This window comes from Ictalurus punctatus, chromosome 2 (genome assembly GCF_001660625.3).
Source record: "Ictalurus punctatus breed USDA103 chromosome 2, Coco_2.0, whole genome shotgun sequence".
In the NCBI taxonomy this organism is placed as follows: domain Eukaryota; kingdom Metazoa; phylum Chordata; class Actinopteri; order Siluriformes; family Ictaluridae; genus Ictalurus; species Ictalurus punctatus.
Window position 1 is genome coordinate 9,543,685 of NC_030417.2, and position 72,089 is coordinate 9,615,773.

At 39.9% G+C, this 72,089-nt stretch overlaps 3 protein-coding genes across 4 annotated transcripts; 2 read left to right on the top strand and 1 right to left on the bottom strand.

Annotated features, from left to right (window-relative positions):
• Nucleotides 1–10,802: 10,802 nt before the first annotated feature.
• kcnf1a (potassium voltage-gated channel, subfamily F, member 1a) lies at nt 10,803–12,816 on the bottom strand. The gene has a single exon (XM_017451964.3). The coding sequence runs from the start codon at nt 12,537–12,539 to the stop codon at nt 11,088–11,090; it is 1,452 nt and encodes a 483-aa protein (XP_017307453.1). The 5' UTR covers nt 12,540–12,816; the 3' UTR covers nt 10,803–11,087.
• Nucleotides 12,817–16,300: 3,484 nt separating this feature from the next.
• On the top strand, nt 16,301–22,721 carry erh (ERH mRNA splicing and mitosis factor). Its single transcript, XM_017451951.3, has 4 exons — nt 16,301–16,418; nt 17,090–17,177; nt 17,298–17,418; nt 22,238–22,721. Exons 1-4 carry the CDS (start codon nt 16,416–16,418, stop codon nt 22,338–22,340), a joined length of 315 nt encoding a protein of 104 aa, XP_017307440.1. The 5' UTR covers nt 16,301–16,415; the 3' UTR covers nt 22,341–22,721.
• A 286-nt stretch (nt 22,722–23,007) lies between these two features.
• On the top strand, nt 23,008–43,584 carry smek1 (SMEK homolog 1, suppressor of mek1 (Dictyostelium)). 2 transcript variants are annotated; one of them, XM_017451931.3, is made up of 15 exons: nt 23,008–24,024; nt 24,107–24,162; nt 25,400–25,498; nt 26,013–26,630; nt 31,889–31,966; nt 32,073–32,189; nt 32,495–32,611; nt 33,641–33,772; nt 35,272–35,374; nt 35,627–35,785; nt 37,858–38,027; nt 38,594–38,736; nt 39,005–39,195; nt 39,712–39,923; nt 42,392–43,584. In XM_017451931.3, the coding sequence occupies exons 1-15, from the start codon at nt 23,883–23,885 to the stop codon at nt 42,509–42,511; spliced, it is 2,457 nt and encodes an 818-aa protein (XP_017307420.1). In that variant the 5' UTR covers nt 23,008–23,882; the 3' UTR covers nt 42,512–43,584. The 2 variants fall into 2 exon arrangements, with proteins under 2 accessions (XP_017307420.1, XP_017307428.1); XM_017451939.3 differs by having other exon boundaries at nt 39,008–39,195.
• Nucleotides 43,585–72,089: the final 28,505 nt, after the last annotated feature.

Here is a 72,089-nt window from a genome sequence, read left to right on the forward strand (position 1 = left end):
ACTAGAAACATAAACATTCTCCGTTATTTGTCCCAGTTTCCAAATTAGATTTAGTAACCAGATTTAGATTTTTTTTTTCATCTGAAAACTCTAAACCTCCCCAAGTGTGCCAGATGAGTGGATCCTAATACTTACCTCATGATGGTGATAGTTCTTTTTTATTATTGTTTGGTACACCTAATTTATTGACATTGAATAAGTGTTTATATCTGAACAGTCGCTGGTTTATAATTTTAATATGCAAGTAGTCTTTCTTTCTATCTAATGCTATGTTAGCTGACTATCAGACAGTTGTAACTAGCCATCTAACATAATTATGAGAAAAGTAAATAAAAAATAAGTACCAAAGTTAGTGAAATAATTATATAATAAGGTCATGGTGTTTTATTTTTTACTTTGAAACTGAAGATATAGCAACATCAAAACCCTGGTTGGTGAAATTCGACAGGGGTGGGAGGGGCCCTCAAGAACTTTGAAACTATTTGAGCACTCATTTAAATTATGGGAAAGGATTCAGTGCTGAACAAGGATTGAGAAGAATAATCCTATACTGATGTTGTTTTTAGTTCTTTAAGAAGAACAGTGTAATTACCAGTATAGTATTCAGATTAATAGAATGTAAGCAATGTCCTGTTTCTTTTAATAAGTGAACAGGCCAGGTTTTTTGTGTGGATGAATAGTCTACTGCTGAGGATGGACACCAGACAGAAGAGACACCAGCAGAGCTCCTGGAACCCCTCTTCCTTGAATCACTTGATCAAGATTTCCCCAATCAGTGAATGGCGAGCCACCCAAACAATTGCATGCAGAAGATTTGAACATCTCCCTCAGGATACCCGCCTATGTGGCAGCACTGACACAACTTATGGGTAGGATTTGAAACAGAAACCTTTTGTAAGAAAACCAGAAAACTGTAAATCCATTTATTTCATTTAATTCTATGTCCATTTTATTGTGACTTTGTATTTTACTTTAATCAATAGTTCATAAGTAAAGCCAGCTACTTAACTGTACTTCTCTTGTTCACTGGTCTCAATCCATTTAGTTAATTATCAATACACCTCCCTCTGAATCTAGTACTAGTCCTATATGCTACAAGTGATTTTATATGCTGTAGGTATAATGCAATATACTGTATATGTAGTGTAAAACAGAAGGCATATAACAGTTGGATTTAAGAGAGCAGAGTGGATAAAGAGGCGGGCATCTCGGCCTCTTCTCAGACAAGCTGCATGCAGACAAGCAGGAGAGAGAGTAGCAATCTTCTTTTTATAAATACTTCCTGGCTTCGTTCCCCTCTCTCCCTGGTTGGTAAAGGTCGTTTTTGATTAGTATTTAACCACAGGCTTAGTCAGGCTCTTTAAGGAGGAAAAAGTAGAGAAAAATGAGCGAAAATAATATATTCTCAACTGTAATGGGCAAAGTGTGCTTGTTTCAACAGCACTTCTCAGAATTTTTTTAATACCAAGCTCTGCAGTCTGCAACCTTTGCCATTTTCTGCCCCTCTCTCTCTTTCTCGCTCTCGTGCGGTCTCTCTGGAAACTGGCAGAAGGTAGACGGCTTTCATAAATGCCGTCATTATCCGCCAACTCACTCTTTTAAATAAGAGCGGGTCGCCATTGTCTCGGCGCGCGTTCACGTGTGCGTGCGTTTCAGCTCGTTCATTAGGCTTTAATGTTGCAGTCAGTGCGGAGGCGCGCCTCCTGATTGACACCTATTGGTGAGAAATTAATTTCTGCTCACAACTGACAGCTAAAGCACATTTCGCTTGACAAAGAGACCTGTTTGAAATAGCCTAATTCTTGCACAGCAACTTGCATAGTGTTCATTTATGTCGAGCTGAGCTTAAGAGGTGTGCAAGCTGTGTGTCAGTGGGAAACTAAAAAGTGCAAAAGTGCACAGAGCATCAAGTCTCACTCGCAGAACTTTTATCAAAGGCTCTACAGGGTGTCCGAAAAGTCTCCATACATATGGGGAAATTAACACACACACATAATATATAGGAAGAATGTATTGAAATCCTTCTCATGGCTGATTCGAGAAACTACTGTAAGGTTGCGATGGTATGGAAGTATCCATCCATCCATCCTCTACCGCTTACTCCTTTTCAAGGTCACGGGGAAACCTGGAGTCTATCCCAGGGAGCATGGGGCACAAGGCGGGGTACGCCCTGGACAGGGTGCCAGTCCATCGCAGGGCACAATCACATACACATTCACACACCCATTCATACACTACGGACACTTTGGACATGCCAATCAGCCTACCATGCATGTATTTGGACTGGGGGAGGAAACCGGAGTACCCGGAGGAAACCCCAGCAGCACAGGGAGAACATGCAAACTCCGCACACACATGGCCCCGGCAGGACCATGGACCCCGGACCACGAACCCTGGATCCTGGAGGTATGAGTCGAACGTGCTAACCACTAAGCCACTGTGCGCCCCGGTATGGAAGTTTAGTGCCAAATATCCTCAAGGCAAAATGGCATTTTGAATTACATAAATTGAATAAAAACATATCACAATAACAGTACTTGAGTTTTTCTGCCCAGCAATTTGACACAAATTGAAAAAAAAACACAGCAATATCACTTCTTGAATTAGTTTTCTCTGCAGTTAATTGGGTTTGTATATTTTGATTGAAAACAAAATTCCAGCATTCAATATTCAACGCACACATATTCACCTTCGTAAAATACGGTTCCAAAATATTCAGTTGTTCAAATACCATCTTCATTATTCGTCAGGTAGTATTTCAACACATTGTTTTTCAACCTCACAAATTCAGGCTGCTAAAATTCAGGTCTTAAAATTCAAGTCTTCACATCCGGGTCTCACAAGAAGAGCAATCGTTTGCCGATACTATTACTAATACTTTCATCGCGGTAGCAAAATTAACTAGGAATAAAACCACTACAGAGAGAAACACTCAAACATTACATAGCAGTGAAGATTTCATGAAATTTTTCATTGATAAGGTTGAAAATATTAGACGTGCAATACAGGCCATTAAATTAAAACCGGACAGTACAGTAACAAACCAATTAGATGATAATGTAGCAATATCAGATCAATGTTTAGAGTGTTTTGCTCCGCTTAGAGAGACCGAACTAGCTACATTAATCTCTTCAGCCAATTCATCAACTTGCATACTAGATCCTGTACCTACATGTTTCTTTAAAAAGATTTGTCCAGGAGTAATTGAACCACTTTTAAATATAATCAGTTCTTCCCTTAGCACTGGCTATGTACCTAAATTACTTAAATTAGCTGTTATTAAACCCTTGATTAAAAAACCTGACCTTGACCCCTCTCAACTGTCCAGCTATAGACCTATATCAAATCTCCCCTTCCTCTCTAAGATTTTAGAAAATGTTGTAGCAAAGCAGTTATGCTCGTACTTAGATAGGAATAACATTCATGAAATGTATCAGTCAGGATTTAGACTTCATCATCGCACAGAGACAGCGTTAGTTAAAGTAGTAAATGACCTACTACTGGTCTCTGATCAGGGTTGTGTCTTGCTGCTTGTGTTACTCGACCTTAGTGCAGCTTTTGATACTATAGATCACACTATTCTCCTTGATAGATTAGAAAATGTTTTTGGTATTAAGGGAACAGTCCTCTCCTGGCTCAGGTCTTATCTGACCGATCGTTATCAGTTCGTAGATGTAAATGAAGACTTCTCCACGCATACTGAGGTTACCTTTGGAGTTCCACAGGGTTCTGTTTTAGGCCCACAGCTTTTTACTTTATATATGCTACACCTAGGACAAATTATTCGTAAACATGGAATTAGCTTCCTCTTTTATGCTGATGATACACAGTTGTATGTTTCAGCGAAGCCAGAGGACAGACAGAAGCTTAGTACGGTTGAGGATTGTGTAAAGGACATGACATTAGATGTTGGATGTTAAATTCCTTTTACTTAATTCTGATAAAACAGAAATATTATTGTTAGGATCACGTGTAGCTAGAAATAATCTTTCTGATCACATGGTTACTCTGGATGGACTTTCTGTTTCAATATGTACAGCAGTTAAAGACCTTGGAGTGATTATTGACTCCAGCCTATCATTTGATGCTCATGTAGATAATATTACTAGGATAGCCTTCTTTCATCTCAGAAATATTTCTAAGATAAGAAATATATTGTCACTACATGATGCGGAAATACTAGTTCATGCATTCGTCACCTCTAGATTAGATTACTGTAATGCCTTACTATCTGGATGTTCCAGTAGGAATATAAACAAACTCCAGTTAGTCCAGAATGCAGCTGCTAGAGTCCTAACTAGAACTAGAAGATACATACCATATCACAATAATATTATCAATACTGCATTGGCTCCCAGTGGAATCCCGCATTAACTATAAAATACTTTTATTAGCCTATAAAGAACTAAACGGTCTCGCGCCACAATATCTAAGCGACCTTCTGGTTTTCCATGATCCGCCATGCCTACTTAGATCAAAAGATGCAGGCTATTTGATGGTACCTCGAATAGTGAAGGCTACAGCAGGGGGGAGAGCTTTCGCTTATAGAGCCCCACTGTTATGGAACAAACTTCCTATTAGTGTTCGGGACTCAGACACAGTCTCAGTGTTTAGGTCTAGGCTTAAAACGTATTTGTTTACTCAAGCCTACCCTGACTAGACTTTCTATTATACTAATTCCCAGTCCTAATAATCTTTTCTCTCCCTCTCTCCTTCTGCCGAGCCACACACGATTTTATGGAGATACTAGAGATCCAGATCCTTCCTGCCTATGGATGGAGCTCAAATCTTCACCAATTCCAGACTGCTGGGACTACGGCTGCTCCTAAGGCCATACAGACTTCATATAAGTCAATAATGAACTTTTTCACATTATCTGTTGTTACCCAGATGAGGATGGGTTCTCTTCTGAGTCTGGTTCCTCTCAAGGTTTCTTCCTCTAAAAACATCTTAGGGAGTTTTTCCTTGCCACCGTCGCCACTCAGTGGCTTGCTCAGTTGGGATAAATTCGCACCTTCAATATCTGTATACCGTGTTGATATTTCTGTAAAGATGCTTTGAGACAATGTCTATTGTAAAAAGTGCTATACAAATAAAATTGAATTGAACTGAATTGAACTATTGTAACATGTACTCTGGGCCGGCCCACTAGTGGTGTTATTGTGCTGACAAGCCACATTGGACTGGCATAAAGTTCGCTTTTCGACGTTCGGTATTCGCAGATATGCGCATATTAAGGGACTGTCTCTAAAGTTACATATTGGTATACATATATACATTTGAAGGGAATGACTTGGTCATAAAACCAACTGTAAAGTGTTCATCTAGGTGTCAGCTATAACGCATCTTGTAGAATGAAAAGGGTTCCTTGCCCTGCTGAAAAGAACTATAGAAACTATCATAAATTTGAATGGTTTCCACTACAAATAGCAATACAAACTGTCAGCTAAACATTAAATCCAATACCATTAACATTATTGGTCCTTACTGGTATCCACTAGACATAACATGCCACCAATAGAAGGCAGCAAATTAACAGTAGAAACCCACAGGAAGCATTACATGCTTACATTACATTGGATAGGAGACCTTCTGGGGAAAACTAAGTTTGCTGCTGGAAGTGGTATTAGTGAGGCCAGCAAGGGGGGTGTTCACCCTGTGGTCTGTGTGGGGCCTAACAGCTCACTATAGTGACGGGGACATAATACTGTAGAAACAGCACCTTCTTTCGGATGAGACGTTAAACCAAGGTCTTGAGTCTCTGTGGTCATTAAAAATCCCACGACACTTATTGTAAAAGAGTAGGGGTATACCCCGGTGTCCTGCCAAAATTCCCCCATTGGCCCTACTCTATCATGGCCCCCTAATAATCCCCATCTCTGAACTGGCTACATCACTCCCTCCTCTCCACTAATAGCTGGTGTGTGGTGTGCGTTCTGGCACACCATGGCTGCCGTCGCACAATCCACGTGGATGTTACACACTAGTGGTGGTTGATGAGATTCCCTCCCCCATACTATGTAAAGTGCTTTGAGTTTCTATAAAAAAGCACTATATAAATGTGAGGAATTATTATTATTATTATCATTACAATTTCCATTAAAACTAATAAAATTCCCATTATAACCCTTAAAACCATTACAAATTCTATGAAGGTTTCTATTGCCTTTTTGTTTGTTGGTTTTAGCAGAGTGGGTTATCATTCCAGGATAAATTAAAAGATAAATCCACCCTGTGTGACCTTCATGTGATCTTCAGTAGCATCCAGGATTTATTTTATAATGAAATTCTGAGTTGACTATTTTAATATGAAGGTTTTTTTTTTTTGTCACTTTGGTTAACAGTTTCCTACATTACCCACCATTCAACTACCTGCAAATAGTGGTACCACAGGGAGTTATCCCTTGTATCATCTCTACCTCAACAAAGCAATGCAGTGGCACTTTAGTCCTCAGTCTGTCCATCTCTCTCACTTCCTCATCTGTACACCCTGCTCAAAATACATTCCAAAGCTGCAACTTTCAGGCTGCTATAACTCAGCACAACCATGCCATATATTTGCATTGGATTCTTGCATTGAATTGTTGAACATGGAAAATGGTGAGAATGAAAATACATTTGTGCTGTTTGGTTTTTAGGAGTTAACAGCAAAACCTGACAGTAATCCCTTATGGTTGAGATTGTTTAAATTTGTTCTTCTAATAAGCTCCATTATAACTGTGCTAGCACTGTCCATCTGTGACATCAGCATGGCACACAAGCACTTCTCACAGGAATAAAGACAATTTAGCACCAAACAAAATATTAGCAACAGAATTGTTTTTCACATCAGGAATATTAAAAAAAAAAAAAAAAACAGAACAAACAAACAAAAAAAACCCCAAACATATTTAATATGTTTAATTGTGGACAGTTCATCTAAAGGTTCTCTGTAAAGCTCTACAACAGTGTGTTTCCCTTAAGGCCAAAACATACCCTACATATTTATGTGAACATTCTCCGATCAGTCATAAAATTAAATCCACCTGCCTAATATTGTGTAGATCCCCCTTTTGCCACAAAAACAGCTCTGTCTTGTCGAGACCTGGACTCCACAAGACCTGTGAAGGTGTGCTGTGGTATCTGGCACCGCGACGTTAGCAGCAGATCCTTTAAGTCCTGTAAGTTGTGAGGTGGGGCCTCTATGGATCAGACTTGTTTGTCCAGCACATCCCACAGATGCTAGATCGGATTGAGGTCTGAGGAATTTAGAGGCCAAGTCAACACCATGAACTCTATGTCATGTTCCTCAAACCATTCCTGAACTGAGATCCAGTCGTCTAGCCATCACAATTTAGCCCTAGTCAAAGTCATTTCATTGTAATGAGACAATCAGTGTTATTAACTTCAATCAAAATCAATCAGTCACTGGTTGGTTCATGTAAACAAATATATATAAATATATATACATCATTGGATCTGCACTTGTCCTTCAGGGTTCTCTAAATAATATTTGTATATGTATGTATGATGTATGCATGAGGAACTGTGTGGGTTCAAGCATTTCTCCAGCTTGCTAGAAACGGGTTTGCAAGTGTTCATATGCTGCATTCGTGGTGCCTTGTAAGTAGTCATTTGCAAATTTCCCAGCTCAGGACATTCAACGTGTGAAGTGGACGAGAAAAAAACATGAATGCCTCCACAAAATCATGTATTTTGTTTGCTCAGTCATGATGATTACCTTCTCAGGGCTTAGTATGGTCAAAGTTATAGGTTTAATCAAGTACTGTGTCTGTATATTAATTGATCTAAAGCCAATACTGCTATAAACTCATTTAAAAGTACAGAAGGGGGACTTTACACTGTTTACCGTGTGAGTGGCCATGTTGATTTGACATCACTCTGTAAACGTGACTGTTGTGTGTGAAAATCTTAGAAGATCAGCAGTTTCTGAAATATCCAAACCAGCCCACCTAGTACCAATAACCATGCCATGGTTAAAGTCACAGGGATCACACTTTTTCCCCATGCTGATGTTTGATGTGAACATTAATTGAAGCTCTTGACCTGTATCTGCATGATTTTATGCATTGTGCTGCTGCCACATGATTAGCTGATTGGATAACTGCATAAATAAGCAATGTACAGATGTTCCTATTAAAGTGGATGGTGAGTGTCGTATAGTTACAGAAGGGATTTATTTATAATCCAGTGTTACCCAGATGAGGATGGTTCCCTTTTGAGTCCGGTTTCTCTCAAGGTTTCTTCCTGACATTGTCTCAGGTAGTCTTTCCTTCCTACCATCATCTCTGGCTTGCTCATCGGGGATAGATTTATACATTTAAAATTTATATCCAGAATTTATACATTTCGATAAAGCTGTTTGTGACAATGTCCACTGTTAAAAATGCTATACAAAAAAAATCATTTAATTGAGTATGTACAATGGGAACATGCAGATATTGTCATTTGCAATTGCGTGAAAACATACGGATTGTTTTGGCCATTATAGTAAAGCCTTCCTACACAAAAAGTATTCACCCCCATCTTGGGTTCTTCTGTTGTTGTGTATCTCTCATACTAAATCGTTTCAGAAATTAAAACAAAATCCAAGATATAACAAAGGAAACCTGAGTAAACACAAAATACAGTTTTTAAATGATAATGTTATTTATGGAAGCAAAAAAGTTCCAATACCATCTGGGCCTGTGTGAAAATGTATTTGCCCCTGTAGTTACTAATTCCCCAAATCTATGAAACTGCACTCATAATGTTGTTCAGCTGGAGTAGATGCAACCAGGCCTGATTACTGCAAACCCTGTTCAATCAGATCAACACTTAAATAGAACTTTTTCAACAGCATGAAGTTGGTTAAAAGATTTCACCCAGTAACATACTATGTTTTATGTTGTATTTTGTTTGAAGATCTAAAACTATTTAGTATGAGATATACACTAAAACAGAAGAACACAGGATGGGGGTGAATACTTTTACACAGCACTGTAGTAACTTTAAAACTTGTAGGGTCACTGCTGGAACTTCTAGATCAACACTTTAATTATTTTTTTTCTGATAGTGAAGTTAGTACATGTATGAAAGTAGATGTGTTTTCACATAGCCTAACTCCTATTCAGAATTCAGAAACTACATATGCTGGATCTATTTACAGAGACAAACAGAGTCGGAGGAGTTTGCTCTAGTGTGCAATCCTATCCTGATCCATGTGTAATTCAAACAGAGGAAGAGATTTGGTCTGAGTGTCCAGTGCATGATGCATGTTCTTCTTTTAGATCATGGCTTTAAGTGAGCAGTGGGTTTTATCTGCTGAAGTATGTGGGTCTGCTGTGTGTCTAGCTGAATGAAGAGTTCTAAAAAGGACTTATGTATGGAGAGCAAACTTATGCATGCAAATGTCTAAATGAATGCTTTAATCATACACAGTGTGTGTGTGTGTGTGTGTGTGTGTGTGTGTGTGTGTGTGTGAGTGTGTGTGTGTGTGTGTGTGTGTGTGTGCGTGTGCGTGTGTGTGCATGTGTGGTACAAGACTGAGGGGTGTGGGCTGATTGCAGGCTATTAAGAGTGTCTGTTCATCTGTCCACCCACGTACCAGCTCTGTGCCATATCTCAGACTCCAGGCATGAACAGACAAAGCAAACACACAAAGAAGTACACACACACACACACACACACACACACACACACACACTCATGCTCATTGCACATCCATACCATACATACATAGTCCAACATACATCACCCTCACTTGAGCTTTTTGCTTTACTCAACATCCACCCACCCACACACACACACACACACACACACACCTCCTTTTCCGCTCTTGTCTCACAGTACATGACAAATGGCTCACATACTGAGACACTCAAAGCACTGCTGCAGAATTTAAACCCACTCTCACAAACAACACACACACAGAGGTCACACATCTTAAATGCTCATAAAAACCTACCTTGAGTCTCACGTAGTCAAAGAGCCTGGCTGGAGCATGGATTAAATGCATTTAATCACATACAGTATACATTCAGCATTTAAGCTCAGCATTTAACGGATTTCTATTATTTATGATTTACTAAGATCTTAGCAAATTGCATCATACCATCTATAAATTATTGTTAGGACTCATTAAAGTGCTTAGTTATATAGGTCAAAAAGAGAAAAGGGTTGACTAGAAATGTTTTGTCCCCCAGGGAGAATGAATAGTCAAAGATGATTAGGTGCATGAAAAAAAAAATCTAACAAACTAATAGTCGAATAGTCATTCCTCAAAACATTCTTCACTTAAGGCATTTTTTACTGTTTGTGTAATATTTAGGGTTAAGCATACATGCTTTTCAGAAATTCACAAGCTGGTAAAGGTTTAAACACACAGTAAGTTATGTAAAATGTAGCATACTGTATAAATCTTATTTATATATAATATTCTGCTGTTATATGTTAGTATTTTAACTTTGCACTTTGTATTGTTAAAACCTTGAACTGAAGTGGACGTTGCTGGTAAAGTGGAATACTTATGTGTAATCTAAGCTTTTTTTAATAAGCAATTACATATATATATATATATATATATATATATATATATATATATATATATATAGGTTTTTCTTCACCCTTCTGTGAAGAAGATCCGGATAGTTACAATCCAGACCTTCTTCAAAGAAGGGTGAAGAAAAAGACGCTCAAGTGGGTCAATACTTCTGTAAATAAATGTACTTACATGACAGCAGAAGTGATTGATTTGCACCTTAAAGTGTCTTAGTTTTCACACAGCTTAGCATAAACGTGTAATAATTCTGTTGTACAACATCTCAGTGAATATCATAGATTCATTTGCTATTTTGTTGAACAGTATTTGACACTACAAGTTTGTTAAAACAAATAAAACATTTATCCTGGATTTATAAAGATTTTCAGTGGAAAAAATATTCCACCTGGCAGTTTGGCACGGCTTCATCAATGTATGAAAAATTTGCCTTATTTCTATGCAAGCAGTGATTACAGTAATAGCACATGAAAGAAAACTGTGGTCCAAATGCTCCATGAATACACTGATCTCTCTACGAATTTCAAAATGTAATGCTGCAGTATGTCCACTATTCATCTCTCTTTTTGCATTTTTGAAATGGTGTGCTCTGTCCATCGTCTTCAAATAATGGAATGTGGCCATCACTTTGTGAATTAAGATTGGCACTGTCCCACACCACTCGATCACCCATCAATTGACTTGAACTCTGGAATTCCAAACCAGCAGCATTCACAGGCTCTCCTTCCTTGGACCGCAGCTCCATAAGTTCTATCTCATGCTTAGCGGCGGTTTCAAGCACACGCTGCTTGCTGTAGAAGATGACAAAGTTGTTGATGATGGGGTGTATGGGCAGCGCAATGGCGATGACACCACACAGGAAGCTGACAGCAGCATTGCACCGGCCCAGTGTGGTCTTAGGGTAAATATCACCGTAACCCACTGTGGTCATGGTAATAATGGCCCACCAGAAGGACTGTGGAATGCTGGTGAACATGGTCTCTGGATGGCTCTGCTCCAACGTGTAGCCAAGTGCTGAGAATAGGAAGATGCCTATGCCCATGTACATGAGCAGCAGGCCAAGCTCCTTGCAGCTACTCCTGAGTGCGTAGGTGAGAGTCTGCAGGCCTGAGGAGTGGCGTGCCAGCTTGAGAACACGTGCCACACGCATTACACGGAGAGCCTGCACTGCCTGCTGCACGGTGGCCAGCTGCAACACAGCAGTGCCAAGGTATGACAGCAGCAGGAGCAAGTAGAAAGGTGCAATAGCCAGAAAGTCCACCACGTTCATAAAGGAGATTGCAAAATGTAACTTGCTGGGCGCTGCAGCTAACCGCAGCACATACTCCACCGTGAACCAAATGATGCAGGCTGTCTCTATGGCTTCCAGGCTTGGATTCTCAACCCGATTTCCATCATCATCTTGCTCATGCAGCTCAGGTACAGTGCCCACACACATCACCACAGATGAAAGGAGCACGAAGAGAAACGATAGAAGGGCAACAGTGCGTGCTGCCCAGGAAGACTCCGGTTTCTCCATGAGCCTCCACAGGAATGCCCTGCACTTTCCGCTCGAAGGGCTTCCCTCCATGTCGTCCAGAATGGCGCGGACCTTCTCTGCGATCTCAGACAGCTCGTCCTCTGCTTCCTTTAGATTGCTCTTGCAGCACTCGTCGAGCAGGTCCATGTCCACTCCCCAGAACTCCATCTCCTTGCTGAAGCGTACCGGGCACGTGCCCCTGGCCATGTGCACCTCGCCATATTGATACACCTCGGCGATGCATCTGAACGCATCTGGGTCGCGATCGAAGAAGAACTCTTGCGTCGCCGCGTCGTAGTCGTCGCAGAATCGCGAAAGATCGCACGAGCTCTCCGCGGCGCGCTCGGCGAGGTGCGAGAGGCGCGTGGCTGGGTAGCGCTCGAGCACGCTGGCGCACAGGACGTGTCTCGCGCCGCCCACGTTCACCACGATCTCCGCGTCTTCGCTCGACTCCGACCGCGTCCTCCTCGGTGTTGCCCACATCACGGCAACAACGAGAATGTGTCTTTTAGTTTTAAACTACTGCGAGTTTACGCATTTAGTACGGCGGAAACAAAAAGTAATAAATTATATAAACGGTACAACCGGCATGATTATGTAGTTACAGCATCACGAGCTCGCGTTTCGAGTGTACAGCAGCGCTAGTGCGGAGTGCACAGTGATCCCGCAGAAGTGTAGAGAAGAAAGAGAGCAACCAGTGAGGTGGAGAGAACTAACAGATGAGAGAGAGAGAGAGAGAGAGAGAGAGAGAGAGAGAGAGAGAGAGATCGCGAAAGGACGGGTTTCACTTTTAAGTTAATTATCTATTTTTAGTCTCTCTGACTACTTTACCATTGCAAAGGTTTAGAATATAAGTTTTTGGTTGCACCCGTTCCCATACCTTTGTACTTGTTTTCACATTCAACCATCAGATTGCAGTAGATTGACCTAATCCACCACCGCCGGCATTACTGCTATGGATTTAACCAGAGAATCGGTGCGCAATTACGCACATGGCACAACATCAACATTACAGGGGAAAAGTCTCCCTCTGGTGACAAACAGTTCGCGTGGTTGGTTTTGGGAGGATGCAGTTCTCAGATTTAATGAATGAATACTATGTACTGACCTGCATAAATGAATGGGTATATTTGCAAATAAATGTAATAAATAAATAAATAAATAAATAAATAAATAAATAAATAAACACATTAACATAAACACAATATAATAATATAATAATTTAAATCTAACATTAAATCTGTGTATTCCCCTGTGTTTATTTCCTCAATCATTTATTTCTGATAATTTTGGATTTCCTTAATCCTTTTCTTAATCTCAGTATTTATTTTCTAATTTATTTATTTTTGTATTTTCCTGACCTTACATTAATAAGTGGGATGTCAGTTAAACATGTCACAGTATTCTGGTTGATTGGTTGATATTAGCTCCTGCTGACTGAGTATACTATGAATGAAAGCAAATTTGAAAAAGAAAATACTAAAAGAAGCACATACATAAAAATATAAAAATACATACAGTAATAAAGAAATCCATAGACTAGATTCTCACTAATAAATTTAATTTTAAATGGGAGGGCTAAAATCTTATTGCTATTTAACTGTTGAGCAATGCATTATATCACAAGGTCTCTTCGATGTCACAATAAGAATAATGTGTGGCAAACTATTATAGACACTTTATAACAGATAGGTAGCTACTGTCCCCTTCAAAAGTACTGGGAGAGCAAGGTCAATTCAGTTGTTTTTGCTATACATTGAAGACATTTGGAGTTTCATATTCAAAAGGTGAATATGAGTTGATAGATCTGAATTTCAGCTTTCATTTCCTCATATTTACACACTGTAAAACCAGATAAGTTCATTTAACTCGAAAAATTTGATGAAACAAATAACCTCAAAATTTTTAAGTTAATAAATCAATTTCTTTAAGCCAAATACACTGAAATATAGCAAGTCTGAGTTAAATTTTTGTTATATTTAAGTGTATTTGGCTTAAAGAAATTGATTTATCAACTTAAAAATTTTGAGGTAATTAGTTTCCTTAAATTTTTTGAGTTAAATGAACTTATCCGGTTTTACAGTGCATCTAGATGTGTTAAACAACTTAGAACATGGCACCTTTAGTTTGAACCCAACCATTTTTCAAGTGATCAAAAATACTGGAACATGTGACTGACAGGTTTTTCTTGTTGCCCAGGTGTGTCCTGTTTAATTGTTTAAAGAACAATTAATTGGTCTTTATCCTGGTTAATTGATTAAAGAATTAATAGCTCTGAATGTCTCCTCTTGGTTTGAGTCCTGGGTTTCACCTGTGAAGACTGCATTTGTTGTTAAAAAGAATAAACCAACATGAAGATCAGAGAGCTGCTTATGGGAGAAATTTTTAGGCTATAAGAAGATTGCCAAGACCCTGACACTGAGCTGCAGCATGGTGGCCAAGACCATACAGTGGTTTAACAGGACAGGTTCCACTCAGAACAGGCCTCACCATGGTCGACCAAAGAAGTTGAGTGCACGTGCTCAGCATCATATCCAGAGGTTGTCTTTGGGAAATAGACGTATGAATGCTGCCAGCATTGCTGCAGAGGTTGAAGGGGTGGGGGGTCAGCCTGTCAGTGCTCAGATCATACGCCGCACACTGCATCAAATTGGTCTGCATGGCTGTCGTCCCAGAAGGAAGCCTCTTCTAAAGATGATGCACAAGAAAGCCTGCAAACAGTTTGCTGAAGACAAGCAGACTAAGGACATGGATTACTGGAACCATGTCCTGTGGTCTGATGAGACCAAGATAAACTTATTTGGTTCAGATGGTGTCAAGCGTGTGTGGCGGCAACCAGGTGAGGAGTACAAAGACAAGTGTGTCTTGCCTACAGTCAAGCATGGTGGTGGGAGTGTCATGGTCTGGGGCTGCATGAGTGCTGCCGGCATTGGGGAGCTATAGTTCATTGAGGGAACCATGAATGCCAACATGTACTGTGACATACTGAAGAAGAGCATGATCAGTATGCAGTATTCCAGCATGATAACGACCCCAAACACACCTCCAAGACGACCACTGCCTTGCTAAAGAAGCTGAGGGTGAAGGTGATGGACTGGCCAAGTGTGTCTTCAGAACTAAACCCTATTGAGCATCTGTGGAGCATCTTCAAATGGAAGATGGAGGAGCACAAGGCCTCTAACATCCACCAGCTCCGTGATGTTGTCATGGAGGAGTGGAAGAGGACTCCAGTGGCAACCTGTGAAGCTCTGGTGAACTCCATGCCCAAGAGACTTAAGTCAGCGCTGGAAAATAATGGTGGCCACACAAAATATTGACACTTTGAGCCCAATTTGCACATTTTCACTTAGGGGTGTACTCACTTTTGTTGCCAGCAGTTTAGACATTAGTGCCTGTGTGTTGAGTTATTTTGAGGGGACAGCAAATTTACACTGTTACACAAGCTGTACACTCACTACTTTACATTGTAGCAAAGTGTCATTTCTTCAGTGCTGTCACATGAAAAGATATAATCAAATATTTACAAAAATGTGAGGGGTGTACTCACTTTTGTGAGATACTGTATATATATATATATATCTTACATTTGTGGCGCATACGCTATCAGTTTGATTTTTTTGAAAGACTTTATCAGGACACAGTTTTTTCTCTGCCCCCAAATTCACCCTTATACTGTAATGATTCCCTGGCTTTAGTCCCAGCCTGATTCTCATCTTCTGGAAGTCTTATCTTGTACTTTGTCATTGGTTTGCCAGCTTCCAAAAGATTGGAAACACAGTTTCAGTGAATGTCTAACTGTGAATTTATAGGTGTACAGAGAAAATACAGGGTTCTTCTAACGCAGTACACAGGAAATACAGAGACACAGAAAAACACCTACTGTGCAGTAAAACAGGGGATTCTTCTACACACACTGACACTATAGTCTGATTAGAATGTATTTTACAGTTTTAGATTACGCTTCTAAGTTTTAATTCTAAATGTTAGTTACACATATTGATTACACTTGATCAACATATTCTATGTTAAGCATGTTTATAACCATAGTAAATTTTCCTCAGGGAAGCTATAATCCCATATATCTTGAGTTGTGGTATTTTCTTTCATTTAAAAAAAATATTTAAAGTGGTAAATAGTAAGTAAAGTGGTAAATAGTAACTAGTGGTGACAATCTCTCTTCGTCTTTTGATATTCTTTTCTGATTGCGAGGCTGATCGTGGCCTTTATTTTGAAAACAGGTTCAAACCATTGTCGACGGAAGTAGACTTTTGTTTTGTTCATGCCTTCGCAGCTGTTGTAGAAAAGAGCTTCAAGCGCTAACAGCAGTCTCACTTGTCTTCGCTACTTTTAGGTCTAAACATGGTACGTAGTCAGGCCGCATTACAGTTTTATTTTGATATTGAATAGTGTGTATGTAGTTGTTATCTGTCCTGTCAGTTGCTAATAAGGTATGCTGTTTCATCAGAGCACTTTAGCTAGCTACCATGTAATCTATTAGCATCGTGCCTTCGTCGTCACGAATCGACAAACCGCTAACGAGCTTTAAGGAAAGATCAGTTTGGAGAACATCATTGGGAACATCATGATATTTTAAATGTCGTTAAACATGAGAAGTAACCAAAATTTATGTACTAGCTAGGTATCCTAGTTAAGTTGCTAACTAGTTTGTAAAGCGCATTAGCTCCCGAGCTGGCTAACAAACAGCCCGAGTCCCAGGCTGAATCCCAAATGGCTTCCTACTCACTTTCTACGCGCACTACTTCCGGTATCAAGTAATGAGATATATATATATATATATATATATATATATATATATATATATATATATATATATATATATATATATATATTGCACATCTTTTAATAAGATTTCATAGGAATATGGGATTCACCATGTGTAATATTTTATGAACGGTACTATCATGGCGGTAAAATAACCATAATGTTTTAATAACTCCCTCATTTATCCAGAGCAGACGTTTTCAATTGAGTTCATTTACTACAGGGTTTTAATGATTGTGTCTGTGTTTTAGTCTCACACAATTCTGCTGGTTCAGCCGACCAAAAGACCAGAGGGAAGAACGTATGCTGATTATGAATCTGTGAATGAGTGCATGGAGGGTAAGTAAAAACAGTTAACGTAAGTGCATCTCTAAATGTGGTTCTGTTAATTGAAAACCAAAAAAAATCTTCTCGTCCTGGTGTTTTTTTTTTATTTTATTTTTTAAATTTTTTATAAAGGAGTGTGTAAGATGTACGAGGAGCATCTGAAAAGAATGAACCCCAACAGCCCGTCCATCACGTACGACATCAGCCAGCTGTTTGATTTCATTGATGACCTGGCTGACCTCAGCTGTTTAGTGTAAGTATCTGTGTAAAAGAAATCAGGAAGCCATGGCTGTACCAGGTCCTTATTCGAGGCTTAATGTTAGAATTGATTTTGGCATTTTGATTTCTGTTGCTAAAGTACACTATATTGCCAAAAGTATGTGCACACCTGACCATCACAGAACATGTTCTTGTTGAACATCCCATTCCAGATTTATTCCCCCTTTGCTGTTATAATAAGCTCCACTCTTCTGTGAAGTCCTTCCATTAGATTTTGGAGTGTGTGCATGGGGATTTGTGTTTGTTAGTGAGGTCAGTCGCCGATGATGTGTGAGGAGGCTCCAGTTCATCCCAAAGGAGTTCAATGGGGTTGAGGTCAGGGCTCTGTGCAAGACACTGAAGTTCCTCCACTCCAGCCTTAACACACCATGTCTTCATGGAGCTCACTTTGTGCACAGGGGCATTGTCATGCTGGGACAGGTTTGGGGTTCATAGTTTGAAATTGTTAGGCTACAGCATACGAAGACATTCTATAAAACTGCGTCCATTAAACTTTGTGGGAACATTTTTGAGAAGACCCACATTTGGGTGTGGTGGTCAGGAGATGGTCAACTTTTTGGCCATATAGTGTATTTTATTTTGTGGTGCGGGGGCACATAATTTCACTACTTCTCTCTTTACGTCAGTCATTTGTGTGTTTTCTCTTTTGGTAAGCTGTAACACTGCTACATGTGCCAATCTTTTATTATTATTTTTATTGTCTGTTACTAATCATTACTGCAAGTTAGCTGGTAAGTGCAAGTGGTAGTTTGAGCAATCTTGAGGTGTTTCTGAGACTTCATAGACCAGAGGTACATGTTGGTGCTAGACAACACATTTGCACAGCACTCATTGACAAAAAACATGGTGTACAGCTGTGGTTATCAGATTTAGTTATTACATGACCGATTTTTTTCTACCTCTTTTAAATATTTGTGAAAACGAGCAATGTTGCCAATTTGTATTGTACTTAAATCAGACATTTTGTAGTTGCTTGAATTATAGTATCTTCCCAGGAAACACTAATTCAGCTCAAACAAGGCTTCAAGCAGGGATTGTATTCTACCTCACTTGTAAGATATTGTGGATAAGTTCCACATCACTGCCTTTCTTACACTTTTCTGGCAACGATCTTCAGAATTTCATTTCACTGCACTTTGTACCTGCTACAAATGTGCATGTGACAAAGAAACCTCAAATCTTGAATGTTAAAAGCTGAAATCCGTTGGGTTGTTCTCATGTCCATGTACAACGTCTTCCGTGTACCCGTTTTCTGACAATTTATTATTATTATTATTATTTTTAAAAGAGTAAAACTGTTACTTGGTTGAAAAAAGTTCAAGGAATACAGTCTTTTAAAAGTTATTGAAGAGTTTAGTTTGAAGCAGTGATTAGTTATTACATCTTGTGTTTTTGCTTATGGACTATGGAAAATGGTCTAGAATGTCAGGTTGTCGCTTTCTGTGAAAGAGATGCATTTATTGAAGAGATGTACCAATCTGTCTAGCTAATAGTAGAGGTCTGGTTTAAATGACCGTGGACTCCCATTCAGGTTAATACAGTTGGGGAAATAAGTATTGGACGTGTCAACATTTTTTTTCAGTAAATATATTTCCAATGAGGCTATTCACATGAAATTTTCACCAGACATCAGCATCAACTCAAGAGATCTGGAAATATAAAGAATTCACAACATTAAAGTCCATAAATAAAGTTGTGTAATAAAGTGGAATGACAGGAAAAAAGTATTGAACACTAAGAAAAGGCAGTTCTCCAAGGTAAGGCAAGGAACCAGCTGAAATCTGTAAGTAATTATACCTCTTATCTGTGCAAATTAATCAGCTGGGTTAGTAAATTGATGGTCTATAAAAAGCCTTTTTATTACCAAAGTGTCACACAAGAAACCTCTCATAATGGGTGAAAGCAAAGAGCTCTCCCAAGACCTTTGCAACTTTATTGTTGCAAAACATATTGATGGAATTGGATACAGACGTATTTCAAAACTTCTGAATCCTTCAGTAAGCACCGTTGGGTCCATTTTCCGCAAGTGGAGCCAACATCACTCCGTCATCAACCAGCCACGCATAGGTGCTCCTCACGAGATTTCTGACCAGGGAGTGAGAAGAGTAGCCCAAGAGTCAAGGACCACTCCAGCTCCAGAAACACTTGGAGGCAGCAGGTACCATCGTCATAGAAAAAACAATAGGCAATGCACTCCACTGCTCACACTCAACCTGCAAGACTCCATTACTAAAGAAAAGGCATGTCGAAACTCGTTTAAAGTTTGCTACAACTCATTTGGACAAACCTATGAAGTACTGGGAGGGTGTAGTCTGGTCAGATGAGGGCAAAATTGAACTTGTTGGCTGTCAGACTACACACCATGTTTGGAGAAGAAATGGTACTGCACATCAGCTTAAAAACACTATACCAACAGTGAAGTTTGGAGGTGGAAGCATCATGGGGTAGGGTTGTTCAGAGCATACAGCAAAGGAAACTCTCCGTTGGTTTTAGAGGAAAAAAATCAAGGTGTTAGAATAGCCCAGTCAATCACCTGACCTGAATCCAGTTGAACAAGATTTAAAGACAATATGTTTAGAAGAATGGGCTAAAAATCACATCTGAATACTGCAGCTAATTAATTTCTTCATACAGGAAACGTCTCGAAGCTGTCATTACGAACAAAGGCTTCTCCACTAAGTATTAAATAAATTTCAGTTGGCGTGTTCAATACTTTTTTCCTGTGTCATTCCACTTTATTACACATAATTTATGGACTTTAATGTTGTGAATTCTTTGGATTTCTTTAGTTAATTCTGATGTCTGGTGAAAATTTTCGTGTGAATAGCCTCATTAGAAATATATTTACTGAAAAAAATAAATAAAAATTTGACGCGTCCAATACTTATTTCCCCCACTATAAGTGGGGTGTAGTTATATTGGGGGGGAATCAACAACGGAGTGGTGTGATGCGGATGAACATGAAGTGGAGTACCTGTTACCACCCTAAAATTTATTATTTTCCTCAAGTGTTTGATTCCTCTTACACCACAGCTGTTTGCCAGTGATTGCATTTTTATTTTATCAGCTGAAGAATGATGCATCATTCTCTAACCTTTTTTAGTCACATATAGTAATGTAGAATGTCAGTGTATTTGATATTATCGTGTATGTTGCAGAAGCTATAGCATTTGTACCCTCTTTCCTAGTCACACCAGCCTGTCTTCTATTTCATGAAATTAATAAGTATTGGAACAGCAAGGCCAGTTCTTTTTTGTGCTATACACAGAAGACATTTGAGTTTCAGATCAAAAGGTGAATATTTAATTTACTGATACTCGAATCTAGATGTGTTAAACAACTTGGAACATGGAACTTTTGGTGGCAGAGCACCCAATTTTTAGTCATGCAAAAGTATTGTTTTAAAGTAAATGACACTTAATATTTGACTACATATCCCTTGCTTGCAATAACTGCATCAAATGCATTCTTGCAAATTCTTACAAATGCATTGTGATGTTTTCCAGGCTTGTAGTGCTGCTTTTTTCAGTTGTTTGTTTTGAGGAGTTTCTCCTCTTCAGGAGGTGAAATGCTGCTCAATTGGGTTAAGGTCTGGTGATTGACTTGGTCAGTCTAAAACCTTCTACACCCCCCCAGCCCTTTGTTGAGTTGGCAGTGTGTTTTGTCATTGTCTTGTTGCATGATGAAGTTCCTCCCAATTAGTTGGGATGCATTTCTCTGTAAATTGTCAGACAAAATGTTCCTGTAAACTTCTGAATTTATTCTGCTGCTACCATCATGAGTTACGTCACCAATAAAAATTAGTGAGCCTGTTCCAGAAGCAGCCATGCAAGCCCAAGCTACCTCCACCACACATGACCAATGAGCTCGTATGTTTTGTGTCATGAGCAGATCCTTTCTTTCTCCACACTTTGGTCTTTTTGAGGTTAATCTTGGTTCCAGAACATCTGTGTTTCTTTGTGAATTCCAATCTTCTGACTCTTAATTCTGATGAGTGTTTGCATCTTGTGGTGTGGCCTCTCGAACTCTCCTTCGAATGGTGGATTTTGATGACTTCACCCCTGCCCTGTCGAAAGTTGATATCACAGATTCGTTGCTGGGTTTTTTATTTATTTATTTATTTATTTATTTATTTATTTATTTATTTATTTTTTTTGGATGTTTCCTTGGCCAACCTGTTCATTCCTGGTTGTTAGTTCATCAATGGTTTATTTCTTTTGTATTTCAAATTGTTGTATTGGCTATGGCCAATGCTTGTGCACTGGCTCTGGGAGATTTTCCCTCTTTTCTCAGCTTCAGAATGGCTTGCTTTTCTTCCATAGAGTGCTCTCTGGAGTTCATGTTGGTTCACAGGTGAAACCCAAGAGTAGACATTCAGAACTATTAATTGTTTAAACAACCAACCCAACAGAGCACACCTGGATGACAAGAAACACCTGTCAGTCACATGTTCAGTTTTTTTTTTTATTCACTTGAAAAATAGGTGGGTTCAAACAAAAGGTGCCATGTTCTAAGTTGTTTAACACATCTACATGAAAATATCAGGAAATGACGGCTGAAATTCTGATCTATTGTCTCATTCATCTTTTGATCTCAAACCCAAATGTCCAAAAACAAAAATATTGGCCTTGGTGTTCAAATACTTTTGCAGGGGACCATATACCTGTGATTTAAATGATAACCACCACTACTGTCCGATTTTGAGAATTATTCATCATTTAACCAATCAGAACATACTTGAGACATAATTCATGTGTATATAAAAACTTGTGAATGTCTTCTGTTTTGTACAGGTACCGGGCTGACACACAGACCTACCAGCCGTACAACAAAGACTGGATCAAAGAGAAGATCTATGTTCTGCTGAGACGCCAGGCCCAGCAAGCGGGGAAATAAATTGAATTAAACATTATTGTGGGCTGCACTGATTTTTAAACCCCCCCCCCCCCCCCCCCCCTTGATTGGAGCTACAGTGGGCAAGCTAGCTAGAGCCAGCCACGCGTTCAGACTCCCCTTGTTTGTAACCATTAAAACATAAAATGTATAATTTTTTTTCTCCCCCTCATGTTTGTTTCAGAATTAAGCCACAAGGTTATGAAAGTGGTTTAAATGACAGCTTATTGTGTTCCCACGTGTTCAGTTTTGATGTGAGTTTTTGTTGTAATCTTATGCCTTTATCCAGTTTTATAAAATGGTGGTAACTATGTTAGCTGATTTTGCTTTTGATCAGCTTTGTATTTTTTTTGTCATTTAGTACAATAAACAACTTGATTTAAATTAACTGTGGTGTTTTTATTCTTGATCTGCACGACAGAGCAGAGGATCCTGTAAGTGTCTGACATGCGACTGGACTTTAAGGTCGACTATAAAGCGAAACGGGTCATGTAACCAGAATAATATGCTGGTTTTTTTGTCTTTTGATGCTAAACCTGCGTTTTTTTTATTATTATTTCTATTATTTTCTTTTGTTGGCGGTTTTGTTGGTTTGTTTTAAACCGCTCGTGCTACTTGGTGCACTGTATCTTTAAACTGTGGCGGGCCGCCCCTGCTTTCTCGGCGAGGGAAACCCTGTAGAGGCTTTCTGAGGGGACCCAAGATGGCCGAATACTTACAGTGGGGCTAATCATTGCGCTCCTTACAGACATTGTAATTTGATGGTGTTCAGCGCTCAGGTTACACATTTATAGTACCGGAAAGTTGGACAAGCTTGCCCATTCGACCAGTTACGTTTTGAAATGTCCGTCTCTATGTGAGGAGAGAAGCTGGTCCTTCTACGGCCCGCAGCCAGAACATGGCGGAACACTTGGACAAAATATAGCTTTGCTGCTAGGCTGCAGACTTGCTTATAATGAAAACACTGTTCCGTATGTGGCTCTTTCATCAATTCATAAACACAGCGTGTTTGTAATGGGCCATTAAGGTATCGGTACCGCTTTTGCTTTTCCCCCCACACTCGGTTAGACATAAATTAAATTATAGTCAGAATGTTGAACGCAATCAGCTAGCCTGCTAGCTGACTCGCTAGGACAGCTAGCTTAGCTAACTAGTGTTTGGCTCCGTTTGGTCGTAGCAGTTATCAGATGTGAGAGGGCGTCCAAAACTATATATATTATATTATATATTTCCCTCTGCTGAGTTTGTCTGATACGAATTTTCACGTTGCTTACATACCACCAGTCAGACCGACTGTAAAGTATAAAGTTATCCACGTTTGGGTGATGATTGAAGGACTATGTTGTGGTTAAGTGTCAGTGTACATACAGCTAGCCAGCGTTAGCGGCGTACGTCATTAGCGTGACAACAGGTAGCGTGTAAATGTCCAGATTAGACAGAGCCGTGCAGTGGAGAGTCTAACCAAGGGACGAATCCGATTCTGGGATTAATATTTGTGTATCAAAAGCAAACAAAACTCCGAACCTAAAGAGTTGACTCGCAAGAATGACTGACACTCGGCGACGAGTGAAGGTCTACACTTTGAATGAAGACCGGCAGTGGGATGACCGGGGCACGGGACACGTTTCCTCCGGTTATGTTGAAAGACTCAAAGGCATGTCTCTGCTGGTGCGGGCGGAGAGCGACGGTAAATTCAAAACTCTCCCTGGATTACTATTATAAATACATTCATCTCTTACTGTCACAAACAAAACCTCTATTTCTCACAGGGTCTCTGTTGCTGGAGTCAAAAATCAACCCCAATACAGCATATCAGAAACAGCAGGTGAGTTTATTTGGTTGTTTTTCAGAATCTTTTCCCAGTCATTGTCCATCTTGTTGTTGTTGTTGTTGTTTTTTGGTGCGCAGCAAAAGTGCTTTCACACCTAGTAGCCTGAATCTGGAAGAAACTGATATTTTGTTTAGTTCTACACTGTAAATAATTAAACTAATAAAAAAAAGATGGAGGTGCATGTAGGGCTGAAAACATATTTGTTAAAACTCATTTTTTCATCAGTCAGGAATATTACATGTAGAAATCCAAACATTCACCCAAGCACGGAGAACATGGGGCAGACGCTAAATAGATAGCGTAGATAATTACATAAATACCTAGGTTAAAAAGTGTTGTAATTCAGCGTTTATCGGTCCCTCCGGGATTTTGTGATCGCAGACATTAACTCGAAATCAAGCAAATGCTGCAATATTCGGAGGAGACTACAATCTTTCTAAATTGCCGCAGGTTTTCCGCAGATTCGGGCCAATACGAGTCATGTGACGTCATCACAGCAAGCATTCAGCCAAAGCTCTCGTCGTGCGTTTACGTGCGTCGAACATGAGTACAGCTGAAATGTCTCGTTCACCAGCAATCATCACTGCGAAAGACCATGAAGAACTATTTTGTGCAAATTAAAAATACAGTTTTCTATATAAATATACAAGTTGCATTGCAATAATTTAAAAAAAAAAAAAAAGCTGCAGCAAATTTAAGCATTTTTGGCCACAGCAATCACAAAAAAAACCCAACCTCTGTACTGACTGGTTTATTTTATCGTTTGGTTTTTTTTGGTCCAAATATCCAGAACATAACGTTTCTTTAGTGGTACGGCTCGGCTCTTTGGCTCATTTACATGTACAAAAAAACCAACAAACGAAATCTCTGGTATGTTTTGTTCACTTCCTGCAGTCTTTCCAGTTCAGGGTCAAATCACTTTCTTACTGGAATTGAACTGCTTAACTGTAAATTGTTTGGAAACTGACCGAGACCACCTCGCTCAGACTGTCCTTGCTGTCTTAGCCACAGAGAGAGAGAAAAAAAAAAAACATCAGTGTTGGATTCAGACAGACTAAACCCTAAATAGATGAAAGCACTCTTAAAGCTACAACCAGGAACACCAGGTCCAGGTCATAATGAGGTACAGCATCCTGTCTGATGTGCGAGCTCAGCAGTTCGGGCCACAAATGGAGACTTTTAATTTTGTTTGCATTCTGTGTGACTTTTGCTTTTTTGCTTATTTTTTTAGGACACATTGATCGTATGGTCTGAAGCTGAAAACTATGACCTAGCCCTCAGTTTTCAGGAGAAGGCTGGTTGTGATGAGATCTGGGAGAAGATATGTCAGGTGATCTGAGCACCCACAACCCACTCCTTAGCACGGTCATATAAACTCATTACTAGTATATTTATGTCACAATTGTTTTATATCTATTTTGAATATGCCATCTTAATATAGTGTAGCTGTAATATATATGCAGTAGAATGTACCTCTGTGACGTTCCAGTCCAGTGACGTTATACTGATTATTAGTATCATGGCTGATTTGGCCTGATTGCTGGATTACTACTAGGATGGAGTTGAGATTTTTCCTGTCTTATTCTGTGAACATGTTACGTTTACTGATATAAACATATGACGCAACTTTCAAAGCATGTTAACATCCACACTCAAGATGGTTTGCCTATCCAAAGCTTGCAAAAAAAGTGGGCTTTGTTACGTAGAGGACATAAGTATCGGATCACTGTCTGATATCGAAAGAAATCCAGAGCCCTTATGTCGTTATCGTATTAAAAATATAGAAGAACGTTGGATTGGTGCATCCATAGTTACGTTGCTTGTTTGTGTTGATATTTCTGCAGGTTCAGGGTAAAGACCCATCGGTGGACATCACCCAGGAGCTGATAGATGAATCAGAGGAGGAGCGTTTTGAGGACATGTCCTCTCCTGGTCTGGAACTGCCGCCATGCGAGCTTTCCCGCTTGGAGGAGGTGGCTGAGCTGGTGGCGTCTTCACTGCCGTCTCCGCTGCGGCGTGAGAAGCTGGCGCTGGCGCTGGAGAATGAGGGCTACATCCGTAAGCTGCTGGAGCTGTTTCGTGTGTGTGAGGACTTGGAGAACCGCGAAGGCCTGCACCACTTGTACGACATTGTCAAGGGTATCTTCTTGCTAAACCGCACGGCTCTCTTTGAGGTTATGTTCTCCGATGAGTGTATCATGGACGTGATCGGATGCCTGGAGTTCGATCCGGCGTTGCCACAGCCACGCCGCCACCGTGAATTCCTCACCACCACAGCTCGCTTCAAAGAGGTTATACCCATCACAGACCCTGAGCTGCGCCAGAAGATCCACCAGACATACCGTGTGCAGTACATCCAGGACATGGTGCTGCCTACACCCTCAGTGTTTGAAGAGAACATGCTATCTACTCTGCACTCATTCATCTTCTTCAACAAGGTGGAGATTGTCGGTATGCTCCAGGTGGGTCTCGCTAACACGTTTGCTCAAAAATACACACACTCACACTCATGTCCCAGTGGTTTAAAGACGGTCTAGTGGCATGCAGGCATTAGGGGTGTAACAATATAGCCTTGTAGGCACACATTTAGAGCAGCTTTGTTGTTTTAATCTGATCATTCTAAACTTTAATTGTAAACCAACAATCTCCAATGATATTTATCGCTGATTCTTTTACAATATCTGACCTGCCAACCATTTTGCATAGGAGCGCCAGAAACCAGCATAGTGCACTAGTATGAGTTACCACTCAAAAATGCACCAAAAGAGCAGTTTTTTTTTCTCCCCAGTAAAAGAAAAGATGTAGAGTTGGACATGTGAGTCTGGAATGATCTGCGCAGGAGCTCTGTGATGATAACACCTTCCTAGAAGCTCTCTATTTCTGTAAATATAATAATAATAATAATATTTTTGAGTTCATTAACGTGAAGTACAATGTATCAGAGTATGTTCAACATAGCTAACCTTAGCCGTGTATGCATTTAACATCAGTTCACTATATATAATAGCCGTATATATTTAAAAGTCAAAAATTGAGTCGAGTCGGGTTTTGGCTGAAAGAGAAAAAATGAAGAGAAAAAGGCTTTGACCCAAAAAATAGGAAATAGTGTAAAATCTAACATTTTACGATTAATTACGATGATCATTGGAAAATGATTAAATGCTGTAAATGAATGGAAATGTTCATTTTCTTGTTCCGATGATTTTTGTCACAATAATTTAATGTGGTAAATCACGATCAGGGTAAAATCAGTATCACACAAACCTATTGTGAAATAAATCCTCAGCAACATAGTGACACCAGCAAGCATTTTAGTTTTGGCTTACATTTTATTTCTTTTGGTTTTTACCAGGACCTACAGTAGTAATTTTGGAGGGAGGACTAGGAGCCCCCTCGTCCTATACGCTTAACATTTCCCACCAGTTAGCACTGTACATCAGTTCTGTCATCACTCTAGATTAAATTCTTAGGCTGAATCCAAATTCACCTACTTATACTATGCACTAAAAGTATGTACTATTTTGTGAAGAAAAAGTACATACTTTTGAGTGTGTAACAAAAGAGTATGCAAGTACTGGGACATACTAACACGTTATGCAAAGGAAGAGAACGTTGTTGCCTAGTTACGCACACTGTCGCCGTAAACAAACTCCTTGTTGCATTTCAGCTTTTCTTCATTTGTTATTCCTTATATAATTTATATTCTTTAATTTATCAGTGCCTTGATTTATTTTTCCACATTTCATTTACACCTCTTTAAAATGCATCCTTGAAAACTTAAAAACAAAAAAAAACATACTGGGAATAGTAGACCATCCGAGCATCTTTATGATACTTATTTCAGCATACTACGATTTGGGACACACTAATTCTCATCTCGGATACTATTTTGGACAGATGTTAAGCGAATTGGGACGCAGCATTAATGTTATGACTTTAATGGTAATTTTGAAGGATGTCTTTATGATGTCACCATTACTGCTCCTAAATATTTGCATTTATATGGTGTAGTTAGCTTCTTCGTATGAACGTAGTGATTACACAAAGCAAAAGAACCAGAGTCTGTGTTCAAGTGAACTACAGAAATACACTGTGTTCTGGATATCAGGACCAAAGACAAACAATAATGCATTATAATTATGCCTTTTGTGTAGAACCATTTTTGGTTTTTGGCTGGAAAAAGAAAAAAGATTAAGAGGTGGCAGTGCTACCTTTTGTCCAAACCCTGTTCATGGTGATGATCATTATAAAGTGATTTAAGTACACTTGGTTTTTCTTGCATCTGTCTGCATGTACACACTTTGAGCATAAACAGAGAAACGGGAAAATGGCGGCTGTGTGGACATTAAACGTCGATTTGTAATATTACACCCTCCTCTACTCTCCTCCTAAACAGAAATGTTCACTTTCCTGTCTTTTTTAGGCGATTGTTCCTGGACGATTTTTAGAAATGGTAAATCGCAATAAGGGAGAAATAACTGTTTTTTTTTTGTTTGTTTTTTTAAATAACTGATCTGTTCGTATTCGGTTGGTTACCATATTTCCTGTTTGCATTCGATAGAGGTTTCTTTAGGTGTTCTGTTCTTTAATTTTGGCTTAAATAATGAACAGCACACAAACCAAAGGTATACAATCAACATTTTCAGACTGTAAAGAAACTAATATGCGTATATTTATTATAGCACGTGCAGTCTGTGGACTTGACCATATGGCCCACCTGTCCAAAACACTTTGGATTTTTCAAAAAGAAATAAGTGTGATCTTGAATCTGTGGTGTAATTAGGTCAGCATGCTGAGTTTTAAAAAACGGTTAACGGAAAGTCCGGTGTTTTTTTTTTTTTTTTTTTTTTTTTGGGGGGGGGAGCAGGTTCCCGTAGAGGACTTGTATCGTGTAATGTTTCAGACAGGTAGGGTTTGGTTCCCATGGAAACCAAGGGAGCTTTCCATCAAGCTCTTTTATTTGCTTTAAAGAGTGAACCTCAATTAGAGAGAGCAATTCCGTCTCAGTTCATTTGTGCACAGGATATTTTGAAAAAGAAGCATATTTTGGACAGGATGTTCAAACTCCTGTATTTCAGATGGTAATAAAGTGCTTCCCAGTGATTTTAAACTGTGAGAAATGACCAATCCTTTTTGTGGTTTTCATGGGGTAGTGTAAATGGAAAGAAATGTAAAGCATGTTCTGGACTTTTCGACTGCCAGCATTTGCGTAATCGTTAGCTTTTTGATTTACTGTTCCAAAAAATGAATGAATACTTGAGCAGTGGTCAATTATTTGATATTAAAAATAGACAGACACTTGTGCGAAATTACAGAAATGCCTTATGTAACAGTAGTAATTTAATAACAAAAAAGCTAAACATTTTTGGCAAAAATGATGCAGCTGATTGAATAAGTATAATACTTTGATTGGAATAATTTGAATAAATTTATAATAAATAATTTATAATAATGAACATTTTACATTTACATTTCTGTACTTTTTAAAACATTTTTTTACGTGTTTTAAAAATGTAATTATCCGTATCACTGATGTCTAGGAACATTTTTCATTTGTTTGGGTTTATACTTGAAACGTGTGTGTGTGTCATGAGAGGTTTATTGTAGGCATGGTGTTCAGAGGGGTACAGAATGACTCGTGTGTGTGTGTGTGTGTGTGTGTGTGTGTGTGTGTGTGTGTGTGTATGTGTATGTGTGTGGTCCAAAACCTTAACAGCTTGTTGTGCATATTTGCGATGCTGTGCGTCAACCAGTAAGCATGCGTTACCTGTAAATGTTATAACGAGACACTTGATACGTAATGACAATCTTATATAATGAATGAATAATGAATATAATGAATGCAGAATTAGCTGAAACATTTTCTAGCGCTGTTGCTGACGACAAGAAGAGCCCCAGGGGTTCGAAAATTATTGATGCAGTGGCATTTCATATCGCGAAAGACGTGGTTGAGAAAAGAAGGGTTCAATAAGTTGTGCAAAAATAGTAACAGCACCATCTGTAGCGAACAGTGCAAACAACGTGTCTTTAGAAATATCTTTTATTTAAATATTTTTTATTTAAAGAAAAATTTCCTTGCACTGTTCGCTATAGAAGTACATTCTAATAAAATTCACTTTAATTAAAATAAATTGTGGCTTTTTTTTTTCTATTTCACTCTTTAAGAACTAAAAAGAGAGAATGGAGAATCATTTTATAAGATACTCTTTATACTTTATTAATTTATATATATATATATATATATATATATATATATATATATATATGATTAAAAAAATACGGTTATTTTTGTGCAGTATCGTCCAGCCCTACTTCAGTTTACAATTCACTGCACAGTTAACCATGAAGTCGAAGAGCTCCCGAACACAAGACATTAATGACTTGCTTGCTATGATATGATAGAATATGTTGTATCGTTATGGCTAGGGCTGCACGGTTATGGCCAAAATGATGATCACGATTAATTATCATGATTATTCATTGATATTAGGGACAACATATATTTTTATTGCACTTTCACATTCAAATCAGCAGACCGCTGCTTTCACCTCCATGTTGTGCTACATTCCTGCTAATGTACAAATCTTTGCATCAAATTAGACTAGTCTTTAAAGTGCATCATCTCATAGAAGCAAAATTGTACCCAAAATATAGGATAAATAAAAATTCCATCTACCAAATGAAAATATGCATAAAATATAACAATATTCAACCAAATGAAAACAAAAAGAAAATGCAATAACAGTGTTTACAGGAGGAGAGACGCAGCCAAATCACCCAATAGAGAGGTGCAGGGACGACGTCGTTTTGTACTGGAACCAGGAAATTAGCATCACACCGGTTCCCTCGACAAAAACCCAATTGGATTTTCCTATTAGGATTTACCCAATTAGGCTTTTGGATTATTGCAAAAAGTAATCTCTTTGATCAACAAAAGTTTACAATACTAACACGTTTTGTCCATCAAGATCATTTTCACAAATGAACACAACCTTTATGAAGTTTTGAAGCCTAAATACAATCGCCAGAAATAAAAAAAAAAAAAAAAGCTAACTACATGCTATAAACGAACTACACCACGGTTGCTCGACTTCAACGTCACCATCACCAAGCTTCAGACAAACTTTTCCAGAGTTGATTTAAAACATTTTCTATAATATGGATTTACTCTGTGGATAAACCTTCATCCATGTTTTTTTTTTTTGGGGGGGGGGGGGGTTGTGCACAGCATACCTGAACCAGTTTATCTGCAAAGACTTTTCCTGTTTGGTGTGATGACGTTTAATGTCCCCAACGTCTGTTGTCATGATTCCCCTCGCATAAGTTCTGGAGCTCAAAGCGAAGCTGGCAGCTCGAGTGCTAAAACGCTAATTTGTTTCCGGGTTTTGGCGTTACAAAATGACGTCATCCCTGCGCCGCTCTATGGTGACTGGCTGTACGTTTAGGAAGCGCATGATTTGATCTGCATAGTTTCTATGAGCAGACGATGAACTTTAAACGTCAGTATCGATCATGTTTATGTAGTCGTGGGCAGTCAAAATTGTAATCGCGATCGATATTTGATTAATTGTGCAGCCCTAGTTATGGCCTTGGGTCTCAGATGGCTATGTGACACGATACCCCAATTGAGCACGGGAACAATCCTCTAGCCTGATTACTTTCTGCTGCTTACACTGATCTGTCTTTTTTTTTTCTTTTTTCTTTTTCTTTTCTGTTTCAGGACGATGAGAAGTTTCTAACTGAGCTCTTTGCACAACTAACAGACGAAGCCACAGACGACGACAAACGGCAAGAACTGGTAACAACGTGATCTTCACTGATGTACAGTGTAAGTTTTGCTTGCTGTACGTGCCCTTGTTGTTGACCTACTGCTTCTTCTTTTTTTCTTTTTTTTTGGCTCATAGGTCAATTTTCTGAAGGAGTTTTGCGCCTTCTCGCAGACTCTACAGCCACAGAACAGAGATGCGTTCTTCAAGACCCTGTCCAACATGGGAATTCTGCCAGCGTTGGAAGTTATACTGGTGAGTCTGAATCTGTCTTCACTTCTTTTTAAGTAGCACAATGTTTCCTGTGCTTATGTGTCTAACTGTGTGTAATTGTGTAAAATGTCAAAAAATACTGTACAGTAATTTTTTGTGGTGGTGTAGGGGTTGAATTATAAATGTCCTTTTTTTTTTCTTCTTCTTTTTTTAGCATAACTCTGAATATTTTAGGGAAATATGTCAGTAATAGGTGGATGCTGTGTTTCAGATCAAATAAGTAAGAAAACAATGGCACAGTGATGAACCCTGTTTTGAGTTTGTGCTTATTTTCTATTGATCATCAGGGGATGGATGATGTGCAAGTGCGGGGTGCGGCCACAGATATCTTCTCTTACCTGGTGGAGTATAACCCCTCTATGGTGCGCGAGTTTGTCATGCAGGAGTCCCAACAAAATGATGATGTGAGTGGCGCACCCACACCACTGATTTAACTCAATTACCCATTGTCCTGGGCATATGAAACATGTTTATGGGAGCAGACACTAAAAATCCTTTCCAGTACTTTAACATTCTCTTAATGGCAGTAAATAAGACGTGGAGGGAATGTGACAAGCATTAAAACACACATTAATTAGTTTCCATATCTTGGAGGTTCATGATTCTTTTTAAATTATAAGTTGTGAGAATCACAACTCATCATTTTTATTATATTTGATATTTATAAGTAGGTTTTTATAGTTATTAGTCTGTTTGACTCACTTGAATTGAATCCAAGCTCAAATACATGTAGACCTATACAACTTCAGCTTAAATCTAATATGTTCTGTTGTTGGAAGGCTTAGTATTACTGTACACATTTAAATAATGAGCACTGAGGGGAGGCAGGGGGGTCTGTGGAATTATTATACAGTTAAAAAGGTCCCTGGCTGCAGAAAGTTTGAGGACCACTCGTCTGTGTAATATAAATTGGGGTTGAGGATTTTGGACAGCTCGAGTGCTCGATGGAGAAATGGGCAGGGATGATCTCTGCAAATCCTATTAGCAAGACTTTTTGGCTTTGGCTGTTCTGTGAAATATGCTAATTTGGATTTACAGCCAAACATGATTTTATTCAATATTTTCTGTTTTAAATTAGCAGTAATATATAACAGGGTAACATGACATTTTTTACACTGCATAACCTGCTCATTATTTATTTTATTTTTTTGTCTTGAAAATGATTATCATTATTCCTGGAGGTCAGTGCATTCTCACAGTGCTAGCTGTATAGTCTTTGACTTTCATCTGTCCAGTCTGTAGCCCAGTAGTTTCCAATTTTGGGCAAATGTATACTGACATCATAAAATGTTCAAATGTTCCAGTAGTCCTAAACATAAGCCTATAAGAAGCACACAAACTTTCAGGCATTGTAAATAATTTTTTAGTAGGAATGAGTTAATGGTTAATATGAAATCATCTATTTATTACTCTCCTGTGTCTTTTTGCTGCAGGATATCTTGCTGATTAATCTGATCATTGAGCACATGATCTGTGATACGGACCCTGAACTGGGGGGAGCTGTGCAGCTAATGGGGCTACTGAGAACTCTGGTGGACCCTGAAAACATGCTGGCAACTGCTAATGTGAGCCTTTTTTTTTGCCCAATGTAAAAGACCAACTAATAAATCAAATTCTTCTGTACTTTATATAGGATTATATACACTGATCAGCCATACCATTAAAACCACTGACGGATGACGTGAATGACATTGATCCTCTCATTACATTGGCACCTGTTAAGGGGTGGGATTATATTAGGCAGCAAGTGAACAGTCAGTTCTCAGAGTTGATGTGTTGGAAGCAGGAAAAATGGCCAAGCGTAAAGATCTGAGCGACTTTGATAAGGGCCATATTGTGATGGATAGACGACCTGTGGGGGTGTTCCCAGCATGCAGTGGTTAGTACTTACCAAAAGTGGACCAAGGAAGGACAACCGGTGAATTAGCGACAGGGTCATGGGCTCCCAAGTCTCATTGATTCGCATGGGGAGCGAAGGCTAGCCTGTCTGGTCCAATCCCACAGAAGAGCTACTGGAGCCCAAAGTGCTGAAAAAGCTCATGCTGATTATGATAGAAAGGTGTCAGAACACACAGTGCATCACAGTTTGCTGTGTACTGGGCTGCATAGCTGCAGAACGGTCAGAGTGCCCATCCTGACCCCTGTCCACTTGAAAGAATGAACTCAGAAGGACAGGAGGACATAGAATGCATCTTTGCAATAATTAAAATGTGCTGTGATCTTCCTGTTGTGTAATGAACCGTCCAAGCACATTCCTACTAGTGGGACAAGGTACTCATCTCTTTAGTTCTCACTAAGTAATATGTTCCAGATGGTTAATAGATTTACTGTTAACTCTTAACTGGCTGATTAACTAAAAGTTAATTGAGCATGTTTTAATGTAGTAAGCCTACTGTTTGCAACTGCGACCTCACATTAACGAAAAACTAAGCTAACGAGTTTACCGTTACCTGAGGATGTAAGTTAGCATAGTTTAATTAAAATACTTCTGAGGGATAAATTCGGCTTTTCACCAACCTCATATATATCTCAATCTAAATCATATATCAAAATCATTCTTTTTATATGCATATTAAGATTATTGTAATAAAAAGATGTTAAAACTGCAGGTATGGGTCAGGCTTTCGTCATCTGCTCTTGTTTTGCCTCAATGACTTCTCGTTCAAGTGGTTGTGAGCTCAGGTCTGCATCTGATGCATCCTTGATATGAAGAACACATCCAAGTAATTTCAAGCGTCCCCGATACTTGCGTTCTTGAGTACTGAAATCGAACTTCCGCTGTGGATGATGACATAGGACGATTGAAAAAGAGCCTATATGAGACAGGTGGTTTTAATGTTATGGCTGATCGGTGTAAGTACTTTATATTATGCCTTTCTCTTGACCTGAAGCAGCAGCTGCTGTGCAGCTGTGCATTAGCAGGGAATTAATAGATTTTAATCTGCTTGTATGATCGGTGCACATTCCTTTAGCTGTCATTTTGGATATTATTGGTTGTGTTTCTCAATTAAATTTTTAATTTTTTAAATTTTTTTTTTTATTTTATTTTTTTTCACTCTTACAGAAAACAGAAAAGACTGAGTTCTTAAGTTTCTTCTATAAGCATTGCATGCATGTGCTCTCTGCTCCACTGCTGGCCAATACCACTGAGGAGAAACCCAGCAAAGGTGAGAAAGTGTGTGTGTGTGTGTGTGTGTGTGTGTGTGTGTGTGTGTGTGTGTGTGTTTGAGAAAATGACAAATATAGTTTGTGCGTGTTTAACAAACTGAGCTGGGGAAGCGAGCTGGAATGTGTGATGAATGTGTCGGTTGTCTTTCAACTTTAAATATTTTGTATGTCAGTGGCGTTGAAATATTTCTAAGCTAACCATTAGAGACAAAAACATTTACCCGTCTCAGCCTCTCGGTTCCTTTCCGCAGATGATTTCCAGACATGCCAGTTGTTGGCGCTGATTGTGGAGCTCCTCACCTTCTGTGTGGAACATCACACATATCACATAAAGAACTACATTATCAACAAAGACATCTTGCGCAGAGTATTGGTGCTCACCGCATCCCAGCATGCCTTTCTAGCTCTCTGTGAGTAATCCTACAATCACTTACTCTCTCTCTCTCTCTCTCACTCACACACACACAAACACACACACTCTGGTAGATGGGTGTGCTAACGAATGTCTCAAAATATCTCTTCAGCTAATACATATTTTTCTAAGATGACTGGTACTCAGACAGCGCTTTGGTTTAGTTTGAAGGCTGCATGAGAGGCTTTTAGAATTTAAACATTAACTGTAATAAGAAAATTGGTAAGTGTTAGTACTCTTAACTTCTTGAATTGAAACAATGCTAGTTTGTATTGTGGAGGTAGATGGATGCAGCAGTTTGTTAGGATAGTGAAAAGACTAAAATGGAACATACACTCTGCATTTGATGTGGTGCCTAAATGCAACTCCCAGTGATATTTCAAAATGGAAAAATCTGTAAACCAAGCTAGTGTAGAAAACCCTGGATTAGTAAAACAAGGCTAAACCAGTATGTTGCTTAATTAACTCTTTTTACCAGTAGCCAAAAAATACGCATGTTTTGTTAAGTCGTTTTCCATTCCGCCAGCGGAATGTACTGGTTAAAGGAGTCATAACATGATTTTTAATGTTTTCCTTCTGTTTGGGAATATATTGTATCGGCTTGTGCATGTATAAGCTCTGCAAAGTTACAAAACTCATAGTCTCCCCCAAAAAGGATTTATTCTATCTAACAGAGAGCACTGCTCCAGACCTGCCCAAAACACGTCGTTCGAAGTCCAGATTTACTTCAGTAATTTCTCTACGTCACAGCGTGCACTATCAGCATAATCCCGCCCAAAGGCAGTCACGGATAAAGAAGGCGAGGCTTCACTGAATTCAGGCGCCATGCCGCGGAGATGCTGTCTGTTTCGGTGCGAAAGCAAAACCTCTTTGTTTAGCCTTCCTGAAAACAGATGAAATTAGGAATCAGTGGTTACTGTTTATTTATAACGCTGATCCTGAGCAGTACAACCCAAACGTTTGCTTGTGCACAGCGCATTTTTACGGAGGACAGCTTCCTGAACCCGGGCGAGTACAAGGCAGGCTATACACAAAGGCTACTCCTGAAAATGGGGCGATTCCCACTTTGCTTGGACAATCATACACTTCTGAATCAGAACTTGTAAGTGTGTTTGATTATTTTATGAAGTATCTGCTATTGACTGTTCAAATGCAGAGTTTTGTGTTGTGGCTCAGTTGTAGACCTCTGCTAACATGATAGCTAAAGTACGCTAAGTTGCTGCTGTTTTTTTTTTGTTTGTTTGTTTTGTTTTTTAAAAGTGTTTGTGGTCTGAAAGAGTCGTTGATTGTAGCAGCTGTTGCGATTTGTATCTTGAAATTGTTTATATCAATCGAATCACAAGAATGCTAGCTTTCCAAAGATATATTGCATGGGTACCTACGTAGACATTGTACCTGTGTACATCACAGTTTGTTTCCGGCGGGGTCGGAATTTACCTCGTATCTCGACGGTAAGAGAGTTACAAAATGAAAACTTACCACTGTGAAACGTTCTGCTCAAGTCATGTTTGCAAACTTGCTTCCGCTTGATCATCCGTGTTTTCTGAATCAGACTCGGGCCCGAACTGATACGGGAAAACTGACGACATGTTGCTTAGGAGCTTAGAATTGTTGTAGAAGCTTTGGTGGCTAAAGCTAACCCAAAGGGTGTTACATTTCCGACACACTCGTGAGGTTCTTGGCCAGTCACAACGCAACGGGTCAGATGGCCAATCAGAGAACTTTGGGCTTTTTGGAAGGAGGGGCTTTGAAGAAATCGGAGCGTTTCAGGCAGCCTGGGAATAGAAGCACTGCGATAATGTACATTATTTGACGAATAATGCGTTTTTTTGAACATTAAAGCATGTTAACCTATTTTATTACACCCAATAAACAAAATAATTAACCTTTAAAAAGATTAAAAATCATGAAATGACTCCTTTGAATAAATATTGTAATTTATTATTCTGGTGAGTTCAGTCTGAATTTGGATCAGTATGTTGATGTATTTAATTTGGGTCAGGTGTATAGGGATTCATTAGCACAATTTTCCTGTGCATTATTAATCCTTGTATCTTCTCTGTTATACAGGTTCTTTGCGTTTTATGAGGAAAATTGTCGGCCTTAAGGATGAATTCTACAACCGCTATATCATGAGGAACTTCTTGTTTGAGCCAGTGGTCAAAGCGTTCCTCAACAACGGTTCCCGATACAACCTCATCAACTCCGCCATCATAGAGATGTTTGAATATGTGCGCGTGGTGAGTACAGACCGCGCGGCAGTCAGGATTTTCCCCATGTCATTTCCTGGAGACCTGTTATGCCATTTTTGCAGATTTCAAATAAATATCGAATGCTGCCATATGACCCATATGTTTGTTTAATTTCTAGTGATATCTTGCAAGAACATCAAATTATATTGTAGTTTGTTCATTGTGCCTTTTTTTGTTTGTTTGTTTATATGAAAAAGCCCCATGGTGAGAGTCACTTGTTGAGGCGTTTTAATCTAATTTTTACTATTGTCTCTTGTCTGTTTATTATTTGCTTTTATTCTGTTTTCTGTTTTACTTTCCTTACTCTGTTCAGCACTTTGGTCAGCTTTGCTGTGTGAAACGTGCTATTTAAATAAAATTTACCTACTTACATTTATTGTAGTCTGTTCTAAGAGGGAAAAAATGTCAATCAATTTAATAAATTCCTATTAATGTGATCTTCACAGTTGATATCCACATCCTATTGATGTAAATTGGTTAATTTTATTTTCCTGTGTAGAAGTATGTAGAGACCAGGTTTCATTATGCCTTTCACCTAAATTTACGGTTTGTAGGAGGATGTGAAGTCCCTGACAGCTCATATCATAGAGAACTACTGGAAGGCTCTGGAGGATGTGGACTATGTCCAGACGTTCAAGGGCCTCAAGCTTCGTTATGAGCAGCAGAGGGAAAGACAGGACAACCCAAAACTTGACAGGTCAGTCTGAGCTCATTTTTATTTGATCTATGTGTAAATATAATGTAATATAGTGGTGAGTGTGTGGAGAGCTTATTCATTGTGATTGTATTAAATTATTTTATGTAAACGTGCAGTATGGCTATGAATGTGATGTTTCGTTGATTGTATTAACTTGTGAAGTACGCAGAACAAGGGTTCTATATTATGAACGACTTTCCAAACCTCAGTGTTAAATGAGGACGTTTTTGCGTAGCAACCAGGCATTATTTTCTTGCGTATGTTTTAGCAGCATGAGATCGATTCTACGGAATCACCGTTTTCGGCGAGACGCGCGGACGTTGGAGGACGAGGAGGAAATGTGGTTTAATGATGAAGAAGACTTGGAGGACGGAGAGGCAGTGGTGCCACCCTCGGACAAAATGAAGAATGATGAGGACCTGATGGACCCTATCAGCAAGTTCATGGAAAGAAAGAAATGTAAGAGTCCATCACCTTGTCACTAGTGGCTAGTCTAACTTGATCACATATACTGCTTGTCATTTGTCTTAAGGTATATCTGTAGCCTGTACCTGTCTTTAGTATGGCAAGGGAGAAAAATTATCGAGCCTATTACACATAATCCACATTGCATTGCAACTGATTGGAAGACTGAATGATGTGGAAAAACACAGAACGTGATTTTTTTTTTTATTTATTTTTTTTATTGCATTGTTCACACTGGTTGCACACAATAATGACTACACAGCACCTGCAAATTGCTCAGTCCACTTCTACTTTTACTCGTCTGTTCTTCAGAGTGCTGTGATTAAGTAATCAAACTCATCATGAAGTGCTAGCATCCTGCAAGCTTTATATCTGGTGAAAAAATAAATGGATTTTAAGCAGTCCCTAAGTGTTGTTCATAACCCCTTTTAAGTATTCGTCATTTATAAGGGTCACATGAGCCAGAAGCCCCTCATTTCATCTACTGTTTTTGTTGTCTTTCTCTCTCAGTGAAAGAGGCGGAAGAAAAAGAGGTTTTGTCGGGGAAATCTAGCTTGTCCGGGAGACAGAGCCCCAGTTTTAAGCTGTCATTCTCTAGCTCGACCAAGCCCAGTCTGTCTTCACCTCCCACTGCCTCACTGCATCCTGGCTCCCCCGGATCACCGGGATCCCCTGGCACGGGGACCAGGAACTCTCCGCCTACGGCAGCTGTTACCACAAAGGTAAGTTACTGACTTGTGTCACTTAGTCATATACCCACGTGAAATTTTTGTTATTTTTCTGTTAATATGGCCCAAACTGGAAGCTGTAATTCATAACTTCAAATCACTTCATAACTGCTGCTGTGTAGAAGGTCTCCCAGTAAATAAAGAAAGAGTTTTGAGAATAAAGACTTTATTGTACAAATCAATGTGATTGTCAAAGTTGAAAGAGTAAAACTGCCGACCTGATCACCTGGTGCCACAATCAGCGTTTGTTCTGTAGGTTCAGAACACAGAGCAAACTTGATGGCAGCAAGATAGGTCTTGTTAAATGAGAAGTACAGATTAAAGGATCTGCAGAGGAAACTGTTCACAGGGCTCCATGTGATTATAGTAAACAAACAGTATTAAAGGGTGTTGTTTTTATACCAGAATAATACTTCAGCCAAATGCTTAGGGTCGGAGGATTTTCATAGCAGAGTAATTTTATTTGCAGAATGTTCTTCAGATGGTGAAATATGGGAGTGTAGTTCGAGTTCTGTTTCAGACTTGTCACACAACTTGTCTCCCTTGCTGTCTGTCTAAATGTTTGAAAGCCTTCCCAATATATAACAAGTTTTTATATAGTCATTATACCTGGTCTCCTCCAATGGGGGGGGGCATGCCACATGATAGGGGAGGCTTGGGGGGCTTTAGTTACAAAAGGTTGAGAGCCTTTGATTTATGCAGTAACATATTCAGAGGCTTAGCTCATTGTATGATAAAATGGTCCTTATTTGACAACGTTTACCATTTGTATATCTCCTTACATACATTCTATCCACTTATGGTGTGACCTATCAGGCCAGAACACCCTGATACAGAATACATTTACATTTACATTTATTCATTTAGCAGATGCTTTTATCCAAAGTGACTTACAAATTGGGAATATACGAGCTAAGCGACATATGAAGCAGAGAACAGTACAAATGGTGCTACCATAGAAGATTAAAAATGGAGTGCTAGAGGAGCAAAGTGTGCAGAGTTGACATGTAAGAGCCAGTGTAAGTGTTTTTGTTTTTTGGAGTGAAGTCTTTAGCTGTTTTTTGAAGATAATGACTGATTCTGCTGTCCGGATTGAGGTTGGAAGTTCATTGCACCACAGAGGAACAGTCAGTTTGAAGGTTCTAGAAAGTGAGTAGGCACTACCAGGCATCGGTTGTTAACCTATCGCAGGTTGAGGGAGGGAGCATACACCTCAAGGAGTGTGTTGAGGTAGGGGGTGCTGTTCCTGACAAGGTCTTGTACTTGAGCATCAAGGCTTTGAATTTGATGTGGTCAGCTACAAGAACCCAGTGGAGTGAGATGAAGAGGGGGGTTCTTTTGGGCTGGTTGAAAACAAGGTGTGCCTCTGTGTTCTGAATCATCTGAAGGGGTTTTGACGGAGCTGTCTGGGAGGCGCAGGAGTAGTGCGTTGCAGTAGTACAGTTTCGAGAGCACAAAAGCCTGGACTAGTAGCTGCGTAGCATGATCAGTGAGATTTTATTTTTATTTTCTTGATGTTATATAGAATGAACCTACAGGACTGTGCAGTTGAAATGTGGTCTGTAAAGTTCAAATACACTTACAAATAACAAGAATCTGCATAAAGATATTTTAATCATAAGAGAAAGTAAAAGAAAAGCAGATAATTCCACAAGGGGAAAGATTTTCTGTTATAAAGCCTGATGTGCTGTGTGATTAGAAGTTTGTGGGTGAGATTTTGACCATACTCCTTTCAGGTGATATCCTAGGATTTATCTGTATATATATTTGATGGAGACTACAAAGCACTTCTGTAAATCACTCCAGTTAAGGATGTCTGATAAATGCTTTAATTGTAAATGTAGATGTACCTTGGTTGTCATGACGATGCATGTTTTTAAAGTCTGACAGTGAGAACCCTGACTTCTCTGACTGTGAATTATTATTACATTATCATCTCAGGGCAACTGATGGCAGCTCAGGAGCATCATGTTTTATAGTATATTTTTCTCCCCTGACTCATTAATGCTTTAGTTTTAACTTTTCACCAAAACACCCCTCCACACTGTAGCTTTGAACAGATTTTTCCGTACTTTTCGATTGTTACTGATGAATTGCTGACAATGTGACATTGCATATTGAGACTCAGAGACTGAAATGTCACTAGTGTCGACATAACAAGTGAAAGCCAGTTCATGGTAGTGTTTACAAATGTGCTGTGTATGCAGATTTATAAATCCTGGCATTTGTAATGAGGGCAAAGGTATAAAGATGCTCATGTGCCATTATATTAGTTTCTTTTGCATAGAAAAAATGATTGTACATAGTTTCGTCAAATGGATTCATAAATAAATCCACACAAGGAAAATTATTTGTCTCAATAAATGGTCTGTCTACTGTATTTCTTCTTCTATAGAGCTCGAGTTGGTTAGTGGTAACGCTGCTTAATTATTTTTGTTGTATTTTTGGTGACTTTGTTTTAGGGCGGTTTGGTGGGACTTGTGGACTATCCTGATGACGACGAGGACGACGAGGATGAAGAAGATTCGGACAATAAAGAGGAGAGCCCACCGCTTTCCAAGAAATCAAAGCTGAGCTCCTAAAACACTCCCCTGGCCAATTGGCACGGTAAAGCTCAGAGGGAGCCTTATCTACAAACTCATTTCAGCGCTCAGCCTAGAACTCAGAATTCAACCAATATGAACGATTAAACAAATGAATGGATAGAAGAATGAATGATGCCCCCATAACCCCCATCAGGAGTCCAAGCAGGGGTTTGCCATGTGGAAACAGAGAAAGGGAGAGCAAGAAAGACGGAAGAAGAATCGGTCTCGGAGTTCAAGTGCCAATTGGAGACGGAGCGAGAGAGAGACTCTGAGCAGAAAGAGAGCGAGATAAAACTGTGGGTTTGGACAAATGATTGAAAGGATTTAATAAAAATAATTTCAACAAAAGCTAAAAGTACTGGGGGTTAAAAAAAAAAACACACGCACACACCCTCTCTCACGGAGACTGGTGCCCTATAAAGCGTCCCAGGCTCGGACTAGGACACACTGCCCCCCCCCTCTCAGGGAAGGACGTCACATGACCCATATGGTCCAGCCAATCCTGAACCACCGCTCACCTTTGCTGATTCCATTCTCCATTTCTTTCTCTCCTTCCTCTATCCCTTTTTTTCTGCCCCCTTTGATCTTTTTTTAATTAAATCTTTTGGTTTTTGTTTCTGGAGCCTGACCGAATACCGGGGGCAGAGCAGTCTGGGTTGTCATTGTTGATGTCATCGTTGTCCTTGTGGCTCAGCGGAAGTTCTTCCTCTTTCAAAGCCAGCGGTTTCCTCGTTTTTTTTTTTCTTGTTCTGTTCTTCTCTTCCTCTCCCTTTTTTTAAAATGAAAAAGAGACCTGCCTTTAAATGTTCAGGACGTTTTCAGTCGCACTTGAACAGGTTTTTAAAACCTCATTAGGGGGAAGAGTTAGTTTTACCCTTTTTTTGCCCTTTGAAACTGCAGATTTTTTGGAAAATTTGTAAGCCCGTCTTGATTAAAGATTGAGTGGAACTCTAGATGTGATTGATTTTTTTCCCCCCCTTTTTGTCATATCTTCATTTTTCTTTTACATGAGTGTACTCTTAGTTGGTGGGTATGTTTGGGACCATTAAAAAGATCTTTGCTGTAATATATCTCATGGCTGGTTCCCTGAATGGTGTTCATTTTGCTGGTCTTTTGTACATGCAGCATAAAATTCATTACCAAATATGATCCTTACTATTCAACAGTGTCCTGAATTCAACATTTAACTTTCTAATAATTAGTGTTTTACATTATAATGTAAGTGGAGGCGTTAAATGGGTTTTGGTGAAGCTATTCTTTTCATAAAACCATTAAAAGCCATGAGTCAGATCTTTACACAGGACAGCACTACCGAGCTCCACCACATGATGCCACCAGCGCTCCATATCCCTCAGCTTTAAGCGTAGTATGGCAGTGGTCACCAACCCTCTTCCTTGAGATCTACCTTCCTGAAGGTTTTATCTCAAACCAAAATCTAACAAACCTGTTTAAATCGATCAGGAACTTCTTAAGGCAATGGTCAGGTGGGTATGATTATGGTCTTCAAGAAGGTAGATCTCCAGGAACATGGTTGGTGACGTGAGCTAAGGCCTAAAGCAACTGTTTCTGGAATTCTATGTTTGAGACCCTACTCAACAATGATCTAACAAGAATGTGATTACTAGGTGTATAGGTTAGTGTGTGTCCAGCACTGGGATTAAAGGAGACGATATTTACATCAAGTGGCCAGGTACATTGAATATGTTTGGATGTTGGTGTACCAACAAATAATATGTAAGATTGAATGAATTTGTGCATTTGTGTGAGGAAACTGCAGTGGAAGTAACCCCAGGCATGATATGTTTTTAGTAAAATTATTACAATTAAAAACCTAAAGTTTGAATTATGGCATTTACAGTTGCATAGTTATATACAGTAAGTAAGTTATTTCACTTTTCAGTGTGGGTTGGGGGGGGGGCTAACTGGTGATTCAAAGTTGTGAGAAATAGTTGCTATTTAAGTTGTATAATGCTGTTAACAATATACATTGTTTATGATTACAGCTGCAGTATTTAAGTCAATATATATATATATATATATATATATATATATATATATATATATATATATATATATATATATATATATATATATATATATATATATAATTAAAGTGGTCATGACTTTTATTTTTTTATTTTATTATCTTCCCTGAGGTGTAATGATCGTATTAGTAAAGTCTTTTTGCACAAAAAAACATAACATTAATTTTATTAAAAATGATTTATGGCCTTTTTTCACCCTGACCCTCTGACTGAAATGGTTGGTTTTTACGTCCTTTACCTTAAAGACTTCAATGTAACCACTCACTGCTATTATTGGCTAACATCTTTTCCTATTAATTAATTATCAACGTCCCCTGCCATAACACGTGTAGAACTGTTTTCAGTGACTGAAAGCCAGTGTGCGGGGCCAGCAGTGTGATGATGTAAAGGTAGGTGTTGATGTCTTGCTGTAAGGGGCAGGCATATGCAGATGTCTTTGCCTGTGTGATGTCACAAATCCCACCACATCCAAACAAGCTGTTTTTGGAGCTTGGTTAAATAAATGCTCTTTTTGTCCAGGGGAGGAAGTATTAAACTATTAATCTTGCAGGACGTTTTAATAGTACAATGATTTCTTATGTCAAAAGATCAAGGAACCTTTGATTTCTCATGTCATGACCCCTTACAACCATAGAACATTGGCTTTTATTTGAATTGTGTTTTTTTTTTTTTTTTAACTAAAACATTCAACTAAGCTACATTTTATTTTTGATCACCATTACAAAGCAAAAGAAATCTATTTAACCCCAGAAGAGTGTAAGCCAATTAGTGTGTACACATTTTAAATAATTTGATTTAAAAACCCATTCAAAATATAACTTGGTGAAAGTCTGTACTTGTATTGCACCTTTTAACCTTAGCTGTTCTACAACGCGCTTTACACTGTTTCTCATTTACCCATACCCACACACACACACACACCCCATGCAAGGCGCTAAGCTGCCATCGGGAGCAACTTGGGGCTCAGTGACTTGCTTGAACACTTCAGCATGTAAATGGGCTGGGGATCATACCTCCATCCTTGGAATTAGTGGATAACCCTCGCTACCTTCGCTGAGCCACAGTTGCCCCAAGCACTTTATTCCGCAACGGCAATGTCTGAGACAACAGCGACAGATGAGCATCCCTGGCTCAGTTTATCGGGTATGTTTAGTTTAAATGCTTCAAAGGAAACAGCTTGGTAATGATCTGAAAATTATGTGAGCTAAAACCTGTGAGATATTGGCATTTCACAACGCAACATCCTGAGTTGGGACTAGCCAGCCAGATGTTTTGATGTTTCACAGTATGAATGCTCTGGATTAAATTTAGACTGTCACTTCAGTGTTCAGTAAAGACTGCCTGATGTGTTAAATATATCTAAGTGCCACTAGGTAAATCTCAGGATAATGTGTATGGGGCATCTTTACTAGATTGCTGGAAGTACAGTATGCATGACTTAGCACGAGATAACTAGTATAATATTCACCTAACACTAGCTAACAAACAGAGCAAGCTGTGGAAACTCAGCATAGCTTACTTGGTTAGATAACAGCTTTTAATTCTTTACAAACAGCTTCCTCAGATATGTAGATGTACTTTAAATCATGTAATTGTGAAGTGTAACTTTTACTAGGTAGCCAAACCCAGTCACATAACTAGAGCAAATTTGTCTTTTCTCTGATCGTTAGATAGGTGATTAAAGTAATCCCAAAGGTTGTCTGTAGTATGCTTGTGGCAGTGTGGAAATACTGGTGTAATAACCACGACAAAGCCTACTGAATAAATTAATTAGCTGACCCACTTTTTTTTTGTCATGGTTATTATAAAGAACTATAGAACAGAATAGAAAATAGAACAAAGTGGGATTAATTGTGTCAATTGTATACATGTTTTTTTATTATTATTATTATTTGTAAAGTAATCATTCAAGTAATCTTTTCACCAGATAACTCTCTCTCTCACTTTCCATGAGCACTTTATCCTGGTCAGGGTTGCAGTGGGTCTGGAGCACATCCCGGGGGACACTGGGTGTGGGGCAGTACACCAGTACACCAAAAGCAGGTACTCATTCACACCTGGGAGCAAGATATCATAGTGGCATGTTTCTGGGAGGTGTAAGGAAACCTACAGAGACATGGTGAGAACATGCCTCCATGACACCAGGATTGAACCTAGGACCCTGGATCTGTGAGCCAGAAACATTCCTGGGATAGACTCCGGATCCACTGTGAACTTGAGCAGGATAAAACTCTTACTGAGAGTGAGTGAGAGAGTGAATTCAGCCATTAAGACAAAATACTTTATTAGATTGCATACTGGAGGTAGTAGCCTAAATACTGCATGGTTCCCGAACTCGTCATAAGTCTATGCATTATGCTTTGCCCTCTACTAAACCTTTTGCGCATGAATGCCTTTGTGTGCTCTGGATGCAATATGGCGCGCTTTTGGACAGCTTTAGGAACCAGCAAGCGTTCAGTCGCTCCAATGGTTTAATCCGGTTTCATTTCGCTGTGACCAGTTGTGGTCCTGGAACGCTGCATGATAGATTCATCACCCAGAGATGCCATTCAAACCCTATGGCCCGCATGGTGAGAGTGAATGAAGCGGCGCGCCGTGGCTGGCTGATCCTCAAAGCGAAGGCACTTGGCCAGTGGGGTCTCTGGCTCTTCGTGTGTGGTTGGGATGTGTGGGAAGTGGCAGGTTGCTCATTTTGATTACTGACCTGAAGGACTTTTCTCAAGTTCTGGCAGCTACAGTTTGGCTACAAGTTCCACATATTGAAAAGCTTACCACTTTCTATACACAGAGTTAAAAGTAGCTGTAACTGACTTATTTATTTGTCTTTGGCTCTCACTATGCTTTCACGTGATTAGGAGTGAATCAAAGAAATAATTAAACAAAATGTGTGGGAATCAGTACAAAATCTTCTAATTTCTTTCCCAAAGCATATTATAGTCATATTTTTATAGGCCACATACAAAACTGTTTAACGTTTAACTTAGTGTGCGGTTTGTGATGAAGCCATTTGATTCTTGCAAACTAATCAAAACTCGTGTGAATTGATTCACTTAAAAGGATTTTTTTTGGGAAGAATCCATACATCAATCTTCTAAATCGCTTATCCTAATAAGTGGTATATGCGTATATATGGGTCACGGGGGAACCTGGAGCCTATCCCAGGGAGCATTGGGCACAAGGCGGGGTACACCCTGGACAGAGTGCCAATCCATCGCAGGGCACAACCACATACACACTCACACACCCATTCATACACTTCGTACGCTTTGGAAACGTCAATCAGCATGTCTTTAGACTGGGAAACCGGAGTACCTGGAGGAAACCCCGCAGCACGGGAAGAACAGGCAAACTCCACATACAGGACAGCGGCAACTATCGAACCCCCAACCTGCCCATGTTTGGAAGAATCGCATCAGTAAACAAAATCTGTATAATTTATTTTCTGTCAAGGCAGCTTATTAATCATACACAGGCTAGGTCCCAAACCGCTTTAGGCTTATTTTACTGTAGTGTGCAGTTTGGGACGAAGCCATTTGGTTCGAAGATTAGATTTTGATTCGATTAATCTATTCACCTCGAAGGATTTGTTTGAATCGAATGATTAAAAAAAGTTGTCCATAGTTTCTTTTCCACTGAAGTAGCTTAATCATACGCAGGCTGTGTCCCAAACCTTTTTAGGCTTAGTTTATTATTATTATTATTATTATTATTATTATTATTATTATTATTATTATTATTCGCGCTAGGGACCAGCAGATGGCGTGAGCGCTCAGCGTTGGCTCTCGAGCAGAAAAAAAAGGCGTTTGTGTGTCGGTGCGCGCAGTAAAGTCTGCTGAACCGGAAATCCGAGGCGCTCTTATCCAAACAGCGGCACAATGTGCGCCTTTCACTCGGCCTCAGCGGCGCGCGCTCACAGTTTGCTCGCGCGCTGACACAAAGCGCCCGGTGTGTGTGTGTGTGTGTGCGTGCGTGCGTGTGTGTGTGCGTGCGTGCGTGTGTGTGTGTGTGTGTGTGTGTGTGTCGGCGGCGAACGGTCGGCCGGTTGGTTGGTTGGTTGGGTGATTAATCACCGTGTTAAAACGCCGCGCGCTCCGGTAAAGAGAGCTGCGCTCATGCGCCGCCGTGTGAAGCTTCAGGGGTCAGCGGCCGCCCGTGGCGGAGAGAAAAGCGCACACAGTTCCGCATATGGTTGAGATTAAGACACTACTACAGTAAGGAATTGATGCGCGCCTTCGGGATTTGCTGAGTGAGCGCCTCGGGTCCTGGAAATAGAAAGAAAGGATTTAGAAGAGTGATGCTTGTATGCTAAGAAAAGGGTTATAATAGATTTCAAGTTCAAGCTTCAGTGTTCTTTATTTGTCACATATATATTACATACATGTGATGTAATGTAGTGAAATGTTTTTTTTTTTATTAGTTACTCGTCCCACAGTGCAACACTGAACCGACCAACAACAAACTAAGGATATACTCACACATAATAAGAATATAATTTAGCCTAATAAAATAAAGTAGACTGTAGAGAATATGATAAGAATAAATTACAATATAATATAATATAATTTCTGTTTCTTCTTCTTCGTCTTCTTCTTCATCTTCTTCTACTACTTATTATTATTATTATTCTTATTATTTCTGAACATTCAGCTTTCCCATGCCTTTTAGTTTATCTTTAGTTTAGCAGAAGCCTAAAGTACCCAGACACCTAAAGTCAAGTCAGACTTTATTTACAAAGCACATTTAACACAACAAAAGGTGACCCAAAATGCTTTACAGTAAGATATATAGTATCCAGAGACAATGGCAACAAAGACAACAATAACAACAGTACATTTACTTCAAAAGCTTAAGAATAAAAATAAGTCTTAAGATTAACTATAAATGCACTGAGTGTTGGAGAGACCCTGATGTTAAAAGACTGTTCCAGAGCTTAGAGGCAGCAGCAGAAAAAGCCAGATCTCCTAAGACACCTATACACACTTAAAGATTTATTCAAGATTGTTATTTGTCACATACAAAGTTTTATATTCAATATACTGTATAACTTGAAGTGAAATGAGAACCTGGACTACTCCTCCTTAGACTGAGCATTTAAATAAGGGAATTTTTTTTTAAAATTATTTATTTATTTTTAGAAATGAATAAGAAACAAGAGATATTTTTACACATACAGTATATGCCATCTATCAACACTGTGCATTATTAGTAAATAGTTCTAATGGTCAGCTATTCACTATGAAAACAAATACATTTAACATATTTTGAATTGCTTTTAAAGTTACAGTCAGCTCCATGATAACTGACACCCTTTAGTGTTCATGCTGAGCAAAAATTATTATATTAATTAAACATTATACAAGTCATGTTTCCTATACAGATGGTACCAATATTTCCTCTAAAATAATCTTTCTCATGAAAAAAATCCATCCATTTTCTGTACCGCTTATCCTATCTATCCCATGGGACTTGCGACACAAGGCAGGGGACACCCTGGACGCAGGGCACAATCACACACACATTCACATACTACAGAAAATTTAGAGAAGCCAATCAGACTACAACGCATGTCTTTGGACTGAGGGAGGAAACTGGAGTACCCCAAGGAAACCCTTGAAGCACGGAGAGAACATGCAAACTCCACACACACAGGGCAGAGACAGGAATCAAACCCCCAACCCCAGAGGTGCAAGGCAAATGTGCTAACCTCTAAGCCATCATGCCACCTGGCTCCCAAAATAATATTTAAAATAAATGCAACATATAAAAAAGATGGAAAAAAGGAGGTGATCAAAGACAAGAGATACTACTGTAATAGCTGAAACTATTTCATGAATTAATATATGACTTTATGTCTCTACTTTAACACAGAAGATCCAGCTCATTACTGATTACCTAGATGAGGTTTGTCTGAAGCTGTGAGAACTCAGGATTGGAGGTGAAGGTCCCTTTGTTTTAAAGCACACCAGCAGCTGATGAGACTAAAGCCTGTGCTTTTATAATGGAAAACAAAATGAATGTCTAAACAGTTTTCTTGAGTTTAAATACAGAATCCAATAAGCTTCCTCATAGCTCTGTGTGTTGAAGAAGCAGATGCTGTGTTCCTAGTATCTGAGAAAGTTCACTGAATGAAATATGAGCATGTGTAATGTAAAAGATTGAATTTGTAAATTCGTAAGTGCACGCTCATGTTGCAAGTTCTGGGTCTTGACCATTGTTCCTGCTAATGCATTTTACTCGCTGTTCCTACAACACACCATCTGTCATTCCTACATCAAGGTGCCTTGTCACCTTTTAGATGTATGTGCCACTATCTCGTCTCGGTCACTGCGGTGAAGTAAAGATAGACTTACAACCAACTGCTAAAGAAAGAAATAGTTCTGAGAATGTGCTATAAAAGAGTTTTGGCTGTGTGTACTAAACAATTCACACAGGCATTGTTTATTTCAGTCACTTTTAGAGCAAGAATTTTAATGTGAATAAGTTGATTGTGCCTATAAAGCATGAGATTTACTGGATGTTGTGGGCTAGAGCTGGAAATGTTCTCACTGGGAGCCGTATTAAATTTACTACAGTGTAGTGTTACATGAATGAAGGCATGGAAGTATCTGCTGCAATCAATAAAAAGGCAGAAGGAACAGGGATGATTTTGTCTTGTGTGTTACACACGTACACACACACATGTTGGATTCCTAGAGATCATGTGTTAGAGGATATATTTATCTACTGTGCTACTGTGAGTTGCTGCTTTCCTTGGCAGCAAGTTTCACCATTAAAGTTTACAGACTTAACACACACGACTGTTATGATGTTAAAGCTTTGGGAGAATTATCCTTGAGTAGATGTCATGCTCAGTATTTTCAGCACTGGACCCACTGTGTTGCTGGCTCTGGTGTTACAAGTGTGAGGGTCATGACTTTGCTCTTCCTCTCACTGTCTATCAATAACACTAGGGCCTCAAAGAGCCTGGGGAACGTGATAAGAGAAACTTGTCAAATGCCTCTTTAGCACACTACTGTAGTACCTCTCTTTATCAAAAAACTATTCTGTTGGAAAGATGTAGAACAATAAAATTGTGAGGGTTTCACTATTCGTGGGTAGACGTGAGATAAACACATTTCCAGATGTTGTGTAATGACATGATGGAAGTAAAAAAATATCATCAGCGGTAAGTGGGAGGTTGATTGACCTCCGTTCGCCTCTTTACGCTGCTGGAAAATGGTGATAGCACTGAGGTCTGGATACAGTAGACCAATTGTGCTCCGGCACATTGATTCGATTATGAGAGAAATCCCACTTGTGTGTCGTAGCTAAAAAGACAGAGTTCTAGTATAGAGAGTGCTTCAGGGAGCTGATTAACATGTTATTTCATCTTTTGAACCCCATTGAAAACAAATGTGAATTTCCTTCAGCAACAAATAAGATTAAATAAATGAAATAGCAATTAGGAATAAGGAATAAGTAAAATGTGAATAAAATGTGATGGGGTGTGCCATTATAGGAAAATAATCAGCAGCCTCGTGGTGTGTTGGTGTCCGATGTGAAGCGACGTTACTGTTACCACTCTGCAGCTGAATATGTATTGTATTCCTCATACTTTTATTGTATTCCTCATACACCACAGCCCACTTAGGTTTAGGTTCAAATAGGTTCACAAAAAAATACAGCTATTCATGTTACAGACAATCATCACTGCCCTCTGTCATGAACACTTTCCTGTAACAGAAAATTTAACGGAAAAGCTGTTACAAAGCACTGACACTGGAGACTCCTTCCAAAAATGCTAATAAATTTTTCACAGAAAAACTCACCATATTACTGATTTGAAAAACTTGCTTATGTGGACCATCCACACAAGTCCCTGTTTAGAAACCATAACATACTAGAACATTATAATCCTCGCTGTCTGAGCTACTGTTATAGAAAATGAACCAACATCTGATGACCAATCAGAATCGAACACTGGTGCTGTGGTATAAGTCAAATGATTATAGATTAACAGGATCAGCAAACAAAATTCCCAAGCATTAGATAAAGGGTGAGATCTTTAAGCATTTACGTAAGATACCCTATGTATGTATAAAAATAACTTTAATTTACTATTTGATTAATTTAAAGAGGTCATTTTAAAACCAGTAAAATGAGTCATCAATAAATCAGTGAAGCCCATTACTACCTATGCCATGTCCTAAACCTCATACTGCTATACTAAATAGTTTCACACTTATCCATATGGCTCCCAGAATTAACATTGTAGCAATGTGCAGGTTAACCTTGCAGCCACTGTTTCATTTCAGTCATCATCCAATCCAGTTACTTCTAAAACAGCGTGGATTTATTTCTCTCCCACATCAGCTTGTCAAGTCTTTTTTTGGTGCATCCAAACCCTTATGTTTTGGTGGCGTAAGAGGCTTGGAGTGGTGCTTGTGAGTGTAGTGGGCTATTATTAGAGTGTTGTGCCGATGGAAATGGAGTCCTGATGGGCTCCAGAGCAATGCTCACTTGTTAGCACTCATGATATGTTATGGCAGTGGTTCAAACGGCTAGACACCTGTGTCAGAGCCTGTGTGCGAGTTATGACAGCCATTTTCTCACTCACACACACACACACACACACACACACACACACACACACACACACACACACACACACACACACACACACACACACACTCACGGCATATGGTAAGACAGAGTACTCAGGAGAGTTTAGAGCAGGGCCAAGCAGTGGTCAGTCTGGTTTTGGTGGTGCACAAATATCATACAATATACTAACTGGTGTTTTGAAATGAGACATATCTGAATAATGTACTCATATAAAAAAGTGATTTTTGAAAAAAAAGAATTTAAAATTTCCTGTATGCCAAATAATCTTGTTAGTTTGCAAGCCATCCAAGTTAGTTAATAATCAACTTATAATCAATAAGGGTGGAAAATAATTGAGTAATTGGACTTCATTACTATACTTAAGTATTATTTTGAGGTATTTTTACTTCACTTGAATATTCTTGAAATTAAATACTCTTAAATAATGTAATAAGTAATTACATTTCTAAGAAAAAATGTCTTTAAAAAAAGGTACTCTTTACAAATATCAAAGGTCTCTTTGTCTCTCAGTCAGTCATGGACTGTACACAATATATCAGTCAAATGTGCTCAGTTTAACATCCAATCCAATTGTTTTTCTTTATTACAATAGTGTGCAATCACAATAGTCCAAGTACAGACCACGCCCTTACCTAAATGACATGGCGAGTGTTGTGGAAATGTCAGAATTGGGGAGAATTTTGAAAACTTGGATGGGAGTTTTTACTTTGCACTTGATAGCCAAGAAATCCACTAAACATTGTTGGATATGAATTGTTGACTAGTAGGGAGGAGACAGGGTGGGGCTGAACAAATCTCACTATTTGAGAAATAGACAGGTGGGTATTTCTAGGAAGTTAACTAGGAAGAAGATTCAGGCATCGTGTTTCGTGTATATCTGTAGATTTCTTGAGTTAATGCTGATGTCTGGTGAAAATTTCATGTGAATAGCCTCATTTAAAAAAAAAAATGTTGAAGCGTTCAATACTTATTTCCCCCGCTGTACTTATGCAGCCTAGTTCAAGTTCTTCCTTGATCTACTCTTCCATGGTCTGTGTCTGTGGTAACAACAGGAAGTCATTTTGCTAAGTGAAGGTGAAGTACCTGATAGCAGCTTTTAAGGCCCAATCCTATGATTTGTACGGAAGTAATGATACTGTTTTACTGTAAAACTCATCCATTTATTGTTATTTTAAAGGATGATCATGGGAGACCTCTCTTGAGTGTTTCAGGAGATTGAATAGCCAACAGGGTTAGGAATTCACTGTGAAACAGTACAGCAACAGTGCTCTTCAGTATTTTTGCAGCCATCCAGGACATTTACACTAAGAGGAAGGGATGAAGGAGCTAAGAGGCATGCTTGGTTTTTTAGGTTCCAGTTAATGGAATTAACTTTTGAGGCTATTAAAGTGGAAAGACACCCTTTATAAGGCTGATACCTGGCCCTTCTTTAACTGTATGCTTTCTCTCCTCTGGGTACAACCTTACCCAAATCTATCTCCACAACGTCTCCTTCTGAGACCAATGATGAAGAGCTGTCAGCATGAGAAAGGTCATGAGAGTCAGTAGGATGTCTTTCTATATTTATGAGACAATAGCTTCTCATCAGTTTCCTTCCTTGATGAAGAACGATTGAACACTTAATAAAATATAGTAACTGATTTATCTTGGTCATAATCATGGTGGAAATCATAAGGTGGAATATTGGCTGTGGGCTGTACTTTTCACCTTCTGCAATTGTTTCCATTAGATTTTTAAGAGCTTTAGGCATGCTCAGTGTAGGACTGGAGACTGTGAGAAAGGCACTTTGTCTAACATGGGTGAGAGTAATGAGTAACTGTGACAATAGACCTTGAATTCTGGTAAATTTGTCCAGTACTAGAGGCAGATTTGGGTTCATGGCAGCAGCATCCAGACTTTTGGTTAATGTGACATCATGAATTACTGAAATCATGCATGAATTTATATTGCCACTGAGTGATGATGTTATCCTAATAGAAAGTGAGTGCTTATCTGTATGTCAGTGCACACTTAGAGGAAGACAAATGAGCTTGTTTTTGTTTAAAAAAAAATCATTATTACTGTCATCCACTACTTGGAAAGTTCATTTGCAAGTAGAATGAATGTAAGTTAGATATTTATTGATGAATATTGTACTTAGTTTGATGTATTGTATAAAACCCAGGAGAGAGTTGTCTTGTTGTCTATCCTGCTGCTCTCAGAGTCTGTTTATTATGCTGCAAAATACTTCTTTCCATGAGTGTAGCTCCATCTGCCATACCACAAATCAACCCCACTCATCCAAAAACCCGGAACTGTGACCTGTGGGCTGAAGTTTTAGTTCTCTGTTCCCATGAGGCCACAGACTAATGCATGAGCATTTACGCTTTTCAGTTGAGAGGTTCTGTGATTTATCATATCTCACTGTAACTAATTTACACAAGCAACTGGTGTGTCTTCCTATAGTCATGAGCCAACAGTAGATAGGTGGGTCATCACATATTCTAAAAAGTGTCTTCTTTAACATTCACATGCATTTACACACTGGTCAAACAAAGGGAACCTAATTGCAAGCATCAGTTATGGTTATGTTGTAATCAAAATGTGTTATTAAGTTCATTTATACCCCAGAGCTAATTGGTCAGAAGCATGGCTCAGACAGTATTGCTGGCTGCATGGCTAATATTAATGTGTTCATTCTAATGTTATCATTTCTATAATTACAACTCACACATAACTTTTATGGTTGTTTTTTTCCACATTAAAGATTAAAAATGTGTTTAATAACTGATATGGTGAAGTTTTCCGTAAACATTTTGGAAGGAGTCTCCAGTGTCAGTGTTTTGTAACAGTCAGAGATAAAGCTGCAATTTTACGTTTTCAGACATCTTGAACACATAGGAGTTTGTGAATTCTAACTGTGTGTTTTGTCTTATTAACTTTAAGTAAGTGAAAAAGAGAGCTGGGTGAAGGAACAGCTGTTGTATAGCTGTATAGTTATTATAACCTAAATGAGAACAGGAACTAACTTGTTTAGCATTCGTTCCAACATTAAATTCTTTAATATAACACCAATTCCAAAAAAAATCAATACACCCTCTATTACATTGAAAACACATTATTAAAACATTATTTTATGTTTTACTTTGTGAATTTAATTTATTTTTGAAAATATACACTAATTTCAAATCTGATGACGGCAACACACTCCAAAAAAGTTGGGACAGTCAACTGTTTACCACTGTGTATTCTTTTAATAACACCAATTAAGTGTTTGGGCACTGAAGACACCAGTTAGTTAAATTTTGCAAGTGGAAATTTCCCCCATTTACCCATTATGCATTTCTTCAGCTGTACTACTGCATGGGGCCTTCGTTGCCTTACTTTGCTCTTCATAATCCGCCACACCCATACCATGACAGACGCTGGCTTTTGGACCTGATGCTGATAACAGCTTGGATGGTCCTTTTCCACTTTGGCCTGGAGAACACGACAGGCGTTTTGTCCAAAAACAATTTGAAATGTTGACTCGTCGGCCCACAAAAGATGATTCCACTGTGTTACTGTCCATCTCGGATGTGACCGAGCCCAGAGAAGTTGGTGGCGCTTCTGGACAGTGTTGATGTATGGCTTCTGCTTTGCATATTAAAGCCTTAACTTGCATCTGTGGATGGGGCGACGAATGGTGTCGACTGACAAAGGTTTACCAAAGTATTCCTGAGCCCATCTCATTTTTCCTTACTTAATAAAGAGTTAGAAGACCAGTCATACAAGAAATGCTCATATTGGTCACCATATAATGTGGTCAGTATTACAATCCTATTTCATACTATAAATGATCCTTTAAAAATTCTGATTTTATGTTAGGAGCTGGGGAGCTTAGTTAGCACATTTGTCACATATGTCCAGCATTCAGCGTGTGTGAACAGCCTGAAGTGAGACACTGTGCGCTTCCGGGTTGGATTTTTTTACGTTAACACGTGTTATGTTTTGGTTTATGTTCTGTCTACACCCTTGCCATGTTATTGGTTGTTTCCCTTATGTGTCATCATTATTATCAGCTGGTTCTGTTTCCCCCTTTGATTAGTTTGCATATTTAAACCCGGTGTGTCTTTGTTCTGGGCAAAGTATTGCTTTCAGTGTTTGCCGTCTGTTCACGACCAAGACTTTGGTTCCTTTGTGTTTCCTGCACTTGTCTTATATGACAGAATACTTCGCCTTCAACATGGGTGCAGCAGGAAGGTGAGGGGGGAGCTATGGCAGTATCACCATGCCGGTGTTCAATTCAGTCCACATCCACCAGGGGGACTTTTATGTATCCCCCAGACCCCTTTGATGGCTCTGAAGACCTTTTTAAAGGATTCGTGCCGCAGAACCAAATCTAATTTGAGAGTTTGTTGAACCCCAAGTCTGACGCAAAACAGTGGCTCATATTTCTGCTGTTCCGGTTCAAACCATGGGCCTAGGGATCGTGGCTAAGGTCAATTGTTAAATGGGTGATTTATGATAAAGGGGATTTTAAGTTTAATTTAGAAAATTTTGGCGGGAGGGACAGCCTGGTGGATGAACCTGCGAGGCCATCAGGCTAGCCTCCATAGACAAGCTCCAGACAGAGGCCAGCAGGGCAGATTCTCCAGCAGAGCTCCCTCCTGAGGCCAACAGGGTAGCCTTCATCCCTGCAGAACTCCAGCCAGAGGCCGACCAGAGAGGTGGTCTTCCCTGCTGAGCTCCAGCAAAAGGTCAACAAGGCAACCTGGAGCTCCAGCCAGAGGCAGACAGGGCAGCTTCTCCTGCAGAGTTCTCTCCAGAGGCTGACAGGGCAGCCTCCATCCCTGCAGAGATCCATCCAGAGCCTTCCATCCCTGCAGAGCTCCCTCCATAGCTCCCTCCAGAGGCCAACACAGCGGCGTCCATCCCTACAGAGCTCCAGCCAGAGGGTGACAGGGTGGCCTCTCCACCAGAACTCCCTCCAGATACTGACAGCGCAGCCTCCATCCCTGCAGTGCTCCTGCCAAAGGTCAACAGGGTGACCTCATCTCCAGAGGTCCAGTCAGAGACCAACAAGGTGGTGTTTCCTGCTGAGCTCTAGCCAGAGGTCAACATGGTGACCTCATCTCCAGAGCTCCAGTTTGAGACCAACGAAGTGGTCTCTCCAGCCATGTTCCTGACTGAGGCTGACTGAATGGCATCCCAAGCCATGGTCCTGCCAGAGACCCACGGAGTGGCCTCCCAAGCCATATTTCTAAAAAGTTCTGTTCCTGCCTGAGGCTGACGGGACAGCCTCACACATCCTGCTCCAGTCTGAAGCAGACGTTGCGACCTCCCAAGCCATGCTCACACCAGAGACTAATGCCATGGCTTTCCACAACATGCTCAACCAGAAGTCGATGAGACAAGCTACCAACCTCTGCTCATGCCTGAAGCCAGTGAGATGGCCTCCCGTGTCATGTTCAAGCCAGAGGTCGATGAGACAGTCTACCAAGCTCTGCTCATGCCAGAGGCTGATAAGACCACCTCCCATGCCATGCTCCTGCTTGAGGCCAACAACAAGGCCTCCTATGACCAACTCATGCCTAAGGCTGACGGCACAGCCTCCCAAGACTTGTTCCCTCCTCACAACCTCGATGAGCCTGCCCCAGCCTCATGTCTGCTCCTTGGCTCCTCAGGGAACTATCTTTTATTTGGACAGTGCCTGCCTTGGGAGCTCGGGGGCTATGTGGACATTTTCCCCAGAGGGCCAGGAACACCAAAAGGGGGAGCTTTGGTAGGCGCTTTGGATATACCTTTGAGCTTCTGGGTTGGCTAGGACTTTGTTTACGTTAACATGTGTGTTTTATTTTGGTTTATGTTTTGTCTCTGACCGTGTCTTTTTATTGGTTGTTTCCCTTATGTGTCATAATTGTTATCAGGTGTTTCTGTTTGATTAGTTTGCATATTTAAAAGCCTGTGTGTCTTTGTTCTGGCGAAGCATTTTTTTTCAGTGTTTACCAGCCTGAGCATTACCAAGCCTATGTTCTGTGTGTGTTGTTCTGGTTTTTGACTTCTTGCCTGGTTATTTATTCACATGTTTATTGCCTGTAGTTTGTTCGGTTTGTACATTGCTTGACCTATGCCTGTTTTTTTGGATACTGCCTTTGCCTATCATTTTGGATTTGTCTGCCTATCTCTCAATAAAAGCTTTGACTGCATCACTCTCAACTCGTCTGCACTCCCATTACATGACAACATTTGGTTGGGGGTTCACTAATCAACAGGTCCAAGTTGGAGTTGTCCAACTTTAAACACTTAACACTGTGTTGTAATAGGAATCCAAAGATCACAGGGCCAGTAATCAAAGTAAAAGTGTGAAATGTTTTTTATTTTTTTATTTTATAAACATAAGCTTTATGCACTTAGCTTTCATCATCACCCAGTAATTTATCTCTGTTTCTTGTGTGGAGTCACACTTGTGGTTTGGTAATTTATCTGACTGGTCTGATTGATTATTTGTATTCAGACATTCATCTGTTTGCTAGAATAAGAGCATGCCAGCGTTCTCCAGTCTCCACATGCACATACACCGAGGGCCGAAGTGTAAGAAATAAACACAAATTAGAATCTTTGAGTTGTAGAAAAATTGCTGCTGTAATCATAAAGGCTGTCCTGAACTCATCCCAGGACCCTTTCAACACACTTAATACTGTTTGTTTTTACTCTTCTACACCTACTCTAATGGCTTATAATCCCTCTAGGCAGTATCACCCAAAAGAGGACTTCCTTTTGAGTCTGGTTCTTCTCAAGGTTTCTTCATCATATTGTCTAAGGGACTGTTTTCCTTTCTCGCTGTCACCTGACTTTCTCATTTGAGATCTAAATATAAATCTACATCTGGATTTCTATAAAACTGATGACACAAATAAAATTTAATTAAACTGAAGTTGTGAAGCTTGCAGAACAAAGAGAGAATCACATTTGTCTCAAAATTAACAAACAACATATTTAGCTACTTAAAAATATATATCATAATAATGTTATAGAACATGTAGGAGTGGGGTTAAAAAAAAGTCTCACACACACACCTCTATTTGGAATACACCCATTTGTACTGCCAATTGGAAGGACCAATTCCGTGGTCAATCTAAAGAGTCAGAAGAGGTCACTGCCTTTCCTTGAACTTTGTTGACAGGAATGTTCAAGACCAAAGAGGTGCTTTTGACTGAATGGGTGCCCAAATATAACTGGATAGTCAGGGGAAAACAACAAAAAAAAAAGGCTCTGTAATGGGTCTAGGTCAAAGGTGAGTAAGGCGCCACATGCTTCCAGGTCTGTCATGTGTAAAGTGTAGAACTTCTGGTTTCAACTTTTCAAAGAATCTTCATTCATCCATATACTCTAGTGTTACCATGACGGTTAAAGCCAACACACTCTGGCATGGAGATGAATCAGATCATTGTTCAAAGACAAATCCTCCAGTATGCTGCTCTTCGTAACAAACAGTGCTTTTTATATATATATATATATATATATATATATATATATATATATATATATATATATATATATATATATATATATATATATATATATATGTGTGTGTGTGTGTGTGTGTGTGTGTGTGTGTGTGTGTGTGTGTATATGTTTTATTGAACGTGGACAAGCTGAAATGATCTATCAGAGGTGAGTACAGATAAAAGTGTGTGCCAGATGTCTCCTGGGTTGTAGAGGTCAATGTGAACAGACGGACAAATCTCAGACCTCGCCCATGCTAAACAAGCGGAATCTTACCCCCGATCAGTTTCACCCATCGATCGCCTTCACTTCAGTACATATACAGTTACACGCACACACATACACACATATACACACAGGCACTCATATATGCACATGTGTATAGTGAAATAAAATGAGGCCTGCTGGGAAGTAGCCTCTCCTGGTCCCCATAAAACATCCTGAACATCTCTATTGTGGAGACTCCTATTACATTAGGATCTGTGTGCGGGGAAAGCTATCATGAATTGACAACACATTAAAGAATTCTTACATGCTCATGTGCAACTGGGTGTTGTGTTGTTGCTGCAAGGACAGTTCTATAAAAAGGAAGAGACACTTTTGACAAATGTTGTGAAACATGTGAACAGCCCTGTCAATAAAACAATCAAGGTTTGACATGAACCTGGCTTGGGTCAAAGGGTCTGGCTCTTGCTCTTTGGCAGTGCTGTCAGGCCATTTCTCATGGCACACATGGGAAAAGTGGTGCAGCCAGTAATAAAACATGTTGTATTTGAATCAATGCAATGCCTTGGCCTGTTTTAATATAAAAAAAAAATCAAAATATATTTACACTCATATGATCAAAGCAATATGAGAACCACGACCCCTTTTATACACAGTCCATTTTCACAGTTGCATTTTATTTTTCTGGGGAGTTCTTAAAGTTTGGTGAAGTATGAAAGCTATTCTTGAATCCAGGTGCAGTGCCAAGATCCAATCTCTAGTCCATCTGAAAATGTTGGTCTGGTGTTCGCTTCAGTGTATGAAAGTGATTCTGTGGTCAGGTAGTGTGTAACATGATTGGTTGAACATACCTTGTTATTTCCCACTTCATTTTCTCCACTAGATAGCAGAAAAAGCTAGGTTCTAATGATCTAATAATTGCTGATCATTTTATTTATATAGTGCTTTTAACAATGGACAGTGTAACAAAGCAGCTTTACAGAAATTTACAAATTTATCCCTAATGAGCAAGCCAGAGGTGAAGGTGGCAAAGAAAAACTTCTGAGACAATATGAGGAAGAAACCTTGAGAGCAACCAGACTCTGGGGCAATTCCAGGAAATCAGAATATTCTATCAGAAATAAATACTGGCTTAGAAAACATTGGGCACGATTTCCAGGCTCTTGTGTAATGCCCTGTGCCCTAATACAGGTGGTAATTCATGAGAAGTGGCACTGCACAAGAGCCTGAAAATCATTTTGTATTGAATAACTGTTTTGCATAGGACAACACTGTTCTACTAAATTAACAACATCCCATAGGCATTAATTATTCATTTAACTTGTTTTATTCTCAACACAAACATTGCACTGTGTGTGTGTGTGTGTGTGTGTGTGTGTGTGTGTGTGTGTTTTTTTGTGTGTGTGTGTGTGTGTGTGTGTGTGTTCTCTGCACTCCATGTTGTGAGCTTGAAATCTGAGACTGTTCATGTGGGTTATCTGCACAGTAACATGTGTAAGCTATGCTCTGCCTCAGCTGAAAATTCCCCCATAATTAGATCAGATCGTTAAGTTAACATTCTCAAACTCCACATTTCAGTGTTTACCACCTATTTACTGTAGCCTATTTGCGGAAAGTGATTATGCCTTTAATCTTTAAAGTAACAGGAAGAACTGATAAAGCAATATTTGTCTATTTTCTATTTATGTGGTGGTGCACTGCCTACCACCATTAGTAGGCTACATTACTCACTACTGTTGCTATTATCTGGATTTCTCCTATGCATATTATTACAGCACAGAAAGACAACACCCCAGTCCACATATTTCAAAATATATAATTGAGTGTATATATACCATAAACAGATACATGGTATGAGTCATGTTTCTCTCCTCCTATTTGAAAAATGTGGTACTGTGATTCCACGTCACAAATCAAGCAGAGAATGACAATGCTCTGATCCAATGGTGTGGAGCACTATCAAATTTACACCCCTTTAGACATGCCCCTGACCAGAATCAAATGGGAACCCATCCTCATCTGGGTGACACCAGATCATTTATCTTCTATAACTGTATGCTATATAATAAAAATGGCTAATTATGTAAACAGGAATGTATGAGTTTGAGCATCAGAGTAATTTCTGAATTCATTTTCGTTTTAACTTAAAGTCTACTGTATCAAACTGTTCAGTGAACTGTTCAGCAGTCCCAAGGCTATCCAAGGAAGTACATCCATAACCATCCTTGATGTGGTACCATCCACAGTAATCTCATGTATCTTTAGGCTGTCCATGTGAGGCCATCCTTCGTAGCAGCAAGTGGTTTTCAGGTGACGAGAACTCCACAGAAATAGGGCGTCAGGATGGATCAAGCAGGTCCATAGAACAGGAGTTAGGATGTGGTGGGGCATAAAACTACCTGTTCAGGTACTGTGGCACGAGGCCATTCAGTGCTTTATAGCTTGATAGTATTATTTTATAATCAATGCAAAATTTTACTGTTAGCCAGTACAGCGTGGATAAGATAGGATTCTGGACTAACTGTCAATAATCACACCAAGGTCTTTTACTGCTGCACATGATGAAACAGAAAGGGCATCCAGAGTTACTTATAATCAGAAAGCATGTAGTCCTAGCAGAAGTACTTCTGTCTTGTCAGAATTAAGTAAAATGAAGTTAATAAGTATCCATTGTCTAATGCCCTTTACATATTCCTAAACTTTATTAAGATGGTGTCTGTCATCTGGTTTCCTGAAACATACAAATGTGTATCATCAGCATAACAGTGGAAGCTAATTCCATGATTATGAATAATTTTACCCAGAGGTAGCATATATAGAGACAAAGCAGTGGGCCTAAAACAGAACCTTGTGGAACACCAAACTGTACCTTAGTATACATAGAGAAATCATAATTTACATCTACAAACTTATAACTATCAGTCGAATGGTAAATGGTCTGCACTTGTATAGAGCTTTTTAGCCTTAGCGGTTCTACAAAGCACTTCACACTGTTTCTCATTCACCTATTCACACACACACACACACACACACACACACACACACACACACACACACACACACACACACACACACACACACACACACACACACACACACACACACACACACACACACACACACACACACACACACACACTAGCCTGCCATTGAGAGCAACTTGGGGTTCAGTGTCTTGCCCAAGGATACTTCGGCATGTAGAATCATTTGGGCCGGGAATCAAACTGCCAACCCCGCAATTAGTGGACAACTTACTCTACCACCTGAGCGACAGCTGCCCAAATAAGACCTGAATCAGGAGAGGACAATTCCTTACATTTTTCGTCTATCAGGGAGAATAATATTATCAATGATGTCAAAAGCTGCAATAAGGACAAGCAACATAAGCAAGGAGACAGAAGCCTGATCAGAGGCCTGTAGTAGATCATTTATCACTTTAACCAGTGCTGTCTTTGTGCTATGATGAGGCCTAAATCCTGACTGATACATTTCATAAATGCTTTTCCTATGTAGGTATGAGCATAACTGCTGTTCTACAAACTTTTCTAGGACCTTGGAGATAAAGGGGAGGTTTGATATTGGCCTATAGTTGGACAGCTGACAGGGGTCGAGGTCAGATTTTTTAATCAGTGGGCTGATAACTGCTAGTTTAAAGGATTTACATGTGGGTACATAGCCAGTGCTAAGGGAAGAATAGATTATGTTTAGAAGAGGTTTGATTGCTTCTGGTATTATCCGTCTGAAGAAACATGTATGTAAGGGGTCTAGTACACAAATTGATGATTTTGATGAAGAAATTTGTTTCTTAAAGGGGAGTAAAACATCCTAATTACTGCTGTCATATCATAGCAAACCAGCAACTCCATTTCTCAGGATGCACCACCAACTACAAACATGGCCGAAGAGGACTACACTTCCCACACACACACACACACACGTTCACCTTCTCCAGAATTCTAATCACACACACCTGTTGCCAATCTCATACTCACTCACTCCACACTATATAAGAGACTGTTCAAGACACTCAGTCTTTGCGAAGTATTACGTGTGTCATCCGTATACCAAGCTGCTGATCATCGTGTTTTCTGTCCTAGTTTTGATCTTGTTGTAGCCCTTGTTTTTGATTCTTGTTTTGCCTTGTTTATGCCCGTTTGAAGGTCGCCTGACCTATTGCCTGTTTATGACCACATCTATGTTTCACGATTTGGATTTGTCTGGCTGTCTCTCACATAATGTCTCTTGCTGTATCATGGCTGACCCTGCGCTCTGACCTCAGCTTCCTGACATGCTGGGGTATGCGAAGAAAAGAATTTCACTGTGCATATGTATATGCGATCAATAAAGACTCATTAACATAATAAAGCTCTTCTCTGCATTTGCATCCGTCCTCAACTCCATTATGTGACAGAATATTTCACCATGGATGCAGCAGGAAGACGGAGGAGACGTCACACTAAGCAAACCATCCCCGCCTGGATTCGATCCAGTTTCTGCAATGAACTTTCGTAGATCTCCCAGATTGGTTTGATTGGTTTTTTGACTACCTGATTATTTTCTGGATGACTGCCAGATTTATTTCTTGAGCCTAACGGACCCCAATCCCAGCAAGAAGCAATGGATAAGGTTGTGTCCCGGTTTTTTGGCTCAGCCCGCCAGTAGGCGCAGCGTCTAACAACCATGGGATTCAGGGGACTGGAGAACATAACTCAGAACGTAACTCAGTTCATGATGATGTTCAGCAGTCAAGAATCCAGGGCAGTCCTGGAGGATCTTTTGGAGAAGCCCTGCATCAGAGATGAACCTGACGTGCCTTTCCCCACCTATTATGAACAGGAAAACTGCGGGACCTCCTTCTCAAAGCTCCTGCCTAAGATCAATGTGGTGACCTCGGCCCCAGAGCTTCAACCTGAGACTCACGAGGAGGTCTCACCTATCGAGCGCCAGCCAGAGGTCAATGTGATGACCTCATCTCCAGAGCTCCAGCTCGAGACCCATAAGGTGGCCTCACCAGCCGAGCTCCAGCCGGAGGTCAACGTGCCAACCTCATCTCCAGAGCTCCAAACTGAGACCCACAAGGCGGTCTCATCCCCAGAACTCCAGCATGAGACCAATGTGGTGACCTCATCCCTAGAGCTTCAACCTGAGATCCACAAAGTCGTCATCTCACCTGCAGAGCTCCAGCTGGAGGTCAACGTGGCGACCTCATCTCCAGCGCTCCAACCTGAGACCCATGAAATAGTCTCACCTGCAGAGCTCCAGCATGAGACCCATGAGGCTGTATTATCCCCAGAGCTCCAGCATGAGACCCATAAGGTGGTCTCATCCCCAGAGCTCCAGCATGAGACCCATGAGGCAGTCTCATCTCCAGAGCTCCAGCAGAAAGTAAAGTTCCTGCTAGAGATCAACGAGGTGACCTCCCAAGCCATGTTCCAGTCTGAGTTCCATGAGGTGACCTCCTAAGCCATGTTGTTGTATGAGGTCGAAGAGGTGACCACTCAAGCCAAATTTCTGTCCGAGGTCGAAGAGGCACCCTTTCATGCCAAGTTCCTGTCAGAGGTCGAAGAGACGGCCTCTCAAGCCATGTTTCTGCCCGAGGTCGAAGAGGTGACCTCTTAAGCCAAGCCAAGTTCCGGTCAGAGGTCCAAGAGACGGCCTCTCAAGACATGTTCCTGCCCCAGGTCAAAGAGATGGCCTCCCAAGACACGTTCTTGCCCGAGGTCGAAGAGGCGACCTCTCAAGCCAAGTTCCAGTCCGAGGTCGAAGAGGCAACCTTTCAAGCCAAGTTCCTGTCCGAGGTCGAAAAGAGGACCTCTCAAGCAAGTTTCTGTCTGAAGTCGAATAGATGGCCTCTCACGCCAAGTTCCTGTCCGAGGTCGAAGAGACGGCCTCTCACACCAAGTTCTTGTCCATGGTCGAAGAGACGGCCTCCCAAGACATTTTTCTGTCCGATATCGAAGAGACGGCCTCCCAAGACATTTTTCTGTCCGATATTGAAGAGACGGCCTCCCAAGACATGTTTCTGTCGGATATCGAAGAGACGGCCTCCCAAGACACGTTTCTGTCTGAGGTCAATGAGGCAACCTCCCACGCCAAGTTCCAGCTAAAAGTCAACATGGTGACCACACCAAGTTCCAGTCTGAGATCAACGATGGGAACTTCCATGCCATGTTCCAGTCTGAGATCGATGATATGACGTTCCACGCAACATTCCAGCCCGAAACCAACGTCACAACCAACCAGGTTCTGCTCACGCCTGATACCGTCACAACCAACCAGGTTCTGCTCACGCCTGACACCGTCACGACCAACCAGGTTCTGCTTACGCCTGACACCGTCATGACCAACCAAGTTATGCTCCCACCAGAGTCTGTTGACATGAACAAACAAGTTCTTCTCATGTCTGAAACCGACATCATGACCAACCAGGTTCTGCTCACAGCTGAAACCGACATCACGACCAACCAAGTTCTGCTCACGCCCGAGTCTGCTGACATGGACAACAAAGTTCTGCTCACGCCCGAATTTGCTGACACAACCAACCAAGTTCAGCCTGCAGAGTTGAAGGAGGACGTCACTCTTCCTTCCTGCTCAGCTGAAGATACCGCTCAATGTCCCCGTTCATGTGAAGACATTTTGCCCAGAGGGTCAGGACTGCCGGGGGAGGGAGTGTATTTTGGCGCTTCGGGAGAAGCAAACCAGCAAAACAGCAAAATAAGCAATTCCATTTCCTAGGATGTACCACCAACTACAAACATGGCCGAATAGGACTAGACTTCCCACACACACACGTTCACCTTCTCCAGAATTCTAATCATACACACCTATTGCCAATCTCATACTCACTCACTCCATGCTATATAAGAGATGGTTCAAACACTTAGTCTTTGCGAAGTATTACATGTGTCATCTGTATACCAAGCCATTGATCATCGTGTTTTCTGTCCTAGTTTTGATCTTGTTCTAACCCTCATTTTCGATTCTTGTTTTGTCTCGTTTATGGCCGTTTGCCGATCGCCTGACCTATTGCCTGTTTATGACCACGTCTATGTTTCATGATTTGGATTTGTCTGTCTGTCTCTCACATAATAAAGCTCTTATCTGCATTTACATCTGTCCTCAACTCATTACGTGAAAGCTGATCTCATATGATTATATTGCCATCTACATCTATATCAAATTGTCTGCCTTTAAATTAATTGTCTGTTTTTTTTTCCCAGATATAAAATTGTACTAGTGCTTTCTGGTCCAGAAGGAACCCCAAGTCAGCCCTGAAGTACTGACACAAACACCCAGGCCTCACATTTAAAAATGTAACCTAAAAGGACAACTGGCTGTCCTGCTATTTCTTAGCCATCTGTGTGACATTGAATCTTTAGCTTGTGCACAAGAGAGCTTGCCGAGGTCAAGAGAACTTGATCTTTCTGCTCTGGTCTTTCAGATTCCCTGAATGAATTGATCACACAAGTTATCTGATAAATATGTGGCTGTTTTTTTCGTGGCTTATTTCTATTCAATATTCCCAATATTTGGAAGGAAAGTTTGAAATTCTAGCACATATAACAGCATAAATAGATATAAATGACTATTATAGTTGGGTGACCAGAAGAAGTTTTCTCTGCCCCCAACTCATCCATCAACATATTTTTACCGCGATATTAAAATTATTGAGAATCTAACAAAAAGAGTATATTATTTTCATTCATTCGTTCATTCATGCATTCATTCATACGTTGATTCATGAAGATCATGAAAAGCAACTGCTTTTGTTGGTCAGTGTCACAGTGTGTATACTACCCTTATGTCAGTTAATGTATGAATGGTTGATACTTCTTTTATGCTATAATGTAGCTGCTATCATGAGCCATTTCACTGAAAAGGATGAGTTTTATAGAGATGATAATCTTGAACATATTGAGAAGCAGTGATTTTTTTAAAAGTTAGTTGTACTTGTAAGAGTATGTTTGTTAGGGAATTATTATTTAACCATTCATTCATCTTCAGTTATCACTTGATCCTGGTCAAAGTCGTGGTGGATCCAGAGGCTATCCTTTCAACACTGGGTACAAGGTGAAAGAGTTCTCCCCAGATAGGATGCCAGTCCATTGTCGTGCTCCTTACACACACACACACCTAGGGGTGTATAGGGTAGTGTAGCCAATTCACCATGAGGTGATAAACCCAGGATAAACCCACTTGCACTGCCACTTTTATTCCAATCAATTGTGCTGCTTATATCTACAGTGATTACACCCCACTGCACTACCACTTTGCACTCTATATACTGTATATGTATTCCTATTTTATTTCATTTATAATGTTAATTTATTTTTAGTATAGTTTATAACTCTGTGTTCTATCTATCTATCTATCTATCTATCTATCTATCTATCTGTCTGTCTGTCTGTCTGTCTGCAAAATGTAAACCTGACCTTGGAGCTGTGAGCACTGCTACCCACTGTGCCTCTGTCAAGAATTCCCCCACTCAGCATGCTTCATGGCTCCCAGAGAGAATAGCTCTGCTCCATGGGTTTATATTTAGATCATGTCATATTTTGTTTATATAGCCATGTGCATTTTGTTTTAGTTAATTTATTGTCTCCACCCCTCTCTTGTCTTTGGTTTATTGTTCTAATGTGTCATGACTGTTCTCACCTGTTTTCCATTCATTCCTGAATAGTGTCAGTTTCATTGTCTTGAGGTTAAGTCTTTTCATGCCTTTGACTGTTAAGTTTGGGCCTTATTTCCACATTTCTTGTTCCTGTGTTCTTTGTTGTTTTCCTAGTTCTGTGTTTCCTTTTTCCTGGTTTAATTTTCCTGTTTCACTAAGTACTAAGAATGCTGAAGCTTTATTAAGTCCCAAGGTCATTGGGTCACTGAGGAAAAGGTGCTACCAAAAGCTGTAGATACCCCTTTATTCTCCTTTATAAGTCTCAGACAACCTCATACACCCACTACTATCTGACTGGCTAATCAATCATCTTTGTTCTAGACTATGAGCTCAAGCAGTGGATGGCTAAAGCCAAAAACACCACTGTATATGTCTTATACATCCTCCATCCATCCATCTTCTATACCACTTTATCCTTTTCAGGATAACAGGGAAACCTGGAGCCTATCCCAGGGAGCAACGGGCACAAGGTGGGGTACACCCTGGACAGGGTGCCAATCCATCTCAGGGCACACAATCACTGTATATGTCTTATAGTTCTACAAATTTCCAAATTCCATATTTCATATCCTGAATCTATGCCCTGAAGTTAGGTCTCATTTGCACTCCAAGCTCAACACTAATGGAAAGAATCTGTGACACCATGCCAGCTATGGTCAACACTGTTGATACTTATGGTCAACACTGTTGATACTTATTTCCATTGATTCCCTTGACAAATTCTCCAGATGATTTGAATAATTTCTTGTCCTTTTTCCTTCAAATATTAGTTTCCTTAAAGCATAGTCAATAATATCAACAACCCAGTTTTTTTTACTGTCAGCTTGTGAGAGGGAGTATGAGTATATCCATTTTACTTTACCATTAAGTCACTCTCTGATGTGGTGAATGTTAGAAAAAGCAATAAATATCCACTCAGGAAGATAAAAAGAGACTCGTGCACTGCTTGATTGTCCTCATATGTGTGAGTTTATACACTGTTACTGACAGAGAGAGGAGGAGAAGTGACTGGAGCAAAAAGATCTCCTACTTGTTCCTGTTCCATTAATCCTGGCGGAAGAAGCACGTGTATATTTTTCAGTGCCGTATGTGGTGTGTTTGTACTCTGTAGGGATAATAGGAATCATTAATCATTGTGTCTCTGTGCCAAAAAACCCTGCATTTGAAATGTCACTGTGATTTGCTGTCCGTAGCACCTGCTACTGTTTTCCAGGCCCAGCAATCATGTGAGATGTTGGAATGGGAGCCTAAATGCCTGGGACACCCCTTTAGTACCCTCCCGTCCGCCCCCTATTTTTTCTACCGTTTCAAACAATTGGATCCCTGCCATCTACTTGGGATATTTTTAATCTTCCTTTTCCTTGTAGCTCAGCACTCAGGAATCCTTCCCCCACCAGCACAGCACCAACTCAGTCTGCTTATCATTACTTTTATTTGAAATACTGATCTATATTTGCTTATCAGAAGCACATGTTGAGGCGGGTGGCTGCATACACGCACACACACACACACACACACACACAAAAGAAACACAGATGGAACCTAAAACTATGGGTTCACTGTAAAATCCCTCCAAGGTGCATACGTGTGTTCATTACAGGAGCAAAGGAAATACCTGTCAGCACACAGGAAACTTGCTGTCATTATTTTGGCTGTTTGATGTGTCTGACCGTGCATGCACTGTCATATGGAGGTGCACACACTCCAAACTGAAACGTTTTTTAACCCTTAGGAAGAGTAGCTGGGGTTCAGATCCAGGTCGGGATTATATCCGAAGGCCGAACTCACAATCATTTCTCTGTGATACTGATGTGTGCTTTCACATCTGCGGAAAAAGGGGAGTGCTGATATATGGGGCATGTGGCGGCAGCAGTCTTGAGAAAGATCTCACATTCACAATGGACAGCAGTTGTGTTGTTCTTTAACTGGGAAGTGCTTTTTGCCCTAATCACTCCCAGGAGAAACAAGGTTCTTGAGGAGTTGAAAATACTCTGGAGGTAACGCATCATTTCTATACCAAACATTCTCTATGGGAAATGTGATTAATACATCTCTCTCTCTCTCTCTCTCTCTCTCTCTCTCTCTCTCTCTCTCTCTCTCTCTCTCTCTCTCGCTCTCTCTCTCCCTGAAATTAGAATTTAAGCTGCATAAGTAAGGTTAAGACTCTTCTTTCCTATGAGACCTGGTTTATATGAGTTTGGGAAATGTTCCGGCAATCAAGAGATTGAAAAATAGTAAAGGCTGGAGATTTCCTAGAAATGTGTTCCTGTTTAAAGCACACCGGTCAGCACTCCCCCATGCTTCTCTGTGTTTTTAGGATCCACCTGAGGGGAGACCCTTGAGTTTTTGTGGTTATGCTAAATTCCAATGCAGCCATGCCAGTTTGGGGTGGTCTCTCTCTCTCTCTCTCTCTCTCTCTCTCTCTCTCTCTCTCTCTCTCTCTCTCTCTCTCTCTCTCTCTCTCTCTCTCTCTGTGCTTCATAGGCCCCTTGTTGAAGCTTAGGCCATCCTTTCTGACAGAATGTGCCCTATTCACTCTCTCAGAGCACGAACCTGATTGATT

What these genes read in the sequence shown, in the direction of transcription:
- kcnf1a (XM_017451964.3), bottom strand. Translation starts at nt 12,539, where the DNA reads ATGTGGGCAACACCGAGGAGGACGCGGTCGGAGTCGAGCGAAGACGCG.
- erh (XM_017451951.3), top strand. An exon ending in TGTGAATGAGTGCATGGAGG is followed by an intron (nt 17,178 to 17,297) that starts GTAAGTAAAAAC and finishes TTTTTTATAAAG; the next exon opens with GAGTGTGTAAGATGTACGAG. An exon ending in GCTGACCTCAGCTGTTTAGT is followed by an intron (nt 17,419 to 22,237) that starts GTAAGTATCTGT and finishes TGTTTTGTACAG; the next exon opens with GTACCGGGCTGACACACAGA.
- smek1 (XM_017451931.3), top strand. Translation starts at nt 23,883, where the DNA reads ATGACTGACACTCGGCGACGAGTGAAGGTCTACACTTTGAATGAAGAC. An exon ending in TGAGGAGAAACCCAGCAAAG is followed by an intron (nt 35,375 to 35,626) that starts GTGAGAAAGTGT and finishes TCCTTTCCGCAG; the next exon opens with ATGATTTCCAGACATGCCAG. An exon ending in GCATGCCTTTCTAGCTCTCT is followed by an intron (nt 35,786 to 37,857) that starts GTGAGTAATCCT and finishes TCTGTTATACAG; the next exon opens with GTTCTTTGCGTTTTATGAGG.